We start from the raw sequence: 57,091 nt of genomic DNA on the forward strand, positions 1-57,091 counted from the left end.
CTTGGGCTATTTGTAGTTCTTCAGGAGCCTTTGTTCTCCTCTAATGGTGCCTGGAGCTGTTCGCTCACCTCCATGGTGATTCCCGCATGTTCGCTCACCTCCGCGGTGATTCCTGCACGGTTCTCTACAGTTCCAGTTCACAGGGTGCGGTGCCTGAAATGGTACCTTTCCACTTACAGTCCTGCTTGATGCATAGTTTGTTCTTGTTGGTTGTTTTAGGGTTTTTTTTGTTGTTGTTTTTGTTTTTTCCCTCCTTTCTGTTGGTCAGAGAGTGCTGACTTTGTGGAGGGGGGAGGGTAGCAGGGTACTTGATTTTCTTTCCTTCTAGTCCTCTCTTATGGCAACTTTCTTCTTTGGGCAGTATTTATCTCCTGTGTCCCAGTTCTCACAGGGACCTGCTGCTTTTCCTCCCTTTTTTTTTTTTTTTATGGGAGGTCTTACAGCGCTTCCCCGCCACCATGTTGATTCTGTCTCAGTCTGTGCCTTTTGATTGGTGAGTTTAGCTTTATATTTTGGGATGATTATTGATATATGAAGATATGCTACTTCCATTTTGTCATTAGTTTTCTGGTTCTGTTTCCTTTTTCAGTTTTTGTGAATGCTCTTCTTATCAAATTAAAATTTCAACTTTTCTTGTAAGGGAGATCTAGTGTTGGCAAACTCATTCAACTTCTGCTTTCTGGAAGGCCTTTATTTCTCTCTCACATCTCAAGGAGAGTATTGCACGACATCATATTCTTGCCTGGTAGTTTTTGTCTTTAAGTATTTTGAATATGTTTTTCCATTCTTTCCTTGCTTGTAGGGTTTCCTCATAGATATCTGATGTAAACCTGCTGGGAGTACTTTTATAGGTTGCCTGCTTTTTCTTCCCTTGCCCTTGCAATAATGTTTCTTTCTCTTAAAGTTTTGGCAGTTTCATTATTATGTGTCTTGGTGGTAGGTATCATTACATTTAGATAACCAGTTATTTTAGCTTCATAAAATTGTATATTTAGTTATTTCCCCAGGTTTGGGAAATTTTCTTCTATTATTTCTTTGAATACATTCTCTTCCCTTTTCTCTTCTTCCCCTTCTGGACTACTCATTATCCCTATGTTGTCTTTCCTAATGGAGTCAAATATTTCTCAAAGTGTTTCTTCACAATCTTCCTTCTATTTCTCTTTCTTCTTCCACTTGGATCCTTTCTGCATTATTATCTTTAAAGTTACTGATTCAACCCTCCTTGGTCTAGTCTGCTCCATAATTCTCAACAGATATTTTTTAATCTCTATTCAGTGTTTTACATCTTGCAACTCCATTATTGTCTTATTTAAAGCTTCAATTTCTCTTTTCTATTCATTCATTATATGTCTTATGGCATTAATTTGTTTTTCTGAGATGCAGGTGATGTTATTCATACTGGTGCTGAGTACATGTATTAGTGCAAGTTCACTGCAAATAATAGAATCAAGTTTATATGAATTAAGCTCTAACAAGAGACTAGGAAAAGATTTTATTTATTTATTTTTTTAAAATAATCTTTTTTTGTGTGTCACTTTATTTTTTATTATTATTTTTTAAAGATTTATTTATTTATTTATTTATTTATTTATACAAGCACTGGGTACATTCAGAAGCGCGGGTGGGTGAGAGAATTCACCAGAGCCAGAGCAGGGAGCAGAACAGGCAGAAGGACTGAAGTACACTGCTGAGGGTGTTAGGGGGAAAAGGATGTCCTAAAGCTAATTCCATACAGGCTTTGTGGACTCCACCCCCCACTCCAGACCAAAGCCAAAAGACACTGGGAACTCCAAATACCATCACCACCAAAGGGAAGGTGGCTGGGATCTGAGGGTGGGGTTAAGCAGCCAGGTTTGGTATAAAGCCAGACACGCGGCTTTGGAGGGGATCCCCCATTTTGGATCTCTGCCAGCTCGCAGCATTTGGCCAGCCCTGAGAGTGCCTTTGGGTTTCCAGGTCGGCAGATCGGGTAGGACACATTAAAGACTTTATTTCCCTATTTTCTCCCTGAGTTGTACATTTCCTTAATTCCCTTTCCCTTGTAAATAAACCTTTTATTAACCTTTTGTGTGTGCCTGTAGTGGAGTATTAATAAGTCCCTTTTAAGCGCGCGGGTGAGGACCCACAGCCAGGCAACCCGTTTTATATCGAGGTTGCCCTATAACAAGGGGAGCAGCAGGCGGTAGGAGAGGTCTGCATGCCATGTGGGACCCTCGCCCAGCGGCCGGGGATCGAACCGGTGCTGCAGAGGCTGCGGGCAGCTTCGTAACCCAGTGCTCAACCGCTGCACCACCAGGGAGGCCCAGGAAAAGATTTTAAAGATATTATGTAGCATGCTTTAAATAGCCAATTTTGACTTGATACTATGCTCTCATACAAGATGGAATAACCAGTTCATTCTTTCCTAGTCATTCATTCAAACAGATGCTTATTGAGAATTTACTATGTGCCAGATCTAGTTGTAGAAATAAAGTGAAAAACTCAAACAGGTCACTTCTCTTACAGAATTTCTGTTTTAGAAGGGAAGAAAAAAATAAACATTTTAATATTCCATTAAAATAAAATGCATCAGATAGTGTTAAAAGCTATGTAGAGAATTTTAATAGGAAAGATATGGGGGCGACTGAGTTGTCTAACAGTAGGTTGACACAGGATGCCTGACTAAAGAGATATTTGAACTGAGATCTAGAAAAAAAGCAGTGAGCATGTTTAATTGAATAGAGGGAACAGGAATTGCAGAAAAAAAATGATGTCTGGGTTTGAATGCAGGCAACTAGGTGGATCAGTATTGCTGTTTGTGTAAGGGTACAGGGGATACAGCCTGCTGATTTAGCAGGATAGGGAGGGGCTGAATTTCTCAAGTGTGAAATGAGTTTTTAGTTGCTTTTGAATGAGTCTGTTCTTGAAACCGATTTGAAGAAGAATGAATGTAAAGTCCTGAGTAGATGTAAATAGGGCCATAAAAGAAATTGGTAGTACAGGAATATGTCTGGTGGAAAAATGCAAATAAAATTGTACTTAACCTGAAGCTGAAGGCTAGTTGGGAGATTAGTTAAGAGGAAGTATTAAGCCAAAGTTAGTTATTACTGTAACAATGAGGATATAGTTCAAGTTTTTTTTCCTTATTAGTAGGGGATGACTAAACATTTCATATGAAGGTAATTATCTTCATTTTGCCTTCTCTGGAATTGATTCCTTATAACTGACTGTCTAGAGAACAAAGTCCATACTTTCATTTATCAAATGTTTATTGAGCATGGTGATGTAATTATAAGAGATTGTCTCTGCCCTCAAGAAACTCACCATCTGGATGAAAATAAAGACTGGCAATGAGAGATTCTGTGAAAATTGAGAGCTGGCAATTGGAGCCCAGTGTTTACAATGTGAACAGCGTGGCTGAATCAGGGAGTGGTGAGCCAGAGGTCGAACATGAAAACCCTCATCAGTCATATCGTGGGGCTTCCCCTTGAGTGCAAAGGAGGTTCATAGGTAGGTTTTGAAGGGTGGTAAGATCAGATTTGTACTTTAGAAAGATTCTTGTGAGTTAGAAAAATGTGTCCCCTCTGGGTAGACAAATGATCAAATTATGCCCCTTCACCCTTGATCTTGGGAATCAGTTTGGACTGTATTTGGCCTTTATTCTCCTTACCCCTAGTATGGCTGGGTATCTTCAGGCAGGATACAGCCTGCCCAGTGGTTCAAAAAGGCTCTGCTTGGTTAAGGAATAAGTCATCTAAGAATTCAAGGGAGCAATGCTAAGAACATGAGATAATGATGGAGGCATGGAGAAGATTTTTGATATATTAAAAATTGACAGGACTTAGCGACTGACTGGATAGAGTAATCAAAGGGAATGGGAAAGTTTGTGTATTTGTATGTTTGAATATTCAGCCCTTAATTCTTCCCTCTCTCTCCTTTTATTCTCTCCCCTAGGGAAAAAATACTACCTCATGTTCTCAGATTTTGTCCTTTATAATTTATTTTAGGAAAATGGTATCCTGTTAGCATAGGCCCCAGACTGAGGGTAATACCTTTGTGCTCCTAGGGAATCTGAATCTGAATAGAAGATCAGTAAGGATTTTATTTTCAATGGACTTGATAAATCTTATTCAGTAACTTAATGAAACTTCAGAACAATTTGAAAACTTGGAATTATTATATCTTGTGATTTTTCTAATATTTGCCTTTTCTGCTAGGTTATAACCTCTAGGAGTTGAGAATGCCTTTTTTATTTATCACTTTCTGCAGCACCTGGTGGCAGAGTGATTGGCAAATTGTATGAATTTAATAAACTGCCTGACTGACTGACTGACTGACTGACAGGTGGCCCTCAGTGCTAAACTCCCTGATCTTCAAAGACAGGAGTGCAAAGCTTGTTAACATGAGAGCTGCCAACATTGAGCACTAACTATAGGTAGGCACATACCTGCCAATTTCTAATGGGATTCATATAATTTAGAAGAAATTACTATTATCCCATTTTTACAGATGAGAAAACTAAGGCTTAACTGCAGTTCAGTTTTATACCAAAGTCTGAAATCCAAAGACATAAAATTTAAAAAAATTAATCAGTTTTAGATATGTAGCTTTAAATATCAAATGTTTCTATATCAATAAAATTTAATATGTCCTATTCCACAAATCAAATTTCTCTTTACCACATACTGTCTTTCAATTTCTGTTCTTTCTCTGTGCTCTACTTCACAGTTAAGATTCCTGAAAAATGATATATATACACTTTCTCTATTTACTCATACTCTATTCTTCTTTATAACAATTGTTCTCATTAAGGTCATAAAAACTCTGTATTGTTATATTTAAAGGTCACCTCTGGGGCCTCCCTGGTGGCACAGGTGGTTGAGCTCCACACTGTGAAGCTGTCTGCAGCCTCTGCAGCATGGGCTTGATCTTGGCTGGCCAGCGAGAATCCCACATGGCGAAGCAGACCTCTCCTGCCTCCCCTGCTGCTCCCCTCAGCAGTGTGTTTAGTCAGTCTGCCTGTTCTGTTCCCCGTTCTGTCTCTGATGAATCCTCTCACCCTCCTGCGCATCTGGCCTGTACCCCAGCACTTGTATAAAAAATAAAAAAAATAAATCTTTAAAAAAAAAAAATAAAGGTCATCTCTGAGCTTTTATGTTCTGTAGTCAATGTAGAATGAGTAATCCACCAGTCTACAGGAGGTTATATCTTCCTACCTTTTAAAATTACTTATTTCATCCTAAATGTATGGGATGCAGCAAAAGCAGTAATAAGAGGAAAATATATAGCAATAGAAGCTCACATCAAAAAACAAGAAAGAACTCAAAGAAACAACCTAATCTCGAATCTCAGAGATCTAGAAAAAGAACAACAAAAAAACTCCAAAACCAGTAGAAGAAAAGAAATAATAAAAACCAAAGCAGAAATAAATGAAATTGAAACTAAAAAAACAATCCAAAAGATCAATGAAACCAAGAGCTGGTTCTTTGAAAAAATAAATAAAATAGACAAACCCCTAGCCAGGCTCACAAAGGAAAAAAGGGAGACAGCACAAATAAACAGGATCATAAATGAAAGAGGAGAAATCACAACGGACACAGCAGAAATCAAAAGAATAATCAGTAACTACTATGAACAGTTATATGGAAACAAGTTCAACAATCTAGAGGAGATGGACAAATTCCTACAACTCTACAATCACCCAAAGCTAGATAAAGAAGAAATAGAACACCTAAACAGACCAATTACAAGCAGCGAAATTGAAATGGTAATCAAAAACCTCCCCAAAAACAAAAGCCCAGGACCTGATGGATTTACAAATGAATTCTACCAAACATTCAGAGAAGAATTAGTGCCTATCCTTCACAAACTCTTCCAAAAAATTGAGAAGGAAGAGACAATACCAAACACGTTCTATGAAGCCAACATTACACTAATACCAAAACCGAATAAGGACAACACAAAAAAGGAAAACTACAAGCCAATCTCCCTAATGAACACTGATGCAAAAATCCTCAATAAAATTTTAGCTATCAGAATCCAACAATGTATCCATAAGATAATTCACCACGACCAAGTAGGATTCATTCCAGGGACACAAGGATGGTTTAACATCCGAAAATCAATCAACATTATCCAACACATCAACAAAAAGAAATATAAAAAACATATGATAATATCAATAGATGCTGAGAAAGCTTTCAACAAAGTGCAACACCCATTCATGATAAAAGCCCTTGAAATTCTTGGGATACAAGGAACATACCTCAACATCATAAAGGCCATCTATGACAAGCCAACAGCCAGTATCATCCTCAATGGTGAAAAGCTGAAAGCAATTCCATTAAGATCTGGAACCAGACAAGGATGTCCACTCTCACCACTGCTTTTCAATATAATACTGGAAGTCCTAGCCAGAGCAATAAGACAAGAGAAAGACATCCAAGGAAACCAAATAGGAAAAGAAGAAGTCAAACTATCACTATTTGCAGATGATATGATAATATACATAGAGAACCCCAAAAACTCCACAGAAAAACTAATTCAACTCATCAATCAGTTCAGTAAAGTGGCAGGATACAAAATCAACACGCAAAAGTCAGTAGCCTTCCTATACACAAACAATAAATCTGAAGAAGAAGAAATAAAAAAAAAAATCCCTTTTATTATCTAAACAAAAAAAATCAAATATTTGGGAATAAATCTAACAAAAGAGGTAAAGGACCTATACAAAGAAAACTATAAAACACTGTTAAAAGAAATAGAAGAAGACACAAAGAAATGGAAAGACATCCCCTGCTCATGGATTGGAAGAATAAACATTATTAAAATGGCCATCCTACCAAAAGCAATATACAGATTCAATGCTATTCCAATCAAAATCTCAATGGCATTCTTCAAAGAAATAGAACAATTATTGATGAAATTCATATGGAATCATCAAAAACCCCGAATAGCCAAAGCTCTACTGAAAAAAAAAGAAGGAAATGGAGGCATCACACTCCCAGACTTCAAACTATACTACAAAGCCATAATCATCAAAACTGCATGGTATTGGATCAAGAACAGACATACAGACCAATGGAATCGAATAGAAAATCCAGAAATAAACCCACAGATTTATGGTCAACTAATCTTTGACAAAGGAGCAAAGACTATGCATTGGAGCAAAGAAAGTTTGTTCAATAAATGGTGCTGGGAAAACTGGGTCGCTACATGCAAAAGAATGAAGCTTGACCACTACCTCACACCATACACAAAAATCAACTCAAAATGGATTAAAGAACTAGACATAAGACCTGAAACCATAAAATACATAGAAGGAAATATAGGCGAAACACTACGTGATTTGCATATCAAAGACATCTTTACAGACACATCACCCAAAGCAGTGATAGTGAAGGCAAAGATAAACAGCTGGGACTACATCAAATTAAAGAGCTTCTGCACAGCAAAAGAGACAATAACAGAAACAAAGAGAAACCCCACCAACTGGGAGAACATTTTTGCACACAACACTAATGATAAAGGACTGATCACAAAAATCTGCAAAGAGCTGATGAGACTCAACAACAACAAAGAAAATAACCCAGTCAAAAAATGGGCAGAAGAGCTAAAAAGAAACTTCTCTGAAGAGGAAATGCAAATGGCCAACAGGCATATGAAAAAATGTTCAACATCACTTGTCATCAGGGAAATGCAAATCAAAACTACCATGAGATACCATCTTACACCAGTGAGAATGGCACATATTAAAAAAACTAGCAACAACAAATGTTGGCGAGGTTGTGGAGAAAAAGGAACTCTTCTACACTGTTGGTGGGAGTGCAAACTGGTCCAACCACTATGGAGAGCTGTGTGGAGATTTCTGGACCTACTAAACGTAGAGCTTCCATATGATCCAGCAATTCCACTCCTAGGTATTTACCCAAAGGACACAGAAACATCAATTCCAAAGAATACCTGCACCCCTATGTTTATAGCAGCACTGTTTACAATAGCTAAGCTTTGGAAACAGCCCAAATGCCCAAAAATAGATGACCGGATCAAGAAGATGTGGTACATATATACCATGGAATATTACTCCGCATTCAAAAAAGATAAACACATGCAATTTGCAGCAACATGGATGGAGCTGGAAGGGATCATGCTCAGCAAAATAAGCCAAAAAGAAAAAGAAAAATACCGGATGGTCTCACTCATAGCAGGAATCTAGAAAACTTAAATAAGGGACCAGGAAAATGAATAACTATAAGAAAGTGAAAATCAAAATCCACCAAAAACTATGAACCAGAGACACTTTTTGGGGGGTGGGGGCCGGGAGGGGAGGGATTGGGGTCAGAATGGGGCATTTGCAATTGTATGGGTGATTATAAAAATAAAATTTATTATTTAAAAAAAATAAAAAAAATAAAATTACTTATTTCAAAATTTTATCTTATTTCCATATTTGTAATTTATTTATTTATCTTTAGTACAGAGCAGGCTCTACTCACTTCCATATAAGGAAATTTCTTATTATGCCTATTGTCACCATTGCATACTTCCATGTTTGTGTTGACTTGGCTGAGGAAACTTGGAAAAACTAAAGCTACATCTCCTAGAAACTATGATTTCTCTTTAGAATTGATTTTAAAAAATCCTATTTAATGTTTGGAAGGCAGAAGTAAAAATGTAGCCATCTGCTGCTGATGAAGTGATAGGAAGCTGAATAACTAGATAATGGATAGACTGGTATCCTTGTTCTTCTCTACTCCATGTCCACCCCTTCCTGAATGCTGGTCTTGCTGACTGTTAGTGAATCTAGACCTATACAAGATTCTTGGCAATGAACTCAATGGAGAAACAAGCTCAACTTGGAGAAACTTGCCATGCAGAAATTGGAGTCTTCCATTTTTATACAAACCCCCTTCAGATACCACTGTAGTCCTGGACTTGGCTAGGCTGACTTTGAGGGGTGTGGAACTTATGCATTTTCACAGAGTCTGTGCTTAGAAGGGCCCTGAACTGGTATAATACTTTGCTCTTACTGTATTAAAAATTAATAATTTCTGAATGGAATCCTCTTCATGTTCATTTTACTCTGGATCCCACAAATTGGTCTGCTGATTTTAATTACAGCACTGGTAATCATTTATTTTACTTTTATGATTCATTCATTTTATCTTTATGATTATTAATAATTAGTACTTAACAATTAGTTTCTTGATGCTTATCTGGGCATAGAGCTTGATATGTGCCAGCTCCGGGAAGGAATAGTCCATTTTGCATAGGAATATTGGGAAGGAAATGATTAGGCTGCTACACTTTGACTTCAGAACTGTGGGATGGGTGGATAAGAAGTGCTAGAAAATTTCTGAAGGTCATGTAATATTTCATTTGCTAACACAAAATTGACAATCAGGCCTATATCCTCTTCTTTGTAATAAATCTAGTGTCCTACACCTATCCACCTCCCAAGTCTCCTCTACATTTACCAGTATATCTATAGTCATTAGTACTTGCTGAATTGGCATCAGCCCCCTAAAAGAAAGACTGCTGACAGATAATTTGTTTCAACAGCACAGTGCCAAAGTGCTCAAATCCAGAGTTCATGTTCTACTGTGCATAAGTAAATCAGAGTAACATCCCAGTAATGAAGGGATTCCTATTTTCCTCTATTCCTGATCTTTCTGCACTTATTATTATTTTTTTATTTTTTAGTTCACATACCTTATTTTTTGAGAAGTTTTGGTTTTATATAGAAAAACAGTGAAAAGTGCAGAAAATTCCCATGCACTCCCTCATCACTTACCAATTTCCCCCTAACATTATCTTGCATTTTTTTTTTCATTTGATGCAAACCGTATTGCCTAATTGGGCTTTTGTTTTTTGTGTTTGTCCAGTAATATTGAAAACTGTAAGGCCCTTGTCAATCCTGCCACTCATATGAGATTAATTATGCCAGCTCAAAAAGTTTGGCCTTCATTGGCAGATAGTTAATGATAATCATAGACTCATTTTACTTACCTTGCATTTTCCCCTCAAACCAACAAATAATTCCTGCCAAAGCTTTATGAAATAGAGATGCAAATGGTGGATACAGATGTTGTGCTTCTCCAGTTCAGCAGGGAATGGAATTGTGCAAAGTGAGAAAACTGTCAGTTGAAAGAACTTGGATTGTACCTACTCCCATAAAGTCAGTCTCTTTTGGTGCCATGGTAAACTGTATTTACATGTTCTATTTTGTTTGCTTCATTAAGATCTCTGCAGTCATGGCCAAAAACTGCTACTGAAATTTGTCTTCTCAACCTACACATACTCTCTCCTTTTAAAATTAATTAATTAATTATTTTAACCTACACTCTCTTTAATTCTCTAATTCATTACTGTGGCTTTAATGCCATGTAAATGTTGATATCCATCAAATGTGTATTTCTATCTAATAACTAATGTTTGAGCCCCAAGCTTTTGGGAGCCAATTGCTAGTATGATAATGTTAGTTGGCAATTATTCACTGGCTCTCAAATGTAACGTTGAAACTCAGTGCTCTATTCCCTCTATTTTAAAAAAAATCCTCTTTTCCTGAAACTTCGTATCTCAGTAAATGATACTTCTATTCACCCATATTTTTGGTTAGAAAATTGGGATTTATCCCTGACTGATTCTCCTTCCTCCCATACAGTTAATGACCGTATCTTTTTTATTCCATTTATTTTTTTAATTTTTAATTTATATATATATTTTTTCACATCATTGTTCATTTTTAAACAATATTTGCTTCCCGCCCCCCCAGGTGTAATCTCCATAGAATTTCCTTCGCCAACGCACCTGTGCACCATCACCCCAGTCCCCCATACTCTTCCCTCCCTCCCTCTGCTCCCTCTCCCTCCTCCTCCCCTGCAGGATGTCTCTGGTTTATAATTGTCTGTTTTAGTTTTGTTGTGTTTTGTATTGTTATTATTTTTCCCCTGATGTCTTATTTGGTTCCCCTATATTCCTCCTATAAATGAAACCATCTGATATTTTTCTTTTTCCTTCTGATTACTTATTTCACTGAGCATAATTCCTTCTAGCTCCATCCATGTTGCTGCAAATGGTATGAGTTTATCTTTTTTGATAGCTGAATAATATTCTATTGTGTATGTATATCTCATTTTCTTGATCCGGTCATCTATTTTTTTTTGAATGTGTCCACTTCTCTCTATCATTCTCCTCTAAGCTTAATCATATCAGACTCTGGGCTGTTACCATAGCCTTCCCACTGGACAATATTTTCCTTCATGTGTCTTCATATTTCCTTCACATACAAAAACAGTTACTCTTTGAAATGTAAACTATAGTAGACTTATCCTCAACAAACTCTTCCATACGTAGAAGAAACTCACTCTTTTCTATGAGGTGTAAGCTCTTTATGATATGGTGTGGTGTTGTGCCTTGAATACTGACTTTGAAATTAGAAATTAGTCCAATATGAGTTTTGAATTCCAGTTCTGTCGCTTAGGCTGTGACACTAAAGTTTGAAAAAAATGTCGTTTTAAAAATATTTAGTTTTGCTTTTTAGTTTGACGAAGTTCCATTTATTTACCTTTGCTTTTGTTTTCCTTGCTGTTGAAAGTACAACCCCCAAAGACATCTTTAAGGCTAACATCTTTAAGGCTAATGCTTATTGCCTATTTTCTTCTATGTGTTTTATAGTTTCAGGTATTATATCAGTGTCTTTTATCCATTTTTAATTAATTTTGTATGGTATAAGGTAGTGGTTTAATTTCATTCTTTTGCATGTGGCTGTTCAATTTTCCCAATACCATTTATTAAAGACACTTCCATGCTCCACTGTTGTAAATTAGTTGTCCATATATGTGTGGGATTATTTCTGGACTTTCAGTTCTGTTTCATTCATCTGTGTGTCTTTTTTTTTATTCCAATTCCATGCCCTTTTGATTTCTATAGCTTGTAGTATAGTTTCAAGTTTGGGAGCATGATACCTCCATTTTTGTTACACCTCTCCGGCAAGGGCAGAATCCTGGCTAATCTTGTTTTTTTTTTTTTTGCCATTTTATAATTTCATGAAATTTTACTCCATTTCTGTAAAGAATGCTATTGGCTGTTTAATGGGGATTGCATTAAATCTATATATTCAAATTTTATTAAATTTGACAGTTTTGAAATATTTTAGCAATGTTAATTCTTTCAATCCACCAATATGGAATATCTTTCCATTTATTGGTGTTGTCTATTTCTTTCAACAATGTCCTATAGCTTTCAGTGAACAGATCTTTCATATCTTTTGTTTTAAAGATTTATTTATTTATACAAGAACTGGGGTACAGGTCAGAAGCGCGGGAGGGTGAGAGGATCCACCAGAGACAGAGCGGGTAACAGAACAGGCAGACTGAACTGAAATACACTGCTGAGGGGAGAAGTGGGTAAGACAGGAGAGGTCTGCCGTGCCATGTGGGTTTCTCCCTGGCCAGTGGAGAATTAAGCCTGTACTGCAGAGGCTGCGGACAGCTTCCAGTGCTGCGCTCAAACCACTGAGCCACCAGGGAGGCCCTCTTTCATATCTTTTGTTAAATTTATATGTAGGTATTTTATTCTTTCTTATTTGATTGTAATTGAGTTTTCTCCAGTATTTTCTTTCAGGTAACTGTTTTTTTTTTGGTATATAAAATGCAACAGATTTTGTATATTGATTTTGCAGCCTGCCACTTTACTGTATTTATTATTTCTAATAGTTTTTTTATAATGACATCTGCAAAGAGTGATAATTCTATGTTTTCATTTCCTGTTTGGATAACTCTTGTTTCTTGTCTAATTGTTCTGTATAGTACTTCCAATACTACATTGAATAATGGTTGACATTCTTTTCTGATCCCTTATCTTAGAGGAAAGGGATGAATATGATGTTAGATGTGGATTTGTTCACTGTTGAATATGATGTTAGATGTGGATTTGTCATAGATGGCTTTTATAATGTTGAGTTATGTTCCTTCTACCTTGTTGAGAGTTTTATCAGAAATAAATGTTGTCTTTTTTCTTTATCTTATAGCAAGGGTGAGGTATCATAACTTCACCAATACATACAGAGATGTATGTATTTTTTTTATTTTTTTTATAATAAATTTTATTGTTATATTCCCCATACAATTGCAGCCCCCCCATTCTGACCCCAATCCCTCCCCTCCCGCCCCCGCCCCCCTAAAAGTGTCTCTGGTTCATAGTTTTTTGTTGATTTTGATTTTCACTTTCTTATAGTTATTCATTTTCCTGGTCCCTTATTTAAGTTTTCTAGATTCCTGCTATGAGTGAGACCATCCGGTATTTTTCTTTTTCTTTTTGGCTTATTTCGCTGAGCATGATCCCTTCCAGGGCCATCCATGTTGCTGCAAATTGCACGAGTTTATCTTTTTTGAATGCTGAGTAATATTTCATGGTATATATGTACCACATCTTCTTGATCCGGTCATCTATTTTTGGACATTTGGGTTGTTTCCAAAGCTTAGCTATTGTAAACAGTGCTGCTATAAACATAAGGGTGCAGGTGTTCTTTGGAATTGATGTTTCTGTGTCCTTTGGGTAAATACCTAGGAGTGGAATTGCTGGATCATATGGAAGCTCTATGTTTAGTAGGTCAAGAAATCTCCACACAGCTCTCCACAGTGGTTGGACCAGTTTGCACTCCCACCAACAGTGCAGAAGAGTTCCTTTTTCTCCACACCCTTGCCAGCATTTGTTGTTGCTAGTTTTTTTAATATGTGCCATTCTCACTGGTGTAAGATGGTATCTCATGGTAGTTTTGATTTGCATTTCCCTGATGACAAGTGATGTTGAACATTTTTTCATATGCCTGTTGGCCATTCGCATTTCCTCTTCAGAGAAGTTTCTTTTTAGTTCCTCTGTCCATTTTTTGACTGGATTATTTTCTTTGTTGTTGTTGAGTCTCATCAGCTCTTTGCAGATTTTTGTGATCAGTCCTTTATCATTAGTGTTGGGTGCAAAAATGTTCTCCCAGTTGGTGGGGTTTCTCTTTGTTTTTGTTATTGTCTCTTTTGCTGTGCAGAAGCTCTTTAATTTGATGTAGTCCCAGCTGTTTATCTTTGCCTTCACTATCACTGCTTTGGGTGATGTGTCTGTAAAGATGTCTTTGATGTGCAAATCACGTAGTGTTTCGCCTATATTTCCTTCTATATATTTTATGGTTTCAGGTCTTATGTCTAGTTCTTTAATCCATTTTGAGTTGATTTTTGTGTATGGTGTGAGGTAGTGGTCAAGCTTCATTCTTTTGCATGTAGCGACCCAGTTTTCCCAGCACCATTTATTGAACAAACTTTCTTTGCTCCAATGCATAGTCTTTGCTCCTTTGTCAAAGATTAGTTGACCATAAATCTGTGGGTTTATTTCTGGATTTTCTATTCGATTCCATTGGTCTGTATGTCTGTTCTTGTTCCAATACCATGCAGTTTTGATGATTATGGCTTTGTAGTATAGTTTGAAGTCTGGGAGTGTGATGCCTCCATTCCCTTCTTTTTTTTTCAGGAGAGCTTTGGCTATTCGGGGTTTTTGGTGATTCCATATGAATTTCATCAATAATTGTTCTATTTCTTTGAATAATGACATTGAAATTTTGATTGGAATAGCATTGAATCTGTATATTGCTTTTGGAAGGATGGCCATTTTAATAATGTTTATTCTTCCAATCCATGAGCAGGGGATGTCTCTCCATTTCTTTGTGTCTTCTTCTATTTCTTTTAACAGTGTTTTATACTTTTCTTTGTATAGGTCCTTTACCTTTTTTGTTAGATTTATTCCCAAATATTTGATTATTTTTGTTTCAATAACAAAAGGGATGGTTTTTTTGATTTCTTCTTCTTCAGATTTATTGTTTGTGTATAGGAAGGCTACTGACGTTTGCGTGTTGATTTTGTATCCTGCCACTTTACTGAACTGATTGATGAGTTGAATTAGCTTTTCTGTGGAGTTTTTGGGGTTCTCTACGTATAATATCATATCGTCTGCAAATAGTGATAGTTTGACTTCTTCTTTTCCTATTTGGATTCCTTGGATGTCTTTCTCTTGTCTTATTGCTCTGGCTAGGACTTCCAGTATTATATTGAAAAGCAGTGGTGAGAGTGGACATCCTTGTCTGGTTCCAGATCTTAATGGAATTGCTTTCAGCTTTTCACCATTGAGAATGATACTGGCTGTTGGCTTGTCATAGATGGCCTTTATGATGTTGAGGTATGTTCCTTGTATCCCAAGAATTTCAAGGGCTTTTATCATGAATGGGTGTTGCACTTTGTCGAAAGCTTTCTCAGCATCTATTGATATTATCATATGGTTTTTATATTTCTTTTTGTTGATGTGTTGGATAACGTTGATTGATTTTCGGATGTTAAACCATCCTTGTGTCCCTGGAATGAATCCTACTTGGTCGTGGTGAATTATCTTATGGATACATTGTTGGATTCTGATGGCTAAAATTTTATTGAGGATTTTTGCATCAGTGTTCATTAGGGAGATTGGCCTGTAGTTTTCCTTTTTTGTGTTGTCCTTATTCGGTTTTGGTATTAGTGTAATGTTGGCTTCATAGAACGTGTTTGGTATTGTCCCTTTCTTCTCAATTTTTTGGAAGAGTTTGTGAAGGATAGGCACTAATTCGTGTCTGAATGTTTGGTAGAATTCATTTGTAAATCCATCAGGTCCTGGGCTTTTGTTTTTGGGGAGGTTTTTGATTACCATTTCAATTTCGCTGCTTGTAATTGGTCTGTTTAGGTGTTCTATTTCTTCTTTATCTAGCTTTGGGTGATTGTAGAGTTGTAGGAATTTGTCCATCTCCTCTAGATTGTTAAACTTGTTTCCATATAACTGTTCATAGTAGTTACTGATTATTCTTTTGATTTCTGCTGTGTCCGTTGTGATTTCTCCTCTTTCATTGATGATCCTGTTTATTTGTGCTTTCTCCCTTTTTTCCTTTGTGAGTCTGGCTAGGGGTTTGTCTATTTTATTGATTTTTTCAAAGAACCAGCTCTTGGTTTCATTGATCTTTTGGATTGTTTTTTTAGTTTCAATTTCATTTATTTCTGCTTTGGTTTTTATTATTTCTTTTCTTCCACTGGTTTTGGGGTTTTTTTGTTGTTCTTTTTCTAGATCTTTGAGCTTCGAGATTAGGTTGTTTCTTTGAGTTCTTTCTTGTTTCTTGATGTGAGCTTCTATTGCTATATATTTTCCTCTTATTACTACTTTTGCTGCATCCCATACATTTAGGATATTGGTGTCCTCCTTGTCGTTCAATTCAAAAAATTTTTTAATTTCTTCTTTGATCTCCTCATTAGTCCAGTGGTCTTCCAGTAGTGTGGTTTTTAATCTCCATGAGGTAGGAAAGTTCCTTGCCTTCTTTTTATGGTTTATTTCTAGTTTGATGCCTTCATGGTCAGAAAGGATGGTTGATATGATTTCAATCTTGGTGTATCTGTTGATGTTTGTCTTGCACCCCAGTATGTGATCGATCCTGGAGAATGATCCGTGTGCGCTTGAGAAAAATGTGTACTCCATTTTTTTGGGGTTTAGTGTTCTATAGATGTCTGTTAAGCCCAATTGCTCTAGGTCCTTATTTAGAGCTTTGGTTTCTTTACTTATTTTTTGTCTTGTTGATCTATCCATTGTTGATAGTGGTGTGTTGAAGTCTCCCACTACGTATGTGTTTTCTCTGATGTCTGTTTTCAGAGAGGACAACAGTTGTCTGATATATTTTGGTGCTCCTTTGTTTGGTGAGTATATGTTAATGAGTGTTATTTCTTCTTGAATTATTGTCCCCTTGATCATAATGTAGTGACCATTGGGGTCTCTTTTTATCTTTTTGAGTTTGAAATCTGTTTTATCTGATATAAGTATAGCTGTTCCTGCTTTCTTTTTTGGTCCATTTGCTTGTAGGATTGTTTTCCATCCTTTAACTTTGAGCCTATTTTTATCTTTTGTAGCTAAATGTGTTTCCTGGAGACAGCAAAAGGTTGGGTTTTGTTTCTTAATCCAGGCTGCAACTCTGTGTGTTTTTATTGAAGAGTTTAGTCCATTTACATTTAGAGTTAATATTGATATGTTAACATCTGTATTTGCCATTGTGTTTGTCTTTCCTTTGATTTTATTTATTTATTCTTTTAATAACTTTTTTTTTTTTTTGGCCTCCTTTCATTGTTATTCGTCCCTCTGAGGTTCTGGCTTTAGGACTCCTTGTAGTATTTTTTGGAGTGGGGGTTTAGTTGCAATGAAATTCCGGAGTTTCTGTTTGTCTGGGAAGGTCCATATTCTTTCTTCAAAGAGGAAGGAGAGCTTTGCGGGATAGAGTATTCTTGGTTGGCATCTGTTTTCTTGGAGTCTGTTGACTATGTCCCTCCACTCTCTCCTTGCCCGTAGTGTTTCTTCGGAGAAGTCTGATGTCAGCCTGATTGGCTTTCCTTTGAATGTTATCTGTTTCTTCCCTCTTGCCAGCTTCATTATTTTTTCCTTGTCCTGGATTCTTGGGAGCTTTACTATTATGTGTCTTGCTGTATTTTTTCTTTCGTCGTGGAAGTTTGGTGTTCTTCTTGCTTCTTGTATATCAATTTTCAGCTCCTTCTTCACATTTGGGAAGTTCTCTTCAATTATCTCTTTGAATATTTTCTCTGTTCCTACTTCTCTCTCCTCTCCTTCTGGTATTCCTATAACTCTTATATTTCCTTTCCTCATGGAGTCAGATAGTTCCCGAAGTCTTTCTTCATTCTTTTTCCTTCGTACTTCTCTTTCCTTTTCTGTTTTGGTTCTTTTTATTTCTGTGTCTTCAAGAGCACTTATTCGTTCTTCCATTTCATCAATTCTGCTTTCATTGCTTTTCCCAGAATTCTTTAGTTCTTCCACTAATTCTTTGATCTCCTGCATTTCTTTTACTTCCCTCTTTAGGGACTCAATTGCATTCTTCTGATTGTTGATTATTTTTCCCTTATCATTGTTTTCCTTTATGACTTCTGTCAGTTTTTTAATCACGGCAATTTTAAATTCTCTTTCTGGAAGGCTCAGAAGTTCTTCCAAGTTACTGTCGTTGCAATCTGGGGGCTGGTTTTCTTTTTGTGGTGTGCTTTTTCTCTGGAGAGTTGCTAGGTTGCGTGTGGTTCTTCTCCTCCCTACTGTCTGTTTTCTAATTTGCCGTATGCGTTGGGACACTGTGTTGTTGGGACTGGCCGGCATCTTGGGTGGGCTTCTCTTCTCCCCTCTGGTTCCTCCAGGAGTCATCTGTCAGTTTCAAGCAGTCTTTATTGGAGAAAGTCCCTGTTCTAAAATGCCAATGTGGGGACACACTCCCCTGTGCGCCTGGTCTGCCCCGGCGGTGGGTTCCTGCTCCCCCTCTGGGCTTGGACTGCAGGCCAGAGGGGGTCTGGCGTGGGCGATCTTCCCCCGCTCACCTCTGGCTCCTGAGGAAGCCTTCTGCAGGTAGTCTTTACTGAAGAAATGTCCCTGTTCTAAAATGGTGATGTGGGACACACTCCCTGCGCGTCCGGTGTCAGGCACACTCTTCTGCGTGCCTGGTCTGCCCCGGCTGTGGGTGCTCGCTCTCCCTGTGGGCTCAGACTACTTGTTCGGAAGGGGCCCGGTGTGGGCTAACTCCCCAGCTGGCCACTAGCTCCTTCAGGAGCCTGTGCTGGCTTCAAGTCGCTAGGTGGCGCCAGAGATCTCTCCTAGAGCCCTTGGGGAGCTGATTTTCCACCCCGTGGGACAGGGAGCAGAGCGGAGATGTTAGGGTACTCCTCAACGGCTTTTGGGTGCTGTGTCTGCCTTGTGCCCCACCGTCGTGGGGAACCCACGCCCCTAATTTCGTGCCCCGGGTCTCAGTTCCAAAGCCCTCAGTTCCAGGACGTGGGCTGTAGCCCAGATCAGTGGCGCGGGAATGGCGCCTTTTGAACCCGCTCCCCTGCCTGGGCGCCTGGTTCCTGCTCACTCAGTGAGGGCCTCCGCGCGTCTCCCCGCAAGCCTAGGTCGCAGGCGCGGGGACCTGGGCAGCTGCGATCCGATCCGGATCCGCGTTTGCTTTTTAACCGCACTGCTTTTCAGAGTGATCAGCGCCGCTTTTCTGCGCAATCCGGATCCGCGTCTGCTTTTCCAGCGTGCTGCTCTCCTCGCAAGCTTACTGGGCAGCCGGGGCTGTGTGCTGGTGCTGGTCTCCTCCTGGGGGTGGGGCTCTCTTTAATGGCGCCTGGAGCTCACCTCCGCAGCGGATCCTGCAGGATTCTCCACAGCTCCCGTTCACGGGGTGTGGTGGCTGCAATAGTTCCTTTCCACTCACAGACCTGCTTGCTGCGTCCTTTGTTCTTGTTGGCCGTTTTGGTTTGTTGTTTCCCTCCTCTCTGCTGGTCGGAGAGTGCCGCCTCTATGGGCGGGGGAGGGGAGCAGGGTTCTGCGCTTCCCTCCCTTCTAGTCCTCTTTTATGGCCACTTTCTTCTTCGGGTAGTTTGCTGGAGTCACCCGTTTATCTTCCGTGTCCCAGTTCTCACTGGGACCTGCTGCTTTTCCTCCCTATTAACTTTTTTTAATGGGAGATCTTACTTGCAGCGTCTCCTCGCCGCCATGTTGCTCCGCCCCTCCAGAGATGTATGTATTTTAAGGAAGAGGCAGAGATATGAGTACATAGGGAGATCAAATAAGGGAATAACATAGTATGAGAGGTGGCACTTGTTTTCTCATATGCTTAATTTTCATAAAACTGCAATAAGCATAACCTTAGCTATTGTAGTTTATTATTGGAGGCCTTGAAAATATCAAAAATACTTAAGACCATGATGAAATTTTTTTCCAAAATTTTATCTTTTTATACTTGTATTTTTCTATCTAGATAGTTTTGTCTTCTTGCAGTTTGAAATATCGTTTCAGAAAAATTTGAATGAAATAACACATAATGGGAAAGCAATAAGAATGCAAAGTTTATTACTGTAAAATGAGTAAATAAAATTGTACATTAGTGTTGGCTTTAATTTTTATTGATAAAATAAAATTACTTTATATTGATTATTTAAAATATCTCTGGATGTTAGTATTTAATCAACATATACTTTCTAAACCTCTTAAAATTAACTTTATGAGTTAATAATCCATAGCAGAAATAAAAAGTTCACAGATAACCTTCATCTTTATTCACTTTATTAAAACCCAGATCTCCTTGCATTTCTTTTCTTAACTAATATATAAATGGTGGTAATTAAAATAACACTAATAATTGTCACAGATCCACCCACAATGGTATACATTTTTGTTATGGAATTCGGATGATTTTCATCAGGACTGGTATCTTCTTGCGGAATAAACAAAGCTGCTTGTGCAATGTTGGATACATTTGATCTCAAATTGCTTTTATCCACACTTTGAATGGCAATGAATATATGAGTTGCATTGTCTTCTGATTTATTTCCCATTTTAAATGCAAAGGTTTCCTTGGAGTTGACATCATTTGGTAACAGATCAATGGTGTTTACTTGCAGAGCATCATCAAAATTATCTCTTAAATCAAGGATATTTTCACTTATTCTTATGATATACTGTTGAACTAAGAAAGAAAGTTACATGTAGTTTAGCAGCAAGCGAATATCATATTAAATTCCTTTTTATTTATTTTCTTCAAAATTTTATCTAATCACATACCAAACTTATAGTCATATTCAAAGCCTTATTTACTTTTCAATAAAGGCTGAATTCTGACTTTCAAAACTCTGCCAAATGCTGTTTCTCTGTATGAAAAGTTTGCTTCAGGCTAAGATGTGTCATGTTTAATTGATTCAAAACATGAGATTATAAAGTTAATACTTTACTGAACTATCAATTAAAAGTGGTTTTCCCTTCACCCATGATACATTTACTTTTGCAGTGAGCACCTTTCACTTAATCAGCACTATCTATGACACTTCATCCTTACCTTTTCCCACATCAAAATCACCTCCAGGTGCTGTCCATGTTAGACTGATCACATCCTCATCACGTGTGGCCTCAAGGTCTGTGATTTGACTTGGTGGGTACAGGTCAGGCAAGGGAAGATTTGAAACATTTGCTATCACAAATGTACCACCAGTTTCTGTTCTGCTGAAACTGTCCAAAGTTGTCTGTATATCCTCATCATTGGCAGATCTTGGTGGATTCCCTTCATATTTCCCTGTATTAAAAATTTCCTTGTGAAAATTTATATGTAAATATACAAGCAGGAATTTTTTACAGTATATACTTATAAAAATGTGGAGCAAAAACTGCTGGTATCTTCAGTTGAATTACCTACACCACTACTTGTCTCTCTCTCTCTCTCTCTTTCTCTTTCTCTCTTTACATAGTCCTATTTTATCAAGTTTGATTATAAAGTCATAAGTCAAGATAGTGGAGAAAGAAAAAAGCTAGAGACAGTTTTGAAATATTATAAAAAATTATTTACTCAGGGGCCACCCTGGTGGCACAGGCGGTTGAGCGCAGCACTGTGAGGCTGTCCGCAGCCTCTGCAGTACCGGTTCGATTCCCGCCGGTCTTGGAGCAACCTGCATGGCGAGCAGACCTCTCCTGCCTCACCTTCTGCTCCCCTCAGCAGTGTATTTGTCAGTGTGCCTGTTCTGTTCCCCACTCTGTCTCTGGTGAATCCTCTCACCCTTCTGCTCATCTGGCCTGTACCCCGGCTCTTGTATAAATAAATCTTAAAAAAAATTATTTACTCAATGTAATTTTTAATGACTTGAAATCTAGAGTATTATAACTCCTGATATATAAGATATGCTTGAGGAGAACTTTAACTTTCCTCTAATTATGTCTTACCAATTACTCTTTTTTTCTTTCTTATGTCATAGAAATTATGTAGGTAGTTTGGTAAATCAAATGCTACCTCTGCAAGGTGACACTATTCTTGAAGAGGCATGAGATTCATGGATTTTGTTTTTGTGCTTTCAGACTATTTTGTGGGAAAATTCTTTCTTTAATACCCTGACTAGGATATCGTAGGGTAGAATCAGATAATTACTTTGGAATTAAGGGTGCACAGATTGTGAATAATGTAATATAATCAAGTGCCTATCATTTTAAAAGGAATTGTTTTACCTGATAAATTATTTCCAAGCTAGAAGTCAACCTGGGGAAGTCCTGCCTGTCTTCTTCTAACAAACAGTCTCCCTCTTTGATTCAAGTTATAAGGAATAATACTTTGTGGTTATATTACAACTGCCAACAGAACATTCACTAATGCCATAAGATAAGGATCAAGACAGAAAAGCTAGCAAAGGATATATTCTTTTAAAAAGCTAATTTTTAAAGTTACTTTATCGATATATCAACCAGATACAACTGTATACTGTTTCTCACTATGGGAAAACAAACATTACATAACATTTTCCATTTAAATTATTTTAAGTGTATAGTTCAGTGATACTATCTTAGTTCATGTGGACTGCTTTAACAAAACACCATGAACTGGGTGACTTATAAACACCTATCATTTATCTCTCATGTTTCTAGAGGTTGGGAAGTTCAGTACTTTTCCAAAATTTATTTAATTTGGTGTGTGTGTTTTGTGTGTGTGTGTGTTATAGTCCATCTGTTCTTCCCCAGAGAAGTTACTGTCAATCTGTTTTTCCCCACTGAATGGATCATATTTTCCTTCTATATTTTTGGTATGACTTGTGATTTTTTATTTTTTTTTTGTTGAAAATGGACATTTGAATTTTATAATGTGGTAACTCTGGAAATTGTATTCTCCTATTTCTCCACAGTTCATGATTCTCAATAATTGTAGGCTGTTTGTGAGGTATGTATCTCAATAATTGTAGGCTGTTTCTGAGGTGTATATCAATAATTTTAGGTTTGTTTTGAACCTGCATCTTTCCTTGCGCATGTGTGGTAATTTTATAAATTTCCTGTGTATGTATGAATATTTTAATTATTGAACATCTGACTCCTAGAAGGGGGAAAAAGGAAAAGTGAAAGGAAAGAAAAGGTCAGTCTCTCTAAATCCCCTGGAGTTTACTTCAACCAGAGAAGATGATAGTAATGGCAATCTGCTTATGCATCTGCATCTCTATGATCAGAAGCAGTAATTCATGATATTTGGAAGACACGTTTTTATTATCCTCTGTGGATCCCACAAGTCAGATGCAAACTGCTCAAGGAACAGGGGCAAAGCTACATGTCATGGGGCTAAAGGGAAATGGACAGCTACTATTCAGTAAGAGCCGAAATTGACCAAAATTAACCCTGGCTTATCATTTAAACCTTCCCCTAGAAATTGAAGTGTTCAGATAAGACTCTAGAGTTCCAGAATAGTTATTTCAGTCACATTCTGTTGGGACATGTTGTCTTGGCTGTAAGATAGATTTCTGGCACTCCCTGCTTGGCTACCTTCCTTGATATCACTATACCAAATGTATTCTTAATCCTTAATATCATTTTAATCCATGCATTGCTTAGTAAAAACATTCCTTGTAAATGTTTGCTTACATATATTTTATAGCCTGTATAATTTGAAGGGTAAATTCTACCTGTGACTTGTACCTTTGGGGCTGTTTCCTTCAGCCTGAGTGGAAAGTTAGGTTTAAATTTTTAATATGTAGGTAAAGTACTTGAAACTAGTAAAACATTAGTTATATTTTTTGAATCAGTAATAGATGACTTTCACTACCAAAGTTTAGATAAAAGTTTGGCTGCAAACCCCTATTTGACTGAGAACTTTAACCCAGAAATGTGAAAAATTATATTTCAAGTAACAAAATGTTTGAAATATTAATCATATTAATTCACAATTAGTCAAGCCAGCACTGGGTTTCAGATATCAAAAATTACTCACCATTAACTACCCTGCCTGATATATATGTGACTCTATTTGGTGGCTGCCTTAAACTTCGAGTGACAGTGTTTTGTTCTCCATAAACCTGTACTTTTAAGCTATATATGCCATTTTCTTTATAAGTTGTAAAATATCTGGAGTATACACCATCATTCTTGAAAGAGTCAGCACCTTGTAAAATAAATGAAGGAATAAATTGTTATTGTATAGAAAAATAAATGTATGCATTTTTAAGAGAAGCATATGGCTTTTATAGGCATATCCCCTCTTTTGGACTCCCATCTTCAAATTGATCTCTTAGAAAATATTTCCATTAAACCCCACCAGAATATAGTATCCTGTGCTATCAACTATTAGTGTCACAAAGCATAGCACACAGGGCGACAGAGACCCATAACATATCCTAATATAGGCTTATTAATGAAAACCTATGAATTACCTGCACCATTATCCAAAAGTTGCAAAACTTCAATTTTTCCACTCTGTGATTCAATGAAAGCAGTCACATTGGCTCCAAGAATGGGTGTATAACCTTGTAGAACTTCTGCATAAACAATCATTGGGCTGGGAAAGCTGTTTGTGTCTTTATTTATTTTAGCATTCACTGTGATTGGGGGCACAGAAGAATTTGATGCACGAGAATTCACAGTAATAGTTAATATTTCCGAGTCTGCTTTGGCTTGAAGACTATAAGTCCAAATGCCAACCTAAAAAATTTCAGTGAAAATACAGTAGATATCCAAGATCAATCATTTTCTGTGTTTCTGATATTAGATTCTAAAGGACACCTTATTAGTGCGATTCAGAATAAACAGATTTTTCAGGCTTTGTACTGCATCATACAGATGAGTGTTTTTTTTTTTTAAGATTTATTTATTTATGCATACAAGAACTGGGGTACAGGCCAGAGGTGCAGTGGGTGAGAGAATTCACCAGTGACAGATTGGGGAACAGATCAGGCAGACTGACTAAAATTACACTGCTTAGGGGAGCAGCAGGTGAGACAGGAGAGGTCTGCTGCGCCTGTGAGCTGCTCCCTGGCTGGCCAGGTGATCCAACTTGTGCTGCAGAGGCTGTGGACAGCTTCACAGCGCTGTGCTTACCCCCTTGTGCCACCAGGGAAGGCCCCAGATGAGTATTGAAGCAGCGTTGACAGGGCATTCCACCCAATGTCATGCTACAAGTCTAAATCTGGTGAATCACTGGTAGAAAATATAAATCTTGAACATATGCCTTGGTTTTGGCCTTTAATCTTAGTCTTTAGAGCCCACAGATCATATAATCCTACTTGGGATTCATTTGGAAGGAAGCTGTAGCTATGTATACGTGACAGGCTGAAAAGAGTTCCACATATTTACTTTTTGAAGTTCTCCTTACTCAATTTGTTTTTTACCATTTTATTCCTTCCTCCTTATACATAGCTTTTCTTTCTTTTACTGTCCCATAAAATTCTTACATAACAGTGATAGCAAGCACATTCTATTTTACTATAATTTTGAAAGTGATACAATTATTGGCACTCACTTAAAAATTACAATTATAATATTAAACAATTTATTATTATCTTCAGAAGAAAGTTTTTAGAGAAGAAATCTAAATGCTAATTACTTACTTTTGCAGTTTCTGGAATTTGGATATAAGCCATTTTAGATTCTTTGTCCATTGTAAAATTTCCCACTGGTGTACCATTGGGATCCCAGAGAGAAATAATGGGAAGCTGTTTATCCCATGTAACAAGAAAGAGCGTATCCTTTCCCACAGTGCTATCAATTATAATAGTATCGTTCATCCAGGAATCATTGTTGAGCAATAATGCCTTATTTTCAAGCTGTTTAGAGAAGAGAGAAATTTCATTCTTTTTTCTTTTTAATATCATTTGTAATTTCTGGTTGGAGAACAAATTTCCACATAGCATAACATTTTAAGCTTATCATGTCTCTGAAAGCTTCCTGGGATGTGTCAGCCAGAAAGTGGGACAATGAAAGGGCTGAGGAGAGGATGGGGAATAATAAAATTACATGGGATTTATAGTTGGGCATATGGCCCTATTATTTTTCCCCAGTTGACTTTACAAACACCCATTACAGACTTTGGCATTAAAGGGTACTACAGCCTCAGAGGTGAATTAACCATTGTGTGTGTGTGTGTGTGTACTACCGCACTTGCCCAACTTCATGAATAGCAAATACTCATTGGTGACCAGAGTATTTGAGTGGGGATATGGAAAGGATGGCCTCAGACAAAAATGAGGACTACCAAGTAATTGAGACAACTTTCACTGATCTTTTCTGAAATGAAATCTTGAAGTAATTTTTCATATGTGATAGAGCGAATAGCATCAGCAATGAAAGTTTTGAAGAAGACAGAGTATAAACTATTACTAGTGAAGTTGAAATCTTGAGAAGAAATAAAATGAAAAATAGGGCTATTCTTTGAGAAGGACTAGAGGAAAATATTTTTCCAAATATTCATGGATAGTTTTTAATCCGAAGAACTAACTTTATCCACTGACCATGTAAGTACATTCTGTGATGATGTCATTTCAGGAACAATGGGACATCCCCTTTCTACCTAAACCCAATCCTAAACCCACTCATAATTCAGTTATGAAGAAAAAGAGTTGATTCTACAATTTAAATATCATTACTTTGACTAATGTCTTAGTCATTTGTAAAGTCATTTGAGTGGACAAAGTATCATTTTTAGGTTAAATGTGAATGTGAATGATTTTTTTAAGCTCTGATCAGGAAATGTTAATAACAGATGAGGACCTTGGCTATATAGAAGTCCTTTTGGAAGAGAACTGAGTAAAGTGTGGGACAGTCTTTCCTCCAAATTCAAGTTTCTATCAACTTATTTTAGGTTAGTAGGCATCCAGCTGACCACCATACTTTCCCAAGTCTAAGTCCAATTCATATTCATGAATCCAATTAATCTTGCAAAAATTTATTCAAGCTTTTTATTTCCTTATTTAAGAGCTGAACACAGGCATTACAAAAGAGAGGAATAAACCTTCCTCCAGCTCCTTCCACTCCTTTAAAAAACATACTCAAAATGTTATCACTGTAGAAAAATATTTTCTAGCTAATTTCCTGTATCCTCCTTATATAATTTTAACTGCCTTTTGGAAAATTTCTTTTGAAAAACCCCACCTGTCAAAGTTACCAAGGCTGTGCTCGCTTCGGCAGCACATATACTAAAATCAAAGTTACCAAGGCTAAAAAATAATACATAATGATATTTTCAAAATAAGTTCTTTCTCCTTCTCAATTTTAGATAGTGGCATCATCATTTTCTAGGTTGAAATTCTCAGAAGTGGTCATTAAGAAGTGATATGTTTTCCTCCATCTACTGCCAGCCTAGATCTTTAGACCAAGTTGTAGAACAGTTTGCAGTGTACCTCCAGATAAATCTTCAGGCCAGTGTGCACATATTATCCTAGTCCCACATTCTATAATTTCTATATTTTCATTGTCCAAGAGTAGAGAAAAATAGGTTTAGTTGGGTTACTATGTCATATTTAAATGTAAGCAATTATTTGATGGATTAGGAGATGGAAGACAGCAGTGTTGGCATAAAATGGCGTGATATAAGCAGGGGGAATATATGGAGTGAAACAATTTTGTTAAACATATTTTGCAAGAAACAGGCTGTGTCAATAATGTATAAAGGACACAAGTGAAGAAGAATCAAAGTTCACTATAAGTTTTTGAATCCAATTAATGATGGTTCTACTGAGACACCAAAGTTGAGAAGAGGAGTAGAATTCAGAAGAAGTTGGATAAATTAAAATATCAGTCAGAGGATTTGATTAGACATGTCTCTAAAGAAGAGACACAGATGGCCAACAGGCGCATGAAAAGATGCTTATCATCACTTACTAGTGATATGCACACCAAAACTACAATGTGATATCACCTCACACCTGTGAGAATGACTGTTATCAAAAAGACATGCCACAAATGTTGGCAGAGGTATGGAGAAAAGGGAACCCTCATATACGTTTGATGGGATTGTAAGCTGACAGACATATGATAAACAGTATGGAGATTCCTCCAAAAATTAAGACTAGAAATACTGTATCACCCAGCTATTTCTCTCTGTGCATTTATCCAAAGAATACAAAGAAATTATTAGAAAAGATATATGTACTTCTTGTTCATAATAGCATTGTTTACAATAGCCAAGTTATAGAAATGCCCAATGATATGTGGGTGGATTAAGAAGGTATCTCTTGCTCTCTCTCTCTCTCTCACACACACACGCACACAAAGGAATACTACAGCAATAAAAAAGATGAACTTTTGCAATTTCTGACTGCATAAGTAGAACAAAAGGGGGTTATCCTAAGAGAAATAGTCAAAAAAAGAAGACAGATACCAGATGATTTCACTATATGTACATTACAGAGAAACAAAAGAATGGACAAAACTAAACTGAAATAAACCCTAGAAATCTGACTAAAGAGGATATCAGAGGGAGAAGGTGGAGGGGAGAGTAAAGGCAGAAAGGGGCCAAATGACTACGGTAGAGAATTTAGGGGTGCCTTGGTGGTGATTGTGGCATGGTAGTATACATCTAGAAAGGCATGAACCTGTGTCTCTGAATTACACAGTGTTGTGAACCAATGTTACCTTGATACCAACAACACCACCATAATAATACAATACAGTAAAAAATGATGACTTCTTATCCCTTAGGACAATATGAATGGTCCTTGAGGGGATTTTGATTAGTGATATGAGTCCAATGCAGAAAGATGAATACTATATGATTTCATTCAAATATATGAGGTTAAAAATGAAACTAATGGCAAACAAAACAAAAACAAATTCATAGACTATATAAAAATTGGACTATATTAAACTAAAAAGCTTCTGCACAGTTAAAGAAACTATCATTAACATGAAAAGACACAACTGAATGGGAGAAAATATTTGCACATCAGACCTCTGAAGGGGGCCAATATCCAAGCTCCACATGGAACTCATACAACTCAACAAGAACAACAACAAAAAAACCCACTCAAAAAATTGGCAGAACAGCTGAATAGACACTTCTCCAAAGAAGAGACACAGAAGACAAACAAGCCCACGAAAAATGTTCATTCTCACTTATTGGCAGGGAAGTGCAAATCAAAACCACAATGAGATGCCATCTCACACTTGTGAGAATGTCCCATATGAAAAACACCTAGAATATGCACTGGAGCAAAGAAAGTTTGTTCAATAAATGGTGCTGGGAAAACTGGGTCGCTACATGCAAAAGAATGAAACTTGACTACTACCTCACCCCATGCATAAACACCAACCCAAAATGGATTAAAGAACTAAACATAAGACCTAAAACCATAAAATATATAGAAGGAAATACAGGCGAAACACTACATGACATGAACCTCAAAGACATCTTTACAGACACATCACCCAAGGCAGTGATAGTGAAGGCAAAGATAAACAGCTGGGACTACATTAAATTAAAGAGCTTCTGCACAGCAAAAGAGACAATAACCAAAACAAAGAGAAACCCACCGACTGGGAGAACATTTTTGCACACAACACTAATGATAAAGGACTGATCACAAAAATCTACAAAGAGCTTACGAGACTCAACAAAACAAAGAAAATAATCCAGTCAGAAAATGGGCAGAAGAGCTAAAAAGAAACTTCTCCAAAGAGGAAATACAAATGGCCAACAGGCATATGAAAAAATGTTCAACATCACTTGCAATCAGGGAAATGCAAATCAAAACACAATGAGATACCATCTCACACCAGTGAGAATGGCACATATTAAAAAAACTAGCAACAACAAATGTTGGCGAGCACCTGCACCCCTATGTTTATAGCAGCACTGTTTACAATAGCTAAGCTTTGGAAACAACCCAAATGCCCAAAAATAGATGACTGGATCAAGAAGATGTGGTACATGTACACCATGGAATATTACTCAGCATTCAAAAAAGATAAACACATGCAATTTGCAGCAACATGGATGGAGCTGGAAGGGCTCATGCTCAGCGAAATAAGCCAGAAAGAAAAAGAAAAATACCGGATGGTCTCACTCATAGCAGGAATCTAGAAAACCTAAATAAGGGACCAGGAAAAAGAATAGCTATAAGAAAGAAGAAAATCAAAGTCAACAAACAACTGTGAACCAGAGACACACTATGGGGGGGCGGAGAAAGGAGGGCTTGGGGTCAAAATAAGGGGGTTGCAATGTATGGGGAATATAAAAATAAAAATAAAAAAACAAACCTAGAAACCACAAGAGTTGGCAAGAGTGTGGAGTAAAAGGACCTGTCTTACACTATTGGTGGGAATGTAGACTGGGCCAACCCCCATGGAAAACAGTGTGGAGTTTTCTCAAAAGATTCTACTTATGTGAAAGTGGCTCTACTGTACAACTCACAATTTCACTTCTAGATGTCTCCCTGAAGAATATAAAAACACTAATTTGAAGGGATATATTCAGCCCTATGTTCTTTGCAGTCCTATTTACATTAGCCAAGTTATGAAAACAACCTAAGTTCCCAGTGACAGAATTAAGATGTGGTATATGTACACAATGGGCTACTACTCACCTTTGAAAAAAGAAAAGATGAAACTCTTGTCATTTGTGACAACATGGATGGAACTCGAGGGGATTATACTAAGAGAAGTAAGCCAGAAGGAGAAAGAAAGATACCACATGGTTTCACTTATATGTGGAATATAAAGAACAAAGCAGAGTCAGACAAAGCCAAACTAAAATAATCCTACATATCTGACTGCAGAATTGAGGTGGCTAGAGAGGGAGGTAGGGGTCAAGTAAGGTGGAAAATGGTGCAATAGACTATGTAGAGGACTTGTGTATGCCTTGATGATGGATTGGTAACATATGTCTGAAGAGGTGTAAATCTATAATTCATAATCATATACAGTGTTGGGAACCAATGTTACCTCAATAGAAGAAAAAAAAAAACGTGGTAACAAGAGGAGGAGGGAAAACTAGGTAGCTAAATCAGGTTAAAAAAAAGGTCAATTGTATGGTGAAGGATGGAAACTAGACTTGCTGGCAATCATAATGTAATATATATAGATGTTGAATTATAATGCTGTATATCTGAAACCTACAAAATGTTTAAAAACCAATTCTTCAAACATTTTTTAAAAATTCAGAAAATGTGGGAGAAATTATTGAAGAGGCAAGAAAAGAAGTGTGTTCTTAGATATATAATGATTACTCTCTTTCTCCTGCTTATTTTATTTTCCTGATATATTTCTTCTGTTGAAGCCAAGTTCTGAGTTTATTTGTCTGATTTTGGCTATATTTCACAGCAGTCAGGGGAGGGATGGCTTGGAAGTTTGAGGTTTTTTAATAAATGCCTAGAATTGCGGGTTCTATATTGTTAGACAAAGTCTGAATTTGGGAGGGAAAAGTTGACATTATTAGGTTGTAATGTTATTTCTTAATTCAACCCCTATGGAAAAGAAAAAGAAACAGTTGATACATCTGCCATTGTAGTTTGTTCCCAGTCTTTCTTTAAATTTATGCTTACTTACTTGATTAACATAACTAGAAGACTAGACAGTCACAATTTTCTTACTTTCCTTTATACTAATAAATGATTAAAACTTCATAATGGGTCTCCAGGAATTTTAGATCTGAGCTATCATAACCTACATAAACAACTGAGACAATAAGATTTAAGTGATTTTCCTTGGTCTCTGAATTAATATTAGAAATTAATGTTACTACATCCATTATGGGAAAAATCTGGGGTTTGCATCAATGGTAAAATACAGAATATTATCTCTGAATTACACATGCAGGAAATGGAAATTAAAGGTCATACCTATTTAGAAAAACATATAAGGAATTAATTTTTACAAATGGTTTGCTAAATGATAAATAATAACTATTTATATTAAAGTATATGGACGTATATTTTCCAATATAATTTGCTTTCTACTTTCAAGTCATTGCTGTGGTATTCATACACATAATCTCTCGTTTCACCATGTAATTGGAAAATGATTTCTTGTTGAGGTTTTGTTTTTAATTAATAGTTTGTTGGGAGAAAAATGTAGAACACAAAACATTATTGAGTTCTCTTTCTTATTTCTGCCTGAGTACAAACATGAAAACCCAAGGAGTAGGAAATCTGACCTGAAGAGATTGTTGGGAGAGATTGGTGTTTCCTAATCCAAATATCCTGAGTGCATTCATAAGGCCATTATTTTGAACATTATCTGAAGCAGATATAAGCGTTCCTCCTGAAATAGAAATACATTAAGAAAGTTATTTTCCAGAAAATAAATACTGCCACATTTAGTGATTGGTGAGGTAACAATATAAATAAGAACACAGTTGTGGTAAATATTAAAATAGACCCAAACAGTTAGGTTAAAGGCTAATTCTCAACTGTTGTTGATTTGAAAATGTCATAAGAGGAGGTATAAACTTCTGTTTTTTTTAAGATTTACTTATTTATGCATATAAGAGCTGGGGTACAGGCCAGAGGCACAGAGAGTGAGAGGATTCACCAGAGACAGAGCGGGGAACAGAACAGGCAGATTGACGGAAGTACACTGCTTGAGGGGGAGCAGAGGGGGAGTCAGGAGAGGCTTGCTGCACCCTGTGGGTTGCTCCCTGGCTGGCCAGGCATCGAACTTGTGCTGCAGAGGCTGCGGACAACTTCACAGGCTGTGTCCCAACCCCCTGCGCCGCCAGGAAGGCCCAGGTATAAACTTCTTTATCATCCCACTTACCCCAGGAAACTTGCTGACTGAAATGAATCTGACAAGCATAGATTATGAAAAAGTTGTTACAAATTCCATGTATTAAGCCTACTGACTTCACACTCCCCTTTAGAGAAATATTCACTTTTCTTTAAGATACAGTTCTAACAATCTAGATTTTCCAGCTAGAGTAGACCAGAATCAGAAAATGAGAAAGGTTAAAAATCTCTAAATTGAGGAATTCTTATAGTAGTTGGCAATGAGAAGAGAAAAATGCAAGCATTTTGGCAAATCTAAAGAAAAACTACTGCTTATTTGAGAAAAAAAATTAGTTGCAATGGCAATAAGAACACAGTGTTAGGGGAGCATGAATAAGCATTTTAAAAGGCCACTCAATACAATAATAGGTAGAATGTTATTTGTAATCATCCTGTCTATTGAAAATTTTATTCCTTAGCCTAAAAAGAGACTGAAAATAAGTAGTCCATTTTCATCACTTGCCTGTGTCTAAGATAACAGTTACCAGAGTGAATGTTTATCTAGAAGCTGCATTGTTACTTAGATCTATTCAGTCTGAGCATCTTTTACTTCCATCCCCCAAGTGCCCCCTGCAGTTTATGCCCCTGTCTTATGAATTTCCCACTATCCTCAACATGCCTTGCATTGTCAGCACAATATGACTTTTTTCACTGATGACTTGATCATCTTCTCTCCCTCTTTTCTCTCTTTTTTTTTGTTTTAAAGATTTATTTATTTATACAAGTAAATATAGGTAAATATATGGGTATAGTCAGAAGTGCAGGAGGGTGAGAGAATTCACCAGAGCTAGTGCAGGGAACAGAACAGGGAACAGAACAGGGAACAGAACAGGCAGACTGACGAAATACACTGCTGAGGGGAGCAGCGGGCGCGGCAGGAGAGGTCTGTCATGCCATGTGGGACCCTCGCCGGCGGCCGGGGATCAAACCTGCGCTGCAGAGGCTTTGCAGCCCAGAGCTCAACCGCTGAGCCACCAGAGGTGGCCCTCTCTCTTCTTCTGCAGAAAAAGTCATCATCTGTTCATATTTGAGCTCAGAAGTCTCCTATCATGCCTTCTTTCCTGACTCTGGAATCCCTGGGAGAATTAATGGTTTTCTCTGCTCTCTTCTTGTTTAACTCTTACATATTTCTCCTGTTATGGAGAAAGTTATTTGATTATGCTATCTGAATGGTAGCATTATTTGTCCCTCCAGGCAGCTGAACCTGAGTACTCTGAGAACAGAGAGGTTTGGCTCTGTGCTCAGCTCCTGGCACAGAACCTGCAAAACTGGAGCTTGAGAGACATTGTTGAGAAGTCCACCTCTATGCTTATGTGTTACTATCAAAGGACTAAACATATAGGTCATCTTTTACCTGTTATTTTGCTCATCTCTATGATTCCTGCTTCAGCAGATGGCCCCAAAGCAACTGAATGAACAATGACCCCACTGTGTTTCACTTGGTCCATACAGTTCCATACATTTTTGTCCTCCCCAGCACATGCAAGTATTATTTCAGCTCCATCTATTTGGGGGTGTATTTCTCTAATTACCTGCAAACATAAATCAGGTAATTAATTACCAGTATCCTTAGATGAAAGGAGCTGATATGGAATTGGAAAAAAAATTAGAGGAAATGAAAGTGTAGAATAGTTAAAATAACTTCTGCTTTAAAATCATACAATATACAACCAATATCCTTTGGGTTATTGTGAGCCAGTAACCTGCAGGTCAATCAGACACCAAAAATAGAGTTTGGGTAAATGTCATTGACTACCCCTTTGAAAAAACTCCAGGGTATAGTCAGCTGTACGTACAGTTAAATTATAAAAAAATCCACCTCAATATTTAAAAAAAAGTCAATGCATGATCTTTCAAACATTAAATAAATTACAAACTTCAAGTTAAGAAACACATGCTAGTTTATAAACAAAAGATATGGAAAATTCTGAGAATCTTATAGTTAGACACTTTTTACCTACTACAGAATTATGTACATAGATGGTAGTAACTGTATTTATTAACTTATTAATTGTTTTTGAGCTCTATACATGACTTGAACTCTTTTCTTCCTTCCAACTCCAAAGTCAAAAAGTTTGAAAATTCAGATTTATGAGTATTATATATCTAACAGGATAAGAACACTTAGCCCTGGAAAACACCTTTATTTATCTTCTCTCACAGCTTTAATTGCAGTGATTTCTTTGAGTACCATTTTGAGAAATTGAAGCCAGACCAAGAAAAAAAAAGCCCTAATGATTAGTAGGGACTTTTGGGGGGGGTTATGGAATGGAAGAGATATCTATAAAATTACAGAAGAGGGTTTGGAATGTAAAAATCCATAGTAGAGCTGGTGTTGGGGAAAATGTTACCACTTTCTTCACATTTCTTGCATATTTTGAGGTAAGGAATGCTTATTGTACATGTGGCAATATATAGGGAAATTATTTATACATTTACATAATTTATATCATACTCATATATATTTTGAGTGCAAAATTAAGATATAAAAATGAAGTAGAGTTCCATTTTTTTCACTTCTCTGTTTCTTATGGTATAGTTTGTTTACAGAGTACTTAGAATGTATCAGTCATTGTGCAGGCCATTCAGCAGTGGTTTCTGCATTCATGGAGAGAAATTAATTCATTTTGAAATTATTTGTTGAATTTTTATAGACACAGTGGGGAAACAGATATGAGCAACAAAGTCACGACTAATACATAGAAAAATATTTTCCAGAATATTTTGAGGAATATATTCAAGAGAAATAGCAAAATATTATACCACACCATTTACTGAACCTTTGCTTTGTTTATAAATGTTTTATGCACTTTTTTTTAATAGAGGCATGTTTTATTTATGTATTTGTTTATTTGTTTTTTTGTTTTTTTTTTGTTTACACATGCACTGGGTACAGTCAGAAGCACGGGAGGGTGAGAGAATTCTCCAGAGCCAGAGTGGAGAGCAGAGCAGGCAGAAGGACCGAAGTACACTGCTGAGGGGAGCAGCGGGCGGCAGGAGAGGTCTGCGTGCCATGTGGGACCCTCCTCTGGTGGCCGGGGAGCAGCCGGGGATCGAACCAGCGCCGCAGAGGCTGCGGGCAGCTTCGCAACCCAGCGCTCAACCGCTGCGCCACCGGGGAGGCCCTATGCACTGTCATTTAATTCAAGTTCAAGCTCCCAATCATTTACCACACTATGATTTTGTTCACTATAGTGTTCCAGAGTAATCTGCCTAAATCATCTCCTAAGACATAAATTGAACCTATCTCTCATGCTTAAATATTTCAATAGTTTTCTGTTGTATTTAAAATAAAATATAAACCTCCTAGCATAGGCCTTGAGATCTTGAAAAACCTACCCTTGTCTACCTATCTAAAGATATTCACATTCCCTCATTTCCCAAGCTTTGGTATCACTGGATTCTCTCATTTCTTAGAATAATTTATTTATTTTCCACCTTTTCCCATGACACCTAAGCCCACTTTTGCTTGAACCTCTGGCTGAGAAACCCATCAAGTCTTAAATGTCACTGTCGAAATATTGATCTACCTAAAGTAAATGGTCCCATCTATTCACAGTTAAGCTTCATCACTTACCCTGTTTGTTTGCTTCACAATACTTTACCTGAAATCCCTAATTACTTTTAAAAATATCTTATTTATTCATTATCTAGCCCTCACTGAACTAGCATGGTCATCAAGGAAGAGAGTTTTTTTACATCCCAGGGTCTTGTATAGTGGTGTTTGGTTTGGCACATAACAGACAGACAGTAAACATATGTTCAATAAATTAAAACATAAACAATCTTAATTGCTAGCTTGTACTATTCCCTGTTGCCAATGAGGTAATTGAGTAATGTCTTAATAGAAGAGGTGAAATTCATACTTAAGGTTACAACTAGTAGGTAACAATTAGGGTTTGAACCCAGGACTTCATGTTAGAACCTACATTAAAATGCCATGCCATTTATAAAAGAGGAAAATTCAATAAGATTGGGAGTAGTGGGAAAAGCTGCATGAAGGAAAAAGGATTTTGAAGAATTGGTAGAACTTAACTTGAAAAGAAGGAGGTATTTTAGAGAGAATAATTGCATACACAAATGTATGGAGGTTGTTGGTACCTGCAGGGTTTGTGAGACAAAGTGTGCAGCAAATCAGTTGATGTTAGATCATGGGGGCTGGTGGTGAACTGAGAAAAAAAGGCTGGCAAAAGAAGTGAGGGCAATTTTATTGAAGGAGAGAGGCTTTTGACTATCATCAGACTAAGGATTTCAGATATTTTTGTAGACTGAGAGAACAGTCAAAATTTCTAAACAGGAGAGTGACTCAGTTGAAATTAATCATGAGCTGAAGATGAGTTGGGTAAAAACAAAATTCATGGTACCAGTCATTAGAAATTATATATTTACTATAATATAATAAATATTATTCTGACATGTAAATGTGTCATTTCATTTGAGCCTCATAATAATCTAATGAGATAGCCATTCTTATTTTCTTATGTTGTATAGATAAACATTCAGTGTCAAAGAGACTGAAATTTTGCCTTGATCACATAGCTGGTAAATAGCAGTCAATACTCTGATATCAAGAATCATGTTATGACCTGTAATCCTTATCCTAACTATGACTAACAGTCTCTGCCACATTTGCTGTAATGCATAATCAGATCACCTTGACAGAATGTCACAGAAACTAAAAAAGAGTTGACCCTAAGTAGAATCATACCACTTACCTTGCTTATAGCTGAAAAATTGGTGACTCTTGCTGATTATATACTAACTTCTTCAAGAAACATTTGTTGAGCACCAACTTTTGCATGGGATCAAGACAAATTCCCCAAAGTGGGACTTTATAGACATTTATCAGCCACAAGTTTACCTATGTATTAACTGATTCATTTATAAAAACATAATTTGATCCCCTTTCTATGTGCTTTGCACTGTGTTTCTTAACATTATGTAGAAATTAGGCAGCAATATGTCCAGGCATAGAGATAACTTTAAAAAATAAACACAAACTATTTTTGCAGAACAATTTTCACCTGAAGTGCAACTTCAATTCCAGAGCAAATGGAAATTCCTCCTGAAGCTTCTGTAGGTAAGGTCTTTACGAGCTTTGTTCTTTCTTTATCGCTTGTTATTTGGATTAGCTTATGTTTGATGTGGGCAGTACTGTCAAAGTCAACTATGCCCACCCAGGATCCATTTTCAGCGATCTGCAGTATGAATTGTTTGGCTGCTTGATTTAATCGATTTAGGCGATTGTGACTCTGAATAAAACAAAGACAAGAAAAATAACCAAGTGAATTTTGCCTAAAGGATAATAAGAGATCACATGTAATGTGTGTAGATAAGAATTTTCTATGAACTGTAACTGGTATCATTAAAGAAAGCAATTATAAATTTGTTGAGTTTATAACATTGAAAAACAAAGTTATGTGTATTACAGGACATATGATGGTTTAGAAGAGTTAACACTTTTAACTAGAGCTGAATTTTGACTGCTGACTGCACAAATGAGATGAGTAGCAGGCTCATGATGGGTAGTGATGGGTAGGGTGGGACTTGGGTTGGAATTAGGAGTGATGAGTCACATCTTATGGACTCTATTCCTTAAGGCCTCTGAGCCAGCTGTTTCAAAAGGAAACACCCTCTACAGCTTACATAGTCGATCCAGACTGTAGGATATGGTTTCCAGTTAGAGAACAAAACTCCCCATCCACAGGGTATTAGGCTTCCCAAAGGGTGAAAATTACCAGACATGCAACTGAATTTTGAGATAATAAGTCCCTACCTCTACCCATTTCTCTTTATCTCTTAGCCTCTCCCCACCACTTTTTCACCGATGGATTGATTGGAGTGAGCTCTTTGGTACCCCCATAGGACTATCATCCCTCTTTCCTAGGCTGTTGAAGCCCCTTTGCTCATTTTCTTTTCCAGTGTCTTAGCACTCCTCTGATATGTGCTACCTCCTCCTGATAAGTGTCCAAATTTCCTTCTGAATTGCCTGGAATGCAAAACTCCTCTAATATGTTCATATTTGAGAACTCTTTCCATCATTTATTATACTTTTACTTTCACCTGGCTCTGCCTGAATCTTATTTAGGGGAGACTGCATCTTCTTCCAATTAGGACTTTATATCCTACAGAAACACTTCCTAGAGCTCTTCTGTGTGATAGTATCTAGCATTTTCCTGCGCTTTCTTAAGTCAATGTTATTGTGGATTAATTCATTCATCTTTTTCATCCTATGACCTCTTTAGTAACCATTCACCCCCTATTTGTGGCGGATATTATTCTGGGTTTTCAGCATGCTCCATTCTGCCCCAAATATGCCATTCTTCTGGGTACCTAATCATATTATACTGCTTATTTGTAGTTCATGCATCTTAACATTATTTATTGAGTGCCTGTATGTGATGAACCCCGTTCTAGGTAATAGAATAAATATGAAAAAGACTTGGCCCCAAGTCCTAAGGAGTTCTCAGTATAATGTGAAAGAAATGTGTAATGTTAATATAATATAATATAATAGGGGTATGCATACATCACTATGGAAACTGGTCCATAGCCCGGCCTAGAAGTCTGGAAGCCCAGCCCACCACCTCCTCCTGGCATAAATTGCTGTTTTTTTTTTTTTTAGTCAAACTTTGAAGAATATGTGTGAATTAATTATATGATGAGGATGGAGAGAGGAAATTTTCTGAGTTACACTTTGGACCCGTTAAGGATATAGATCTCTGTTCTCAGAGCCTGCTACTCAATGAATGTGAGTAGAAATGAATGACTGGGCCTAGGTATATCTTCTTCATTGTGATGCTTTCTTTGTCTGTCTTTGAGAATAATGAGGCTATTAATACAGGCAGTCAAAAAAGATAGAGTTATACTAAAATTTTTCTTACTTGATCCTGTGGTTTCACCTGGAATGTAGAATTCAATAGTTCCCAGTTCACTCTAGCCTCATATCTGTTAAATATCTCTAGTAGATAATGGGGCCAGGTAAGAAGACATTTCTATATTTCTCTGGTTTTGAGCCTTCTGACTAAAGCTCAACTAAAGCTCAACTAAATTCTCATGAGTAAAGTCCTCCTTTTTTTTGGGGGGGGGTCTCCCCAGTGGTGTAGTGGGTTGAGCGCAGCACTGGAAAGCTGTCCGCAGCCTCTGCTGCAGGGGTTCTATTCCCGGCCTGACAGGGAGATTCCCACATGGCGTGGCAGACTTCTCCTGTCTCGCCCACTGTTCCCCTCAGCAGTGTATTTCGGTCTGTCTGCCTGTTCTGCTCCCTGCTTTGTCTCTGGTGAATCCTCTCACCCTCCTGCGCCTCTGGCCTGTACCCCCGCCTTGTATAAAAATAAATAAATCTTTAAAAAAAATGCTCCATTTTTGGAAAACAAGCAACTATTAATTTTGTTTATCTCTTTTGTCATCTTTCCTTCGTATATCACTGCCTCTCTTGAGTCCAGATGCAGGTAGCATTTAGAGTCTTCTTAGCTATTGGATTGCCAACTAGTCCCTGCAGGCAGGAAAAATAGGCCTGTGAAACTTACCTTCATGTTTTCAGACTTATCAAGAACCAAGCACACAATTCTTTCACTGACCCTCAGCAGTGAGAAGACAGGTGGAGGGGGTGGTTCAACCATAGGCATTGTGTTTTGAAAATCCTCAGAAGCGCTGATCACCTCCCATGTGCTTCTAGCATTGCACATTTTGTTTTGTAGGGTAGGAGCTTCTCGGTTGTGGTTTTTTTTAGTACAAAATTCATTGATCTAAAATTTAGTATGATGAGAATGATTTTTTTATTGATGCACTTAAAAATCCAAATATACACCTGACAAAAACTAAAAATCTATTATGAAAAGTGTTGTTTATTAAGTGAGATATTATTCAATGAGGAGTCAATATAGCAATGTAGTTTTCAATAATAATGACAGTGACAATAATAATAATAATATTTGGGCCTCCCCGGTGGCGCAGCGGTTGAGCGCTGGGTTGCAAAGCTGCCCGCAGCCTCTACAGCGCCAGTTCGATCCCCGGCTGCTCCCCGGCCACCAGAGGAGGGTCCCACATGGCGCGCAGACCTCTCCTGCCGCCCGCTGCTCCCCTCAGCAGTGTACTTCAGTCCTTCTGCCTGTTCTGCTCCCTGCTCTGGCTCTGGTGAGTTCTCTCACCCTCCCGCGCTTCTGACTGTACCCAGTGCTTGTATAAATAAATAAATAAATCTTTAAAAATAATAATAATATTTAATACTAGTTGTGTGCTTACTATGTACCAGCCAATGTTCAAGGTACTCTGTAGTAATACATCTCATTCCTCAGATCACCTGGAACTATATTTTATTTTGCTGAAAAAAATCATTGTATTATAACATTATATGGGTTTCAGGTATGCACCATTGAAAGTCAACACATGTATATACTATGCTAAGTTCCCTACTTAAGTCCAAGTCCAGTTCTACTCTTAACTATACCATGGACACATTTAAAAAATATGACATTATGCCCTTGATTCTATGAACCAATAGATACATTATAGGAAGAACAACTGGTGTACTTACAGAGTTAATACTTTGCATAAACATTATTGATGCTGTTTCAATTTGATCTTTATCAGGGAAAAATTGACAACCTTTTTCGTACAGTTTTGTTGTAGAGTCAATTTTGCATAGAGTCTCTGTACAGCTACCTCCTTGACAGTGAAGTATTCTGTTGCGACCAGTGATACCTATGGAACACCTGAAAATATTTGACAGTTAGTTTCAGTCAACCTAACCATTAACATTTTTGTGAATCTTAAGTGTTTCTATTGATAATGATCCCTTTTTTCTTTTTATATTGTAGTACTAGCCTTTCATTGTTGTTGCAGGTTACATTGACTTACAACACTTGTGTGTCATTCAGAGGGATAGAGTCACATCTCTTCTTTTTTTGAAAAAAGATTTATTTACACAAGAACCAGGGTACAGGCCAGAGTCGCAGGAGGGTGAGAGGATTCACCAGAGACAGAGTGGGGAACAGAACAGTCAGATGGACCGAAATACACTGCCAAGGGGAGCAGCAGGTGAGGCAGGAGAGGTCTGCCACACCATGTGGGTATCTCCCTGGCCAGCCGGGAATTGAACCTGCACTGCAGTGGCTATAGACAGCCTCACAGTGCTGCACTCAACCTGCTGCGCCACCGCAGAGGCCCCACACCTCTTCTGATTAATCAATTACTACACCACACCTACCACCAAGGAACTCTTATTTGTATTCTTATTCATATAGTGTATACATAATATTCTGACAGCAAAGTTTAAGAGTTCCGATCAGAGCAGTTATCTGAAATTTTAAATGGGACCTCCACATATACACAATGACTGAGTTCTCTACTACTCTTAATCTGCTGCTTCCCTCTTCCTTAAGCCCAAATGACTGGAGGTTCCCTTTTTCTAAACATCACTCATTCCTGTAAGCCTTTTGGTGGTAAATGGATTGATGGCATTTAGAGGAGAACTTGTGAAACTTTCCTCTAAGAATGGGATATGACATGACCACGAGAGTTTTGATTAGTCAAGGAGTATGTAGTCGGAAACTAAAAGTGAGGTGTTGGCAAGGTCAGTAGGTTGTAAAGTGAAAAGTGGTGGGGACATTTTAGACATGTTTTATTGCCGGGAATTAGCTACATGTATGCATTTAGGGAATATTATCTAAACATTGTAATATTCTTTAAAATACATGCCTTGAAAGTGGTATAATGGGACTGATGAAGGGTCTTCACTGAAATCATAAATCTGTCAACTTGCACTTTTGTGAGAAGCCCTCAGGCTTGGTAGGGTATTTAATGATGAGGCTGATCGCACTTAATTTTCAGCCAGTTCCCACCAAACATTCTTCTCTCTTGCTCTCAGAACCATGAGGATTGTCTCTTGGTGAAGATTCATATTTAAAGTGAACTTTATAATTACCAAGAAATTCCTGTTTGGCTCCTTGAAGTTTTTGGTTTCTTAATAGTCCACATTTAGTGCTGCTGCTTAACAATTTTGTTCATTACTGTATAGTGTAAATAATTTTGCTCTTCTTCAACCATATTTTATAAAATTTTATAGAGAGCTCTATTCAGTGCAAGTGGGCTTCCCAGCTACAGTAAAAAGTATAAAAATATGTCAAATTGACTGCCAAACACTCTTAGAGTTTTGTGATGTAAATGGACAACAACTTTAACCTCTTTAAGGTTATTTTCTAAAAACTTAAATGCTTTGTTTTGTGATACAACATCTGTTACCTATATTGGGACCAAAATGAATGACTGCATTTCAAAGAAACCAAATAGCCTGAAGTAATATATGAAAATATAAGTGGTCCTGCCTTGTTGCTTCGATTTTTTTTGACTTAGCAGCATAGAAAGGCTTCTCTTCATTATACTCATCAAACACACCCCAGCGGAGATGAGCCCACTCATGGACTAGTACTCGACCTGCGGGAAAAGATTTCAAATACTTAATCATCATTCCAGTGACAGGACTCATCTTGAAATATTTTAAGAGACATTTAAAAAATTATTTCTTTATTTTTCAACTGAGGTAACATTTGGGTACCCCCATTAAGTATTTCCACCACAGTGCAACCACCACCAAATCACTCATAGTCTACCAACATAGTCCATTACGTTTCCTTCCCTATTAAAAGACATTTTTCCCTAAAATATTTATATTTTAAATAACTACCAACATTTATAATATTTAAATAAAGAGCATATTATATTATATGACTCCATGTTGTGTTCTATAGTATATTACTTACTCATTCCAGAACATATTAAACCCAATAATATATTTCTAGAGTACTTGCTATGGCCCAAATATACTGGACTTTGGGCATCTGTAATTGTGGAGTAGAGGAGACTGACATACACAACATCATTAGCCTGTGAGTCTCCTTTTAGTTCATGAGATATAATGTTCATAATATTCATTTTTTAATCATTCATTCTTTTGTTTTTTCCACCCAATTATTCAATTGTTATTTTATTGATTCACCTTTTCTTGCCTTATCTTTGTTGTGTGTCCTTGGACAAGTCACTTAATTTTTCTATGGCCCATTTCTTATTTGTAAAATGCGGTTTGAATTGGGGATGATTTCCAAAGTAGCACAACTGGTTCTTGGGTTCAAAAAATCTTAGATATTATAATGGTGTGCATCTTTCTAAATTCAATACTTAACAACATAAGCATGTATGTAGTATAGCTGTGGTATTAAAATGTCATGTGGAACATTAGGAAAAACACCTGAAACGTGTCTATAGGTGGGTGGTAATAAAGAAGTTGAGAAACACTGTAATAGATCATATGCAATTGTGGTGATGAACTAAATTGACTAAAGTGCTTGGTTCATAATTAGTAGTCATTAGATAACATACATTACTATTACAAATTCTATACATTTATCACCATATCAGGTGCCAGAAAATATACAATGAATAAGATACAGTCTTTGACATGGGGCTACTTAGAAATAAAGAGACTTACTAAATCATATACCTTTAAAAAAAAGGATTCAGGTATTTGGAAAGATATGGTTAAATGGGGGGCCTCCCTGTTGGCACAAGGGGTTAAGCACGGCACTGTGAAACTGTGAAGCTGTCCACAGCCTCTGCAGCACGAGTTCAATCCTTGGCCAGCCAGGGAGCTACCCACGTGGTACAACAGACCTCCCCTGCCTCACCCGCGACTCCCCTCCACGGTGCATTTCAGTAGATTTGCCTGTTCTGTTCCCTACTCTGTCTCTGGTGAATCCTCTCACTGCCCATACCTCTGGCCTGTACCCCAATTCTTGTATGCATAAATAAATAAATCTTTAAAAAAAAAGATATGGTTAAATCAATAGCTTAAATTTCAAGAAGAAAAAAAAGATTTTTATCTTTAACAATTTTTGCTTTAAAAATAATGAGGAAAATCTGAGGAAATAGAGATGGAGGGGAGATAAGAAATATAGTCTGGGACCTCCCCTGGTGGTGCAGCAGTGGAGCACTGGGCTGGGAGGCTGCCTGTAGCCTCTGCAGCGCTGGTTCGTTCCCGGCCGCCAGCGAGGGTCCCACAAAAAAAAAAAAAGAAAGAAAGAAAGAAATATAGTCTGCTTCTATTACATAGTATGTTGCAGTGATACAAACTAGCTCATATGAGATCTGAAAATAGGAGAAAATGTAAGTATAGTGGTGGTTTGCCTCTTCATTTAGTGCTAGCCACCCAAAGAGTAGTGCTTGGATGAGTAATAGCATTCTCTCCTAGTTAGAAATGAAGAATCTCAGAGTTACTTTGAACTTAGTGAGTCAGAACCTGCATATTAACAAAATTTCAAAATTAGTTGAAATTTGGTACTGATCCCTATTGAGAAACACCAGTTTAAGATTTCCCAGGCAAATGTGCCAAAATATTAGGAGAATTGTGATCTTTGATGTGGAAGAAAAAGTCTTCATATCAATTATGTAATAGGGATTTAGTGTATTATAAGAAAATTTAAAATTCCCTGCACCAGCAGCTCTCTTACAGAATTCCACTCTCAGCCTTGTTTCATTTTCATCTGATGGCTGGTTGCCTCTCCTGTCATACCCCTCTGAAAAGCAGTCCCTCTGTCTTAGAATTCTATTGCTATATACATTTTCTGAGTTTACAGTAGCCATTTTGCTTTTAATAGTATTTCCACTCTTGTGTATATTTTAACATTTACCTGCTGGCACAGAAAAACTGAGAGGCTAGTTAATATTATCCAAATAGTCATTCTAGGTATCTGTTGTTGCTGTTGTAGTAGTTGTTATTATAACAATCTTTCCCATGATTTGAGGAATATTTTTCTACTCTCTTTTTTCCAGAGCTATGTTGCTTTTAGAGCATAGTACATCAATACATATAGTACATTATGGGAGAAATACCTATCATAAGAGAGGAGACTGTCAATAATGGACAAGTTCTAGGTTGTGGGTATGAGAAAAGAATGAGGTCAAGCATAGACATTGGCTTTAAAAATTGGAAAAATCCTCCTGTTATAAAAGAGTGGATATGGGGGAGATGAAATAGATATAAGTTTAGAAGTAGAGAGGAAGAAGGTAGTGCCTCCTTTTTTCCAATCAAGGCATCTGTTGATTGATGAGATGTAAAGAGTAACTGGAGATCTTGAGAAAAATGGTAAAAGTTTTGAAACAGCTGCTATAGGGATGAGAAAGGAGCTGATGAGGGCCAAATAAAAAAATATCTTTTTGAAAAAGATTTATTTATTTATGCATTCAAGAACTGGGGTGTAAGTCAGAGGTGCAAGGGGTGAGAGGTTTTACCAGAGAGAGTGGGGAGCAGAACAGGCAGATCTACTGAAATACACTGCTGAGGGGAGCAGCGGGCAAGACAGGAGAGGTCTGCCATGCCATATGGGTAGTTCCCTGTCCAGCCGGGATGGAACTCATGCTGCAGAGGTTGTGGATAGCTTCATAGTGCTATGCTTAACCCCTTGTGCCACCAGGGAGGCTCCAAATAAAAAATATCTTTGAGTAGCTTTGAGGACTTCACTGAGTGTGGAAAATGTATTTATATAATATTATCAATTAGTTTTATAATTTTCTTTCACAATCCTCAGTGCAGAGACTCAAGGAAAATTAGTTGAAATTTGGTACTGAGGATTTCACAAGTTGAATGGAACTTTTAGATAGGAGTGGTGAGGGAGTTGAACAACTTATACTTGTAATTAAAATTACTGACTTTGCTAAACATGTCAGGTGGGAAAGAGTTTACCTAGAAGGGTACAAACGTCAGACTAACCTATGGAGAAGGGGTAATATTGGGGTGGGATGACAGAGCTTTTAAGACTGGGGTAAGGAAAAGCTCCAGGCAATGAAGAAGGTCAGGACTAATTGAGTGTGGCCAGACATCAGTGAATACTCATGGAAGGGGCAGTGGAAGATGGAGAAGTGGTCCTGGGGTGTGTGGATACAGGAAGATTTTCTTGATTAATTACATGTGAGTTGGGCTCTTCTTCAACAACAATTTGAATTTTTATGAAGATAATGTGCTTTATTTCATTTGAACCAAAGATCTTAATCTTTAGATGAAGTACTTGAAATTGCCATTTTTATAGGTAAAAATATTCACTTAAAGGCAAGTTCATGTGGTTCAATCAAATAGGTTGAATAATAATATCAGCAACTGACAGCTTTTGAGTGTTTTCTCTTGGCTGGGAACTGACCTTTTGGCTCTTTTTAGCTTATTACTTATCTGCATTTCAGGAAGACAGCATATAATTGATTACCATCTGATGGTGGGAAACTAGAAAATTAAAATTTGAAAAGTATGCCTTAAGAAATGCACTTATTATTGCTATCCCATAATCTGTAGACACCATACTGAATATACTTACAAGTTCATAATTCATAAGGAATTTCTAGCTCAATATTCCCAACAATTTTATAAGGTAGAAAGTCCTCTATTCACTATTTTGTAGAGGATAAGAACAGAGAGGTTAGGTCACTTGTCTCAGGTGACAGACAGCTAATGAATAGGGGGAGTCAGGATTTAAACTTCAGGATTCTGGTTCCAAGGATTGTACACCTAGCCTGAATACAAAGCTGCTTATTAGATTACAACCAACCTACCTGCTGGTCCATATTCATTTTGTTTTTTTCCAAGGACAAAGTCAGGGGTCAAATGAATGAATTCTGCTTTTTCTCCACACCCTGTGAACTGCTTGGTGTATGGTTCATCTCTACCTGGGAGGGTTGGTGGTGCAACTTTAACATCAGCCTGAGAATGTTTAAAAAGATTTTTAAATGTTTAAAAAGATTTTTAAACATTTTAAACATTTCTATCAGAAACAGAAATGATAATGTTTAGCCTAAAAAATTTGAAATGATCAATTTGCAGCAAAATTGAGGAGCAACAGAAAATACAATCTTTTAAGAAAAGTTTTTGACTCACATGTGCATAGCTTTCATGTTTTGGCCTCTTGTACTGAGGGTTTTCCTTCCAACTAGTAGGAATTAATATTGATATATTTTTGAAAAACAGTCTCTTTTCTGTGGCTTGAAACAGGTAAGTAGAAGCTTCAGTCACCATGTCCTATTGTTTAGGAGAAAAAAAAAAACATGAGAATAACCAAGTAAGAGTGAATGAAATGTTCATCAAAAGGATTTCCTGCATTTAATCACAAATAAAAAATCAACTGACTGGTGAGTAAGGTCTTTGTTTCAGACTTCCAACTCTGCCACCTGTCACTGCAAAATTTTAGTTTAATCTTACATATTTAATAGATTTTACTCTTTAATTATCCTACATCAAAAGACAAATGCTTTTGTTAAGTATGAAGAGAAATTGTATGATATGATAAAAGGCATGGACTTTGGAGGCATCTAGACTTGATTCTAATCCGTAATACTCTTTGGTTATTGTATAGTGACTTTACAGTCATCTTTTTTTCTTCTAACACTGGCATTAGCACTTTCTGAGAAATAGATCTTGACCAATTTATTTTACATCTGAAGCTCAGTTTTCCTCTGTCTCAAATAGAGTTTTATGTTTTTAATATTGCTATAAAGATAGAATGAATTATGAACTGCTCAGGTGATATGCAGTCAGGCAACTGGTGGTTGCCTTTACAGTAAGTCATAGTTAGGAAAAATCTTAACTAATGCAAGTAAGTTTTTACTCTTAGAACTATTTGTTAAAAATTCCAGGATCCTCTTCCTTGTTTTCTTTAAGAGAGTCCAGTCTGCTGACTCATGTGTACTGAGATCACCAAAGTCCTTGGATTCAGAGCATGGAATCATGTCCGAAGACTAGAATTCAGGGAACTGAAAGCCCAGGGTGCTAGTTGAAATTAAGAAAAGGACTTTGGTTTGTTCCCTAAGGAGGTCCCAAAATCTTAACTAATGCAAGCTGAGGAGAACAGTTAGTAGTAGTGTGTCATAAGAGAGTTTTATTATACTCTCACCCACTACCATAATGGCTATGCTTGGAGCACAGGAAGTGATGTGATGAAAAAATTCATAGGAAAGGTAGAGCTGAAAATAATATTACCTTAAGTTGCTCAGTGTCCTGCATTAAAAGATTCAGTGATTAATAAGAGAAATAGTCCCACTGTAGAACTTACTGCCCTGTGTTGGAAATTGATGGGTGAAAGGTTCATATGGTAATCCATTCTACATGATAAAACCCACTGAATATATGAGGAATCCTGGGTGTTGTATGGTGATATTAAACTTTTTATATTGCTGGCAACATTCTAATTCTGTTTTTTTTTCTTAAGGTAAAGTTTCCTCCTTGATTCTTTCTGTGCTAACATAAGCCCTAAATAGAACTATTTGTTAAGAATTCCAGGATCCTCTTCCTTGTTTTCTTTAAGAGAGTCCAGTCTGCTGACTCATGTGTACTGAGATCACCAAAGTCCTTGGATTCAGAGCATGGAATCATGTCCGAAGGCTAGAATTCAGAGAACTGAAAGCCCAGGGTGCTAGTTGAAATTAAGAAAAGGACTTTGGTTTGTTCCCTAAGGAGGTCCCAAAAGAGGTTACTCCTGGCCTAAAGCAGAGGAAGAAAATCTACTTGTTTCCTAAGAATCTCTCTCTTTTTCTTTTTTGCACTCTACCCCTCTCTCTGTTGCAGTCTTTAGGTCTTAAGATGTCATCTTATCCTTGAAATGATGACTCTCTCTGTCCTATGTAATAAAATTAGAGTTAATGATTTAAAATGAGGTATGTATTAGAATGGCATAGTAAGTACACATGATTGTATGGGTTGTATAGAATACAAGTACAGTGATGCCATTTAATTTGTAGTCTTCGTAGCTCTATGAAATTGTCTTGGCTAGTGGTGTATTCTAAGGTCATTGAAGGATTGTACGATCCTTTAACAGTTGACTGTGGCGTGTTAGTGGTTCCTACAAGGTTTTTTTTTTTTTTTTTTACAGTATTTCTGCACTATTCCTTTAAAATTCCTACTCAGGGCCTCCCCAGTGGTGCAGGGGGTTGAACACAGTGCTGTGAAGCTCTCTGCAGCCTCTGTAGCACTGGTTTCAATTTCCTGGCCGGCCAGGAAACAACCCACATTGTGGGGCAGACCTGTCCTGTCTTGCCTGCTGTTCCCCTCAGCAGTGTCTTCGGTCCATCTGCCTATTCTGGGCCCCCCCCCCCCCGTCTCTGGTGAACTCTCTCACCCTCCCGCACCTCTGCCCTTTACCCCAGCTCTGGTATAAATAAAACAAATCTTTTAAAAAAAATTAAAAAAAAATTCCTACTTAGAAATTCTATATATCAATTGGATCAAAGGACATTTAGATATCAGAGTTAAAAAAATAGATACTCTCACAAATAAGAAACAAGAACACAAACAAGGCAAACTGAACATCTCATCATAAATTATGATCCAATCATAAATTTTAATCTAATCATACAGGATTCCTGGGATTTGAGTTAAGACCACATTTGGTTCATTAATTTTACACAAAAAAATATTTTTTCTTTGTCAATTCTTTCAGAACCAGGACAGAAAGCCAAGTCTGTTTGTCTCCAAAACATGTGTGTTTTATTACCATTATACTGTCTCTTGATCTCAGTTCTGACTTGCTTGACCAGTGACATGTCATTTAACCTTTCTGAACCCAATTTCCTCTTCTGTAAAATGTGGTTCATAATATTGCACAACATTGTTCTGAAGATTTCACAAGAGGCAAGAAATGTAAGTGTAAGGGTGTTGCAGAAAACTGTAGTGTCAGGAATCATTTTTTAATCCAGGTATATCCACTAATGAATTTCTTTTCTACTGTTAAATAGAGGGATATTTTGACAAATTCTTTGCTCCTACAAGTAGTCCTTCCAAATACTGATTTCTAGGGTTCAAAAAAGTCTGAAACTGGCTGTACCTGGATGTGAAAAAGCCATCAAAGCTTTATTCAGAATTAGCTTTATTATATACTATCCAAACTTGTGTTCTGCAGTAAAGGAATCTTTATCTTTCCCACATTTAAAGTACATTAATAAATTAAAGTGTTATATGGCCAGAGATTATAAAACATGTGTAGTAAGTATCAGCCACAGAAGAATCTGCTCACAATTCAGGTCATTCCCATCATCTTCTGATGGATAATAACATCATTCATAATGTTGAACAGTCACCATAAGGACTTAGTAATGAAGTAATTGAATATAGGGAATGAGCAGATGTTTCTATCAGAGACAGGAGAAGCAATTTACATGCTTGTAACACAATGCTCTTCATTGCTAGGAATGACATATAGCTGGAAACTTTAGAAATCACAGTATTTTGTTCAGTCAGTCCTGAACCTTTTCTTCTCCATCTGTACTACCTAATGAACTTATTTGTTCTCATGGTGTGAAATCTCATCTAAAATTTTGATCTCTACACAGATTCCACCCCCTCTTCAGATTCTTATCTTCAGCTGTGTAAATATCTAATAAGCATCTACAATTTGAAATACCAAAACTGAAATACATTTCAAAACCACAATGAGATATTATCTCATACCTATGAAGGTATTCTATAGCAAAAAGCAAGAAATAACATGTTGATATGGTTGTGGAGAAAAAGCAACCTTCATACACTGTTGGAATGTAAATCAGTGCAGACATCATAAAAAACATTATGAAGTTTCCTCAAAAATTAAAAATAGAATTTCTATGTGATACAGAAATTCATTTGTAAGTATCTAGCCAAAGAATGGGAAAACACTAATTCCTAAAGATATACGCACTTCTATGTTCACTGCAGCACTATTCCAAGTTATTGAAACAACTAAGTACCCAACTCTGGATGAATGGATAAGGAGGTGCTTTACATACACAATGGAATACTACTTAGATATAAAAAAGATGAAATCTTGCCATTTACAACAACATAGTTAAACCTTAAGGGGATTGTGTGAAATGCAATAAATCAGAAAGAGAAAAACATGCACTATAATTTTTCTCTAATGTGGCATATGAAAAAAAAAAGCAAATGAATTTATACTCACTGTTGTTCTCCCTCAGATATGCCAGAAGCATTCAATAAGTCATTTTAAAGAGCAGTTGTATCTAGGCCAGACGCCCAAATTAATCCCAGACCCCTGACCAGCCTACTGCCTGCCTCTGATGAGCTGAAAGGCCTGCAAACCAGTCCAGCCCCCCTGCCTACCCAGACCCCAATGCCACCACATGGATTCCCAGATGCTAACCAGCCCACTGCCTTGGGGTGAGAATCAGACACCCTGGCCTGGCCTTGCCTCCTGCCCAACATTGGATGCCAGCAGATGTCCAGATCCAGGCCCCATCCGGCCTCAGGGTGAACTCACAGCACAAGACTGTACCCTACAAGGCCTCGACTTTCTTGCTCACCAAACAGTAAATGCCCAGAACAATGGGAGAGGAGGACCCTCAAACAACAAAAGCCCCAAATACAAAGGAACAAATGCAAACAAACCATGGGGAGAGAGAAAAAACACAAATGGTCAGTAATTACCCCAGGGAACAACACAACTCAAAGAGAAAAGAAATTTTTAGAACCAAGTTACAAAGACATGGAAGAGCTTTTATTCCTATCAGATGTAGAGTTCAAAACTGTTATAATTGAGAAAATCAAAGAATTAGAACTATATAAAGAAAACTCAGAAAAAGTTTAGAGATACTCACGAAAACTCAGAAAAGCAAATGAATGGTATGAGAAAAGCAATCAATGAATAGAAGATCAAAATTGAAACTCTAAGAAGTTACAAGATGTGAAAAAAGTAGAGAGATCAATGGAAGAGATGAAAAATTTGGGAAAAAACAAGGAAGTAAATAAACCAAATAGATGAAGGAATCAATGAGCTTGAAGATGCAAATGAGGTAAGAGACAAAATTGAAAAGGAATAGCGATACAAAGGGAAAAAATAGAGAAACACTTTGAGAGTTATCTGATACCATGAGTAAAGGAAATATAAGATTCATAGGCATCCCAGAAGAAGAGGAAGAGAAAGGAACTGAAAAATTATTTTAAGAAATAATGGAAGAAAACTTTCCAAACTTGAAGAAGGAAATGAACATACAAATACAGGAAGCCAAAAGATCAATAAATTACCTAAACCAAAAGAGATCTACAGCAAGATCTATAGTAGTAACTCTTTCAAGAGTCCAAGACAAAGAAAAAAATAATGAAGCTGATGAGGGGGAAGAAACAGATAACCTGTAAAGGAACCCCAATTAACCTAACATAACACTTCTCTGAAGAAACACTATGCGTGCAAGAAGAGGATGGAGTGACATATTCAAAAAATTCCAAGATAAAAATTGCCAATCAAGAATACTCTATCGTATAAGGCTATCCTTCAGATATGAGGCAGAAATAAAGAACTTTTTAAACAGATTCTTAGGGAGTTTATAAGTACCAAATCCCCTCTCGAAGAAATATTGAAAGAAACCTTAGTATTTAAACCAAAGAGAGGAATAAACACAAGCTACTGAACAAGCAATTAAAGAGAACAACAAAATTAAGAGCAGAATGGCAGTAGCAAACTTTCATACAGCAATAATTACTCTAAATGTAAATGGGCTACATTCCCCAATGAAAGGCCACAGAATATTGTGTTTGATCAAGAAACAGAATCCAACCATCTGCTGTCTCCAGGAAACACACCTAAACTCCATGGATAAAAATAGACTGAAAGTAAAGGGATGGAAAACAATTATTTAAAAAAAAACAGTTATCTCATTGTGGTTTTTATTTTTTAAAGATTATTTATTTATATAAGCACTGGGTACAGTCAGAAGCACGGGAGTGTGAGAGAATTCACCAGAGCCAGAGTGGGGAACGGAACAGGCAGACTGACGAAATACGCTGCTGAGGGGAGCAGCGAACATGGCAGAAGAGGTCTGTCGCGCCATGTGGGACCCTTGTTGGCTGCTGGGGACTGAACTGGTGCTGCAGAGGCTGCAGGCAGCTTCGCAGCCCAGCACTCAACCGCTGCACCACCAGGGGAGGCCCTGGAAAAGAATTTTAAAAGCAAATGACACCCAAAGAAAGCCAGGGATAGCCATACTAATATATCAGAAAAATAGACTTCCAACTTTAAAAGGTAGCAAGAGACCAGGATGGACACTATATAATGATTAAGGGAAAAATACAACAGGAAGACTTAACACTCAATATTTACTCACCAAACAATAGCACCAAAATACATTAGACAATTACTATTGAAACTGAAAACAGACATTGGAGGAAATACATATGTGATTGTAGACTTCAGCACCCCACTATCACCAATGGGCAGATCAATGGGACAGAAAATAAATAGGAAAAAATTACCCCAAATAAAGACCTAGATCACATGGATTTAATAGACATATATAGGGTACTGCACCCACAAAAAGCTGAATATTCATTTTTCTCAAGTACACCTGGGTCATTCTCCAGAATTGACTACATACTGTATCACAAGATCAGTGTTAAGAAATTTATGAAGATTAAAGTCATAGCAAGTATCTTCTCTGTTAAGTTATCAAACTAGAAATCAACTACAATAAGAAAACAAGGAAATTCTCTAATATGTGGAAACTGGAAAACATTCTATTGTAAGATCACTGGGTTAATGAAGAAATCAAAGGAGAAATCAAAAAATACCTTGAGGTAAACGATAATGAGGAAAAATATCCTCCAAAACTTAGGGACAAAGCAAAAGAAGTACTAAGAGAGACATATATGGTAATACAGGTCCATATCAAAAAACAGAAATAGGACCTCCCTAGTGGTGTGGGGGTTAAAGTCTCAGAGCTATCAAGCTCCCACTAGCCACTGCAGCATGAGTTCAATCCCTGGCCAGGGAGCTAACCGACATGGCACAGCAGACCTCTCCTGTCTTGCCTGCTGCTTCCCTCAACAGTTTGTTTCAGTAGGTCAGCCTGTTCTGCTCCCCACTCTATCTCTGTTGAATTCTCTCACCCATCTCCCCCCTGCCACATCTGGCCTAGACCCCAGTTCTTGTATGCATAAATAAATAAATCTATAAAAAAGAGACAGAAATAACCCAAATTAACAATCTTGTCTCTTATTTCAAGGAACTTGAAAAATAAGAATAAAAAATCCAAAGGTCAGTAGAAGGTAGGCTATAATAAAAATCAGAGCAGAACTAAATGAAATAGAAATCCAAAGAGACAGTTCAAAAATCAATGAAACAAAAAACAGGTTCTTTGAAAAAAATAAACACTATAGATAAAGCTCTAGTTAGGCTTACTAAGAAAATGAGGGAAAAACTCAAATAAATAGGGTCAAAAAATGAAAAAGGAGAAATTACAACACTGCAGAAATTCAGAGGATAATCAGTGATTACTATGGACATTTATATGCCATAGTTCAACAACCTAGACAAAATGGACAGATTCTTTGAATTATACAATCATCCAACATATAATAGGGAAAGAAAAAGAAAACCTGAACAAACTAATCACAAGCAAGGAAATTCAAACAGTAATCAGAACTCCCCCCAAAACCAAAAGTCCAGGAACCCATCACTTTGCAAGTGAGTGCCACCAAACTTTCAGAGATGAACTAATTCCTATCATGTTCAGACTCTTTCAAAAATTGAGAAAGAAGGGATACTTCCAGATACATTTTATGAAGCCAACATTGTGTTAATACCAAAACCAAACAAAGACAACAAAAAGAAAGAAAGCTATAGGCCAATATCCCTAATGAAAGCAGATGCAAAATTCCTCAATAAAATCATAGCAAACTGGATCTAGCAATGCATTAAAAGAAGGGAGAGGAAGAGGTGTAGGGGTGAAAACAGGAGGGGTAACATCACATTGGACTATGACTGAGGCTACCAGAAGTGGGAGGTTGAGGGGTGAGTCAAGGGGATGGGGAATCTAATGGAGTAATATGGGGGGTCTTGGGTGGTGCATGTGGTAAAATAACATGCAATTGTAGAGATGGAAACCTATATTCCTAAAACATACACCATGATGTAAATCATCATTATATCAATACATGTAACTTAAAAAAAAAAAACCCAAAGAATGAAAAAAGAAACAATTTAAACAAAAGAATTAGATGTGGGATGGCTGAAGCAAGAATGGCAAATTATTGATCATTGTTGAAGTGGGTAATTCATTATACCATTTTTGATTTTTGTAAATATTTGATATTTTTCATAATACAATATTTAATTCTTTGTTTATTCCATATAAAAAAAAACAGATGACTCTAGCTGCTCATTACATGAAGAAATTGAGAATCAGAGAATCCGCTTCTCTGTGTTTGGTCTAATGGTGAGACAAGGCATAAATCTGCCTAGGTCCTCCAATTCCTGCTGCCCATTCCAGCATTTTCTTCACTTCACCACACTGCTTTTAAACTTCCTGCAACATTCAGAACTTTCCTTAATTATTAACTACTAACTTTTTTTCCCTTTTTGATAGTCAAAAGAAAGAAATTCCATTACTTCCTTACCTTTATTTTTTCAATTAATGTTTCATCTTCTGGCACAGCTGGATCAATAGCAATGACTATGTCTTCATAGCCATTGTCATTCAGTCGAACAAGAGAAGTATTGTATCCCTGCAGCAGGTGTAGGACAAAGAGGAAGGTAAAACTTCTGAATAACTCCATTGTGTCTTTCAAGTTGTTCCTGGCCCAAATAATGATTTATTAAAGAGACTTTTCTGTCACTTTGTCTCAATATATACCTATAGTCCTAAACATCATCAGGGTTGCCTAGTTACAGAGATATTGACAGAATAAAGGTCAATCTTGAATATACAGAAATTCTCGGCTTCAGTTTATTCATAATCATTTTATTGCCTGTTTTTTGTAAAGGTGATTTGGAGTCAAAGTAGATTTCAGACCTTTTTATAACATACATTGCACATTTTCTTTTGGGTCATACTTTCTAATTTAGGCTGATTTCCAAGCATACACATAATGCTTGCTATTTTCTGATTCAGAGATAAAAAAAATAATAAAAATTGACAATAAAATGAATAAAAACAGTGATGTTAGTTGTATTTCTCAGTTTTACATTGTTTTTCATCGTTAAGTTATTTACCAAGTGTATAAATAATGTAATTTTGTTAAATGTAAATAATACCAGCTTGGATAATTTGATTTGGAGACTTAGATCACTTTGATTTTGTGTCTGAATGACTTTAAAACATTTTGATAAATTTCAGAAGCTTTCATAGAATCAAGTCATTAGAGAAAATTCTAAAATATCTGATAAAGACTAGAATATCTTTTTAACTTTTAAGTTTTTAAAAATGCAATTGGAAAACCTGCAACATTTTTATGTTTTGATATAAATATCAAATGTCTGGTAGTTTTCCATTTACCTTTGAGGCAGAGGATAAAAAACATATGCTTAGAAACATAGATATACCCGCATGTATTCCTTATAGCAACTCTAAGGCAAGTCCAAATTTTGTTGTATTGAGGCATACAGTGGTTAAGTAACTTGCCAAAATCACTCAGCATTTTGACCCCAGAGTCCATGAATTGTTAATCAGTCCACATTAAGGTAATGTGTTTTGTAAGGAAAATAATATATTTAATTTTTTTTAAACAAAGTACCTTCTTCTTACATACTGTTAAT

The 57,091-nt window shown here is 37.0% G+C and overlaps 1 protein-coding gene across 1 annotated transcript; it reads right to left on the reverse strand.

Moving 5' to 3' along the window:
• Window positions 1–20,123: 20,123 nt before the first annotated feature.
• Window positions 20,124–56,112, reverse strand: LOC311176676 (calcium-activated chloride channel regulator 4-like; the record flags this gene model as incomplete). The annotated part of the gene is made up of 14 exons (XM_084242327.1): window positions 20,124–20,524; window positions 20,891–21,124; window positions 23,783–23,953; window positions 24,222–24,489; window positions 25,395–25,610; window positions 31,934–32,040; window positions 33,898–34,075; window positions 37,568–37,795; window positions 40,073–40,291; window positions 41,080–41,257; window positions 42,869–42,977; window positions 47,136–47,283; window positions 47,458–47,598; window positions 55,954–56,112. The coding sequence occupies 14 exons, from the start codon at window positions 56,110–56,112 to the stop codon at window positions 20,124–20,126; spliced, it is 2,757 nt and encodes a 918-aa protein (XP_084098453.1).
• Window positions 56,113–57,091: the final 979 nt, after the last annotated feature.

The sequence above is a fragment of the Talpa europaea genome, assembly GCF_964194135.1.
Source record: "Talpa europaea genome assembly, chromosome: 9".
Lineage (NCBI taxonomy): Eukaryota > Metazoa > Chordata > Mammalia > Eulipotyphla > Talpidae > Talpa > Talpa europaea.